General features: G+C 40.5%; 6 protein-coding genes across 6 annotated transcripts in view; all 6 read left to right on the top strand.

Moving 5' to 3' along the window:
* LOC122773599 (extracellular calcium-sensing receptor-like) overlaps positions 1-3381 on the top strand; it is a 5113-nt gene extending 1732 nt beyond the window's left edge. Inside the window, exons 5-8 of the mRNA XM_044032377.1 lie at positions 216-422; positions 497-520; positions 2012-2135; positions 2214-3381. Coding sequence (XP_043888312.1) covers positions 216-422; positions 497-520; positions 2012-2135; positions 2214-3124 — 1266 coding nt within the window. The 3' untranslated portion in view covers positions 3125-3381. The remainder of the gene's footprint in view (positions 1-215; positions 423-496; positions 521-2011; positions 2136-2213) is intronic.
* A 697-nt stretch (positions 3382-4078) lies between these two features.
* Positions 4079-12554, top strand: LOC122773753 (extracellular calcium-sensing receptor-like). Its single transcript, XM_044032656.1, has 9 exons — positions 4079-4533; positions 4730-5024; positions 5149-5235; positions 5397-5666; positions 6351-6557; positions 6634-6909; positions 10891-11118; positions 11204-11327; positions 11406-12554. Exons 1-9 carry the CDS (start codon positions 4301-4303, stop codon positions 12314-12316), a joined length of 2631 nt encoding a protein of 876 aa, XP_043888591.1. The 5' UTR covers positions 4079-4300; the 3' UTR covers positions 12317-12554.
* Positions 12555-16738: 4184 nt separating this feature from the next.
* Positions 16739-23526, top strand: LOC122773750 (extracellular calcium-sensing receptor-like). The gene is made up of 9 exons (XM_044032654.1): positions 16739-17021; positions 17199-17493; positions 17587-17673; positions 17994-18263; positions 18844-19050; positions 19121-19396; positions 21133-21360; positions 21440-21563; positions 21642-23526. The coding sequence occupies exons 1-9, from the start codon at positions 16789-16791 to the stop codon at positions 22550-22552; spliced, it is 2631 nt and encodes an 876-aa protein (XP_043888589.1). The 5' UTR covers positions 16739-16788; the 3' UTR covers positions 22553-23526.
* Positions 23527-30919: 7393 nt separating this feature from the next.
* LOC122773751 (extracellular calcium-sensing receptor-like) lies at positions 30920-37470 on the top strand. The gene is made up of 9 exons (XM_044032655.1): positions 30920-31175; positions 31418-31712; positions 31814-31900; positions 32131-32400; positions 32513-32719; positions 32802-33077; positions 35424-35651; positions 35728-35851; positions 35930-37470. Exons 1-9 carry the CDS (start codon positions 30943-30945, stop codon positions 36838-36840), a joined length of 2631 nt encoding a protein of 876 aa, XP_043888590.1. The 5' UTR covers positions 30920-30942; the 3' UTR covers positions 36841-37470.
* A 7039-nt stretch (positions 37471-44509) lies between these two features.
* On the top strand, positions 44510-45569 carry LOC122773755 (extracellular calcium-sensing receptor-like; the record flags this gene model as incomplete). Its single annotated transcript, XM_044032658.1, has 1 exon — positions 44510-45569. A coding segment is annotated over one exon (801 nt), but the record flags the coding sequence as incomplete, so codon positions are not given.
* A 9095-nt stretch (positions 45570-54664) lies between these two features.
* Positions 54665-55829, top strand: LOC122773754 (extracellular calcium-sensing receptor-like). Its single transcript, XM_044032657.1, has one exon. It carries the CDS (start codon positions 54665-54667, stop codon positions 55568-55570), a length of 906 nt encoding a protein of 301 aa, XP_043888592.1. The 3' UTR covers positions 55571-55829.
* Positions 55830-71683: the final 15854 nt, after the last annotated feature.

Here is a 71683-nt window from a genome sequence, read left to right as displayed (position 1 = left end):
ATGACTAAAGCATTAAGCAATAGTAATTCACTATATTCAGGCATGTAGAGTAGGGTTTGAAGCCTGATAACACTGACCAACTTTGGTACAGAGGTCGGCCACTTTTTCTTTTATTATGTGCATGCTTGTGTATGACTTCAACTGTATGAACTAGATGATACTTGTACTGGTACATAATTGTTGTTTATAATAACTTGGTATAATCCAATGTACAGGTAGTGAGGCAAAATGTGACAGGCTTGCTGTGGATGGCCAGTGAAGCCTGGACATCAGGCACTTCACTCCAAACTCCTCACTTCATGCAGTACCTGGGTGGAACACTGGGCATTGCCATCCGTCGAGGAGAAATACCAGGACTCAGTGACTTCCTGTTAAAAGTGCGTCCTGAACTAAACTACACCACCACCAATGGAAATAGCATGGTGAGAATCTTCAGTCTGATATGGTATTTGCAAAATAAAATAGTGTCATTATCTTTAAAAAAAATCTTTTTCAGGTGAATCAGTTTTGGGAACACACATTTCAGTGTAGATTTGCACCACCTCCAGCAGGTTGGGTGGAAGCTGGAGGAGAATTATGCACTGGACAGGAAGTTATAGAGAATGTGGAGAATGAGTTCTTGGATGTTTCAGACCTCAGGCAAGAGTATAATGTGTATAAAGCTGTGTACGCTCTGGCGTATGCTCTTGATGACATGCTGCAGTGTGAGCCAGGGAGAGGACCTTTCAGCAACAACACCTGTGCTCATTTACAAAGACTGGAGCCATGGCAGGTGAGATATCAGTTTACACTCAAATCTTCTTTTCACCTAATCAATGACATCAGTACCTTGAGTGGAGGGTTTCTTCTCCCCAGAGACAAGTTAAACCACATGAAACAAAATTAAGCACATGGTTTTTCAGCTGCAGTCACAGGCCTGACCACTACTACAGAGAATAAGAGAGGTGGGGTAGTCAGCTGGGGTGACCACCACACAACCCACAAAATTACCATTATTTTAGTGAAAAAACAAACAAACATAAAAATCATTGGCATTTAATGTTACAAAAACATGTTGCCAGCATTACTCACAAACACTCACAATTTCATTTCATATTGTCTCATGACTAAACCATTGTGCTTACCATGTTACGCATCTGCAGAGTGTTCCACTTCCACATGAGCATATATACATATATAGGGTCCTAAGGGTCAGTGTGTTTGAGCTTGACAGTGATTGGACAAATGTGATGAAAATGTCACTACCATGGAAGCTCAGCTTCTCTGGGAGTCAATGGAGCAGTCGGCAATGGTCAATCTAAATTAAAACCCATACCTTTCTATTGCTGCCCACAGCTTGTGGGCATTAATAGAAAGAATAAATGAGTTCCTGTATGGCGGCTGGGCTTGGCCTTAAGAGAAAGAGGCGCCAACATGTTTTAGTTTTTAATTAAATCTCCTAGATGGGCAAAGAGTGCTGACATAATCTCCCATCAACTACCATCTTTAAAAGAGCAACAGATCTCACACCATAAAACACAAGTTATAGCAATAATAATAATAATAATACATTTTATTTAAAGGCGGCTTTCATGACACTCAAGGTTACCTTACAGCTGTAAATTGATATATCAATAACAGCATACAGTTGACAAATTACTTGTTGATGTTTTTTCTGCTACATGCTGTATTCTTATGAATATTAATTTAATATCCAAAGCTTATGTATTACTTGGAAAAAGTCAACTTCATGACAACATTTGGTGATCAAGTGACATTTGATGAAAATGGTGATGCCCTACCTGTATATGACATCATGAACTGGGTGTGGCTCCCTGATGGAAGAACTAAAGTTCAGAGAGTGGGTGAGGTTAAGAGGTCAGCCTTCAAAGGTGAAGAACTCACACTGGACAAAGACAAAATCTTCTGGAACTTTGAATCCAAACAGGTTATTTCTTACTTTTCAGACTTCCATCTCTTTTCCTTAATCATTACAGCTAAATCTAACAGATACTGATGTTTCGCCACACAGCCTCCTCGGTCAGTGTGCAGTGAGAGTTGTCCTCCAGGTACCCGCATGGCCATAAAGAAGGGGGAACCTGAGTGTTGTTTTGACTGTGTCCCTTGTTCTGAAGGAAAGATCAGCAATACAACTGGTGAGTGTAAAGTTTTAAACACCACAGTTCAGAGATGTTGTATAAACATGTTCCTCATCACTTGACCTCTTTTCTCAGACTCCATGGAGTGCACCAGTTGTCCAGAAGATTTCTGGTCCAGCCCCCAGCGTGACCACTGTGTTCCTAAGAAAACAGACTTCCTCTCCTACCATGAGCCTCTGGGTATCTGCTTGACAACCACCTCACTGTTGGGCACATTTATCTGTGTTGTTGTTCTGGGCATCTTCATCCATCATCGCAGCACACCTATAGTTCGTGCCAACAATTCAGAACTCAGTTTCCAGCTCTTGGTATCACTTAAGTTCTGTTTCCTCTGCTCGTTGCTCTTCATTGGACGACCCAAACTTTGGACTTGTCAACTAAGACATGCAGCATTTGGCATAAGCTTTGTGCTTTGTGTCTCATGTATCCTGGTGAAAACCATGGTGGTTCTTGCTGTGTTCAGGGCCTCCAAACCAGGAGGTGAGTCCAGCCTGAAGTGGTTTGGTGCTGTGCAGCAGAGAGGGACAGTTCTGGTTCTGACTTCTGTTCAAGCAGCAATCTGCACTGTCTGGCTTGTCTCTGCTTCACCAGTGCCTCATAAAAACACCCAGTATCACAGTGACAAGATAGTTTATGAGTGTGCAGTTGGGTCCACAGTTGGTTTTGCAGTTTTACTTGGTTATATTGGTTTACTGGCTGTCCTCAGTTGTTTGTTAGCTTTTCTAGCAAGGAATCTTCCAGACAGTTTCAATGAGGCCAAACTCATCACTTTCAGCATGTTGATCTTCTGTGCAGTGTGGGTGGCTTTTGTTCCTGCTTACATCAGCTCACCAGGTAAATATGCAGATGCGGTGGAGGTATTTGCCATCCTGTCCTCCAGTTTTGGACTCTTAGTGGCACTGTTTGGACCCAAATGTTATATAATCCTGTTGAGACCAGAGAGAAACACAAAGAAAGCCATCATGGGTCGAGGCACTGAGTCATAAAAACTTCCTCTGATAAATGTTATCCATATTATTTTTAGCTTGAAGTAATACAAGTACAGAAAAATATGTGGACAAAGACTAAATGCACAACATGAATCAATTTAATTTAATAATTCATGCATTAAGACACGTCATATTTGTCCTCACAACCACTGAGAGATACACTATTATAGGGGAATACTGTTATTGGTTTGAGTTCTGAGGCCTAATAAAAGTTTTTGTATCACTCTCTAAATAAAAGTAATTTTTCTCATTCATCTTTTTTTTTTTATCCAGTCTTTTACAGTGAGGGATATTCATCACGTTAAAGCTGAAACAGACATTGTATTAGCTTAAACGTGTGCATAATGCTGTCTGTGAAGGTTCTCAGTCATGCAGGTCATTGTATCTTCAGAGTTTACTTGTCGGCAAGTCAAGTTGAAAAGGTTTCAATTCTCATCCAAGAAGCTTCTTCTCTTCTGATGGAGGGGTGATAGAATCCACATATTTAGCCTCTGTCAGCTGGTTTCATGTCTAGAGAACATCTATGTTAAACAATCAACATTGTTCACCCCTTGACCCAGGTTCAGGTTTTTAGGTTCACATGAGTAAGGTGTTACATATGGTATTTTCAGTTCAACATGATTCAAATCCAAACTAGCATTTCAGCTCAGTCCAAACAGTAATCTATGTCCATTGTAACACACACAAAAATGTATCACATCATCATTCAAGAGCACTGGGCATGTGTGTGTGCCAATGTAAACAGGAAATTGATTATCGTCCTCTGCAGTTGTTTGCTTACTTTTAGGAAGTTCTACTAATGAGAAACTGCAAGAGAAAAAGGTAACAAATGCATTTACTCAATGACCATTATCAACGTTACAGTCTTAAACTGTTTCAAATGACACAGTGTCACTTTGTTTGTATGATTGTGTTTTGTCTGTTTTGCCTGATGTTTGCTTCATGTTTTTATTAATGCTCAGCATCAGATTTTATTTATTTTATTTGTGTCATTTAAATAAGGTTTAATCTGATAAATGAATAACTCAGTCAGGAATATGAGTCAGGCCCTGCCCCTACAGCTTCTTCCTCTGATGGGTGGTGTGCTAAAAAATAAACAACACTGAAAATACATAAAATGTGACAACAATGTGATGAGCCTGCACTTAAACAGGGACGAACCAGAGCAAAGTCATGAGTTTATTTTTAGACACCAGTCTCCTCTTCTTAATGTTGTTCTACTGCTTCTCCTCTACTGTGTCCTCCTCTCATTCTTCCTCCTCTTGTCAGTTACAAAGACAGTTTCATTTAAATGGGATGCACAAACCTGGAGATGTGATTCTAGGTGGAATTTTCAGACTTCACTTCTATCCAGCTTATCCTGACCTACCTTTTACCTCAGAGCCACAACAGCCTACCTGCTATGGGTGAGTCTATGAGGGAAACAGAACATGAGAATTGTCATTAATTAAACCGATTAGTATGAACTTAAAGTTGTTTTTTGGTGTTGATACTGACTTTATTATTTGCAATGTCTAACGTTGTTAATAAAAAGTGTTAATACAGTTACTGTATGATGTATTTAAATGATAAAAACTTGTATTACTTGTATCTTTGTGTCAGTTTTGATGTTATGGGATTCAGACATGCTCAGACCATGGCCTTTGCTATTGATGAGATCAACAGAAACTCCAACCTGCTGCCTAATGTGACTCTGGGATACAGTCTGTATGATAACTGCGTCCAACTGGGAATTGGATTTCGTGCAGCACTGACCTTAGTCAGTGGTCAAGAAGAGCAAGTTACATTAGAGGAGAACTGTGTAGGAACTCCTCCAGTCCTAGGGATTGTGGGTGAATCCTCCTCGACTCGTACTATTGCCATATCCACAGTCCTGGGTTTGTACAGAGTGCCTCTGGTAAGTCTTTCAAATGAATTTTTATTGTGAATAAAATTCAAATCTGATAAAATAAAACTGCAAACGCATATTTTTCCTTTTTTTAATTTTTGAATTCATTGTCTTTTTTGGGTTTTCTTTGCAGGTGAGTTATTTTGCCACATGTTCCTGCCTGAGTGATCGACAAAAGTTCCCATCTTTCTTTAGGACGATTCCGAGTGATGCTTTTCAGGTAAAAAAAAGTCATGTTATGTGTTATTTCCAGAACTGTGTGGTGTCAGAACACTTAAAGACAGTGATTAAACATGAGTCTTTGATGAACCTGTTAAGCAGGATTTCTAGTAAAGAGGATTCCAGCCTGTGCACTTATCCCTCTGCTCTGTGTCCACATAGGTGAATGCTATGATTCAGATTCTAAAACACTTTGGCTGGACTTGGGCAGGTCTGATCATCGGTGAAGGTGATTATGGTTTCAATGCTGCCCGATCGTTTCACGCTGATCTGGGTCCAGCTGGTGGAGGTTGTCTGGCTTACACTGAGATTTTGCCCTGGGGTTATGACCCTGCTGAAGTGACGAGGGTAGTGGAGGTTGTGAAGAAATCTACAGCTCGAGTGGTGATTGTGTTTGCACATGAGAGTATCATGTTTAACCTCATGAAAGAGGTAGGTGTTGATATTTGCAAAACCACATTAGTTTGTGTGAAATTGATGTAAGTTATGATGTTTAACCTCTCACTTGTTCTACCATGTGTATTTTACAACAAAAAAATACACCTGTACACCACGTTGCTTGTGTTTTACACACTTGGAGAAAGTGTTGTGCTTTCTTTGTCCAACAAATGCAGATTTGCAGCTTTTGCTTCCTTTCTCTGGATTGTTTATAGGAAGGTGGGAAGGTTTGGTGAACAGGTCCTGGCCCAGGGTTTGACATCTGCTGGTGTTAAGCACTCAGAGTCGTCATCATGTAGAACAGAGCATCACTTTGGAAACCAATTTTGGTTAAAATATTTTCCACATCTTACTTGGTGAAATGTCACAATTTCAATATTACCCACCTTCAATATTGGTTTGCCTGGAGAGAGTGGTTTGGCTGCAGACAAAATATGGCGTCTGCAACTCTGTAGATGTCAAGCATGACTAAAGCAATAAGCAATAGTAATTCACTATATTCAGGCATTTAGAGTAGGGTTTGAAGCCTGATAACACTGACCAACTTTGGTCCAGAGGTCGGCCACTTTTCTCTTATTATGTGCATGCTTGTGTATGACTTCAACTGTATGGACTAGATGATACTTGTACTGGTACATAATTGTTGCTTATAATAACTTGGTATAATCCAATGTACAGGTAGTGAGGCAAAATGTGACAGGCTTGCTGTGGATGGCCAGTGAAGCCTGGACATCAGGCACTTCACTCCAAACTCCTCACTTCATGCAGTACCTGGGTGGAACACTGGGCATTGCCATCCGTCGTGGAGAAATACCAGGACTCAGTGACTTCCTGTTAAAAGTGCGTCCTGAACTAAACTACACCACCACCAATGGAAATAGCATGGTGAGAATCTTCAGTCTGATATGGTACTTGCAAAATAAAATAGTGTCATTATCTTTAAAAAAAAAATCTTTTTCAGGTGAATCAGTTTTGGGAACACACATTTCAGTGTAGATTTGCACCACCTCCAGCGGGTTGGGTGGAAGCTGGAGGAGAATTATGCACTGGACAGGAAGTTATAGAGAATGTGGAGACTGAGTTCTTGGATGTTTCAGACCTCAGGCAGGAGTATAATGTGTATAAGGCTGTGTACGCTCTGGCATATGCTCTTGATGACTTGCTGCAGTGTGAGCCAGGGAGAGGACCTTTCAGCAACAACACCTGTGCTCATTTACAAAGACTGGAGCCATGGCAGGTGAGATATCAGTTTACACTCAAATGTTCTTTTCACCTAATCAATGACATTAGTACCTAGGGTGGAGGTTTTTTTCTCCCCAGAGACAACAGACAGTTAAACCACATGAAACAAACTTAAATGTAAAATTCAGCACTTTTTCAGCTGCAGTCACAGGCCTGACCACTACTGCAGAGAATAAGAGAGGTGGGGTAGTCACACAACCCTCATTACTTACTGTAAGTTACCATTATTTTAGTCAAAAATTTCATTTCATATTGTCTCATGACTAAACCATTGTGCTTACCACGTTGCGCATCTGCAGAGTGTTCCACTTCCACATAAGCATATATACATATATAGGGTCCTAAGGGTCAAGGGTCAGTGTGTTTGAGCTCGACAGTGATTGGACAAATGTGATGAAAATGTCACTTCCATGGAAGCTCAGCTTCTCTGGGAGTCAATGGAACAGTGGGCAATGGTCAATCTAAATTAAAGGGGACATATTATACCCTATTTCTTCAAGTTAAACTAGTTCCCTGGTGTCCTAGTGAACATGTCTGTGACATGCTTTGGTCAAAATACCATAAGGATGAAGCACCATAGCAGTTCAATAACCCTGCCAAAACCGCCCCTTTCAGAAGCTCAGTTTTGTGCCTGGTCCCTTTATATGCAAATGAGACAAAGATGTAGATCGATTTGGTCTAAAACCATATTGACTATCAGTTAGGATCTCATACTTATCACAAAAACTGTCCAATCTGGTGGCAAATATCTTCTCCAAAATTTTAGAAAATTGAGGAAGCAATGAAATTGGCCTGTAGTTGGTGTAAAGATTTCGCTCACTGGCTTTAAATATAGGAACTTCTTCTTCTTCTTTTCCTTTCGGCTGCTCCCTTCAGGGGTCGCCACAGCGAATCAACCTCCTCCATTTAATCCTGTTCTCTGTATCCCCCTCTCTCACACCAACTAACTTCATGTCCTCTTTCACTACATCCATACACCTTCTCTTTGGTCTTCCTCTAGACCTCCTGCCTGGCAGTTCCAGTTGGCTTTAAATATAGGAACGACTTTGGCTATTTTCATTTTATTGGGAAAGGAGCCCAGTTTCAATGACAGGTTACAGATATGTGCTATGGGATCTGCAATAGCTACGATTACTTGTTTAATTAGGATATATCAATGTCATCACAATCCCTTGATGTTTTATTCTTAAAATTACTCACAATGTCAATTATTTCTCTTCTGTATCTCTCAAAAAAATGGTAGCTGGGTTTTTTTTCTTCAAAAAAATGTGAGACACCCTCCCCCTGTGGAGGGATTATCTCATCAGCTAGCTTGGGCCCGACATTTACAAAAAATCTGTTGAAGTCTGCCACTACTTCATTACGGTCTTTAATTATTTCACCATTTTGCTCTTTATGTTGTTTTTATTGGTTTCCAACAATTTGCTGTAATAATCTTTCTTACATTTTCTTATCCGTTAGTTTATTTTTATATGCTTTATATTTAATTTCTTTCTCCTCAGTTCTGTGCTTAATAAATTCTTTATATAAATTATTATTTTTTTTGCAGGCATTCAACAGACCTCTTGTAAACCAGGGGTTATTTGAACGTTTAGATATTTTCTTTGGTTGCTGAATTGGACAGTTTTTATGGTATAAAGTCAAAAACATATTTAGGAATACAACTGAATCAACATCCACTTTTTCGTAAACAGTCCTCCAGTCTTGAGCTGGGTGTCATCTGTTCTTAATCTCCTGTGCATATTTATTTTGCTGCTGTCTACATTCTTGTGTTTACATTCATAGTTTACAAACACCGGCAGATGGTCAGTGATATCGTTTATTAATAATCCACTTTTTTGATTATTGGTCATATTATTAGTGAGAATATTGTCAATCACTGTTACCGAGTGTGTGTGGTACTTGGTTTGGTTATATAAATTCCTATATATTCCTATAAATTCCTCTATTGCAGGTGATTCATTGGGATTTAAGAAATCAATGTTACACATAAAATAACAACCGTCTGCTCGGTGTTTGAAACCATGGCCTCAAACGCATCTTTAAAGCTTTCAAGGCTGGAGTTGGGTGCTCTATAAAGACAGCTAACAATGATATTCTTCATTTTACCCATATCAATTTCAACAGTAATACATTCACAGATGTCATCAATAATAATCATCATACTCTCTAAGATCTTATACTTTAACCTATTGTCCACAAACAATGCAACTCCCCCACCCTTTTTATTTGCTCTATTCACAAAATTAATATGATATCCTTCTAATTCAAAATGGGTCCCTTTGTCTTGGCTAAGCCAGCTTTCAGAAATAGCATTAAATTGCATGGTGTACTGCTGTAGGTAGTCTCTGATCCTATTATTATAATGTGTGTATAGACTCCTACTTTTGAAGTGTATGATTGATATACCTTGCTCAAAGTTGAATTTCTCCTTAAATAGATTTTCATTGTAATAGCAACAATTACTGTTTAAATAATCTAAATTACTTTCTGGGTCTATATCATCTTGTTCCTGCATAATCATTGTTCAGTGTTGTCCCACACAGTCACACTCATCTGAATTTGAGCACATACACATCCAGAGAAATAAATGATGCAACAATTTATCCGGAGAGAATCCAGCAAAAAATTTAAGTTACGGTGGTGTAAAAAACCAGCAAGTGTAGTGGTAAAAAATAAGTCCAATATCTGTCCATAAAAGATATAGTAAATGAATATGAGGATAGCAATGAGTCAAGCATCAGCCTTAACCAAATACAGAAAAACATAGCAAAACTATTCCACTATACTATTCAACTATACCTAATACACCTGCTCACCATCACCAAGCTGGGCTATTCAAGGGCAAAACATTTTTATGCAAAATGTCTGGGCCACCAAAAAATATTCTTGTCGACTATGCAGTTCCATATTTCTCCAAGTCTTTGAGGTCCCGGATTAGCAGGACCTTCGCCTCCTCACCAAGTGAGCCATTTGTGCAAATCCAGATTTTACAGTCCCTTGTCCATGTTGAATGAATTTTCTTTTGTTTCTTTAGTGCCCTCGCATGATTCGCTATCTCAGCAATCCTTTTCGTAAAATGTTTCACACACATACACCTGTGTGCCCTTTAGTTTCCTTCCTTGTTTAAAAAGTTCAGTTTTCTGTTTTCTGTTTACAAATCTCAAAATGATGGTTTGTTCCATTTGCCCATTCCTTTTGGAAAGAGTATGGCAGGCAGCGATACTCTCCTTATGGATGGAGATATAATTTTTGTTTAAGAACTGAATCACCTGTTCCTCCAGCGTCTGTTGTTCTCCCTCAGTCAGGTCCACTCCACTGCTCTCCCCTCGGATGACGTTCGAGTAGGTGCGATGTGTTGTTTTCAGGCCACTAATGATCACATCATCTTTTCGTGTATATTGCTCCAACTTGTCAACTCTTTTCTCAAGCTGTACAATTTTCTTGTCCTTCAGTGCGAGTAGGTTGTTTAGGTTCCTCACATCTTCAACCAGACCATTATTGTCTGTCATTCCATCAATTTTCTTCCCAGACCTTTCAGTGCTTTCTTGATCTCCTCCATTTTAAGTTTGGCTGGTTTTTACACCTTTGACATGTGTTATCAAAAGTGCCCAAAACATCCAAAATAATCACACAAGTTTAGTCTCAATGACTTTGTAAAGCCATAAACTTCACTTAGCTGCTTAGATGTCAAGTCATTTTCTTGATTTTTGATGGATTGTTTGAGCCAAACACTCAGCTCCAGCACAGCCTAACCCAGCCTCAGAGCAACAGATCTCACACCATAAAACACAAGATATAGCAACAACAATAATAATAATACTACATTTTATTTAAAGGCACCTGTCATGACACTCAAGGTTACATTACAGCTGTAAAATGATATATCAATAACAGCATACAGTTGACAAATGACTTGTTGATGTTTTTTCTTCTACATGCTGTATTCTTATGAATATTAATTTAATATCCAAAGCTTATGTATTACTTGGAAAAAGTCAACTTCATGACAACATTTGGTGATCAAGTGACATTTGATGAAAATGGTGATGCCTTACCTGTATATGACATCATGAACTGGGTGTGGCTCCCTGATGGAACAACTAAAGTTCAGAGAGTGGGTGAGGTTAAGAGGTCAGCCTTCAAAGGTGAAGAACTCACACTGGATGAAGACAAAATCTTCTGGAACTTTGAATCCAAACAGGTTATTTCTTACTTTTTCAGACTACCATCTCTTTTCCTTAATCATTATAGCTAAATCTAACAGATACTGATATTTCTCCACACAGCCTCCTCGGTCAGTGTGCAGTGAGAGTTGTCCTCCAGGTACCCGCATGGCCAGAAAGAAGGGGGAACCTGAGTGTTGTTTTGACTGTGTCCCTTGTTCTGAGGGAAAGATCAGCAATACAACAGGTGAGTGTAAGGTTTTAAACACCACCGTTTAGAGATATTGTATAAACATGTATCTCATCACTTTCCCTCTTTTCTCAGACTCCATGGAGTGCACCAGTTGTCCAGAGGATTTCTGGTCCAGCCCCCAGCGTGACCACTGTGTTCCTAAGAAAACAGAGTTCCTCTCCTACCATGAGCCTCTGGGTATCTGCTTGACAACCACCTCACTGTTGGGCACATGTATCTGTGTTGTTGTTCTGGGCATCTTCATCCATCATCGCAGCACACCTATAGTTCGTGCCAACAATTCAGAACTCAGTTTCCAGCTCTTGGTGTCACTTAAGTTCTGTTTCCTCTGCTCGTTGCTCTTCATTGGACGACCCAAACTTTGGACTTGTCAACTAAGACATGCCGCATTTGGCATCAGCTTTGTGCTTTGTGTCTCATGTATCCTGGTGAAAACCATGGTGGTTCTGGCTGTGTTCAGGGCCTCCAAACCAGGAGGTGAGTCCAGTCTGAAGTGGTTTGGTGCTGTGCAGCAGAGAGGGACAGTTCTGGTTCTGACTTCTGTTCAAGCAGCAATCTGCACTGCCTGGCTTATATCTGCTTCACCAGTGCCTCATAAAAACACCCAGTATCACAGTGACAAGATAGTTTATGAGTGTGCAGTTGGGTCCACAGTTGGTTTTGCAGTTTTACTTGGTTATATTGGTTTACTGGCTGTCCTCAGTTGTTTGTTAGCTTTTCTAGCAAGGAATCTTCCAGACAGTTTCAATGAGGCCAAACTCATCACTTTCAGCATGTTGATCTTCTGTGCAGTGTGGGTGGCCTTTGTCCCTGCTTACATCAGCTCACCAGGCAAATATGCAGATGCAGTGGAGGTATTTGCCATCCTGGCCTCCAGTTTCGGCCTCTTGGTGGCACTGTTTGGACCCAAATGTTATATAATCCTGTTGAGACCAGAGAGAAACACAAAGAAAGCCATCATGGGTCGAGGCACAGAGTCATAAAAACTGCCTCTGATGAAAGTAATCCATATTATTTTGTATCATACAATAATATAGGTACAGAAAATGTATGGAGAAAGACTAAACGCACAACATGAATCAGTTTAATTTAATATAATAATATAATAATTTATGCATTATATGTCATATTTGTCTTCACAACCACTGAGAGATATACTGTTCTTGGTTTGAGTTCTGAAGCCTAATAAAAGTTTTTGGATCAATCTCCAAATAAAAGTAATTTTTCTCATTCATCTGTCTGTTGCAGTGAGGGATCTTTTTAAGCCTTAGCCTTAGCCTATTTTGTACGTCTCTGTGTGAAAATTGCACATCCATAATGAAATAGCTCTGCAACCACAAGGTATTTTTGAATACTTTGGGTGTCATAGTAAATGGAACACTTGTGGGATTTGATAAGATGTGTAAATATCAGTACATGTGTTACTGTTGAAGAGTAAATGAAGATGGCACACAAAAAATGTTCCGTTTGCAGTTCTACTGTTTGTTAATGAGGAAACTATTCTTTACATAGCAACATAGACCCTACACCTGTTGCTGTAGTGAGCTACCAAGCTCTTCCTGATTGATTTACAGTCTCCACGTTACCTCAGGGTGTTGTGATCCATATTGACAGTGAACTTAGAATACAGCAGTTAAGAAACTCCCATCAGTTATTACAATGAATGGTAGACTGAGGTCAGGAAATGTATGGGAGTATGGGAGGTGCCGTCAGACACTTTCTCTTTTTTTTTCCTTGCCTGACTTCTTTTACAGCATGTGGGGCAGGACAATCTTCTAGAGCTGTCACCTTCTCTGTATCTACACCTACCCCTTGAGCTGACGCAACATGCACTTGGCCACCACTGCTGAACCACCATTGGGAGGGTGTTGTGGATAAGGGTCGAAACACACAATGAACAATGGGTACCACCTCCTACCAGTCCTCCTGGCCAAGGCTACATTGACTTAAGGTGAATGAAGGAGAGAAGCATCTTAAGATGTACTTGTAGGCTTTCTATTTTGTCATTGTTTAATATGAGGAATTCAGAGGTGAACCAGGATTTTATTTCAGATAAGCAATCGGTAAGGGAGAAGAGTGGGAGTGTGGAATTTGGATTGCTGGATAAATGAAGCAGTGGAAATGGATATTAAATTTGTGGAAAATATTGCCAAGGGGAAGGGGGTAGATGATAAAAAGAAAGGACCCCAGCACTGACCCCTGTGCTGGGGTCAGTGCTTTGCAGCTCTACTAGTGACGGGGGAGGGCTGGGATCTGAATGATTTGAGCTGAATGAAATGAGTGTGGCCCGTGAGATATGAGTGAAACCAGTGCAGGGGGGTGTAAGTGATGCCAATGTAAGAAACTCTATTGTGGAGAATGGAGTGAGAAATTGTGTCAAAGGCTGCACTCACATCAAGGAGGATGAGAATGGTGAGTAATCAACTACCATGAGGAGGTTGTTGGTGATTTTTGTGAGAGCAGTCAACCAGACTGGAATTGTTCAATTTTGAGTTAGGTGCGAGTGGAGTAAAATGGAAACTGTTTTTTTCTGAAATTTTGGAGATAGTTAGAATTGTTTTTATTTTATTTTTTTTGGTTATAGCTGCAGTTTTCAAGAGTGAGGGAACAATTTCAGAGAGGGAAGAGTGGATGATGGCAAAAATGAAGGGGAGGAGAGACAGGAGGCAGGATTTGACTAGAGCTTGGAGGAGGGGGTTGAGCTGACATGTGGAGGGCTTGGATTTACGGATGTGTTCTAAGATTTCAGCAGCAGCAGGGAGGTGGAGAATGGAAAATGGCTGACTGTATGGGAGAAATTCAGAGGAGCGGGTTGAATGATTTGAACTTAAATGCTGGTGGATTTTATGAATTTTCTCATTAAAAAACTGTATTAGGGAGTTACAGGTGAGTGCAGGTGGGGGGTAGGGAGTCTGGGGATTGGAGAAGTTTATTGAGTAGTTCAACATCAACATTCAACAAAGTCCACAGCTCAGTTCACTAAACACATGTTGTACTGTTTTTGACATGAACAGTTAAACTTACTGCATATTACAAGTGGGGCACAGCAGTAGAGGAAGAGGACAAATCGTGGTTCAGGAATACATTCTTTAAGACCAGTGCTATCATGGAGGTCGTAGTGTCAGGGAATTCTCACAGAGGGAGATGGGAGGGAGCGTAAGAGGGAACAAAACATTCAGCTTGCCAACCAGCACCGTCTTCTCGGGTCCCAGTAATCCTCTCAAAACCAATTCCATTTGCAGCTCTACCACTTTCCCAGATTCACCCCCTTACACACACTCCACATCCTTTATGTCCTCCCAATGGTCCAAAAGCCAGTCAGTCCTGTGAGCCCATCACACACAGGTGGTGAAACAGAATGTGACAGGTCTGCTGTGGATGGCCAGTGAAGCCTGGACAACAGCATCCGGACTCCTAACTTCATGCCGTACCTGGGTAGAACACTGGGCATTTCCATTTGTCGAGGAGAAATACCAGGACTTAGGTACTTCCTGTTACAAATACGTCCTGACCTACATCACAACGTTATGGGAATAGTATGGTGAGAGTTGTGTGCAACATCCCTCTGATTTATTGTTTGTGTGAATACTATTTAAAAATTTGTGAATCAGTTTTTGGAACACACATTTCAGTGTAGATTTTCACCACCTCCAGCAGGTTGGGTCCACAGTTGGTTTTGCAGTTTTACTTGGTTATATTGGTTTACTGGCTGTCCTCAGTTTTTTGTTAGTATTTCTAGCAAGGAATCTTCCAGACAGTTTCAATGAGGCAAAACTTATCACTTTCAGCATGTTGATCTTCTGTGCAGTGTCGGTGGCCTTTGCCCCTGCTTACATCAGCTCATCAGGCAAATATGCAGATGAAGTGGAGGTATTTGTTTTCCTGGCCTCCAGTTTTGGCCTCTTGGTAGCGCTGTTTGGATGCAAATGATAATCCTGTTCAGACCAGAGAGAAAAACAAAGAAAGCCATCGTGGGTCCAGAAAATGAATAACCAACAATTTGAGGGAGCAATAATACTATAAATGTAATACTATTTCTCATATAATACAAAATGCAGGTGGAGAATATTCAGATAATTTTGATACCAATATTATTTGATTATAGCAGTGAGTAGTAAAGAAATGTACTTTTTTAAACACTTATTCCTCATCATGCAAATCCTGTCTTATTTCTTGATATACCTCATATCAAAGTGCCTCAAATATAAATGCTATTTTACAATAAATCTTTTGTCCCAAAAATCTATTGCAAAGCACAGTTTGTCATTGAAGTGAAAAAAAATAATAAAAACAACAATAACAATTGATATGATTCAGAAGGTTTGTTATCGATTGGGGTTGCATATGCTTTGTAACATTTTTTGCCACAATCAGATCAGGCTACAGAAAATTGTAGAATGTAGAGATTAACAAAAATATGTTTCTGAATTTCCTTTTACTGGGCCATATAATACTACCCTCCAGCAGAGGGCAGATTTCCTTTGTCTTTGTGTGTGTGTAAAACAGACAGATGGGGTGACAGTAACAACTGTCCTTGGTTTGAGTCCTGAGGCTTGATACGTATTTTGTATCAGTTATTTTTGATGGCTTAAACAAGTGCATATGGTAACATCGACAGCACATTATGCAAATTTACAGCTTTTCATTTTTTTTTGTTTTTTTTTTAACCCGTCCTGCCCAGTACCTAGGACATGTAATATGGTTGACTGCATGCCTTGTGGAGTTGGATAGATTTGCTGTGCGCAGGGTGAGTCTGTGATACTCTGCGGTATTTTTATTTTTATTTATTTGTTTTATGATTATGTGCAGCCGGACCGGACAGGGGGACAGGGAGTGGACAGACAAGGGGAGATCCCCCTCGTCCAGCGATGCCCCCCGGCCACCACAGCCACCCCCACCCAGACCACCAGCCCCAACACGGCCGAGGGATGAGCAGGAGTCGGGCGCCTTGGAGAGTACTCACCACCACCCCCCGCCCCAGTACACCAGGGAATGATTCGGTGGTGTGTGCATGTGTGTGTGATGTGTGATATGGGGTATGTTGGTATATAGTGTGCAGTTAAAATGGAGGGGGAAGATGTGGCACAGCTTTTCAGTTTAAATTCATAGTGAATTGGTCAAAGCAGCGAGTTCTCCATGTCTCACTTCATCTTACTAGCACAATAGTTTGTGCAAAACCTTTTGTACAAAGAAAAGTAAGGGTTTTTACTGTAAGTTCTGTCTACAGCTGGACACACAGAATGCAGAAGTCCACTTTTATCAAAGCTGTAGAAAAATACTAATGTCTCAGATGACTTACAAATAAGTCTCAGATGAGATCAGTTATAGGCCCTGCCCCTACAGCTTCTTTCTCTGCCCTGGTGGGAGGTGTGCAAAAATAAACACTGCAAATATATAAAATGTGGCAACATTGTGATGAGCCTGAACTTAGACAGGGACAAATCAGAGCAAAGTCATGAGGGCATTTTTAGACACTAGCCTCGTCTTCCTAATGTTGTATTTCAGCTTCTCCTCTGCTGTGTCTTCCTCTCTTTATTCCTCCTCTTGTCAGTTACAGGGACAGTTTCATTTAAATGGGATGCACAAAACAGGAAATGTGATACTCGGTGGGATTTTTAAAGTTCATTTCTTTTCTGCTGATCCTGACCTGTCTTTTATCTCAGAGCCACATCAACCTGACTGCTATAGGTGAGTGTGTGAGAGGGAAAAGAACAAAGCTGATGAAAAACAAGTCTATTTTTGATTATGAATTGTGTGAATTTGTCCTTTTTATTTAATTCTGCTTCAGTTGCTATTTATCAGATTTTAATGTTTTTGCAGAATCTGCATGTATGATGTATTTTAACACTTATGTTATATTGTTAGTTTTGATGTTATAGGATTCAGACATGCTCAGACCATGGCCTTTGCTATTGATGAAATCAACAGAAACTCCAACCTGCTGCCTAATGTGACTCTGGGATACAGTCTGTATGATAACTGCATCCAACTAGGAATTTCATTTCGTGCAGCACTGACCTTAGTCAGTGGTCAAGAAGAGCAAGTTACATTAGAGGAGAACTGTATAGGAACTCCGCCAGTCCTAGGGATTGTGGGTGATTCTTCTTCTACACGTACAATTGCAATATCCACAGTCTTGGGTTTGTACAGAGTGCCTCTGGTAAGTTTAAAATTAAAATTTAAAATTTGGCAGGACTGAGTAATCAATCCTGTGATGAAAATGTTCATTTGTTCTTTTTGGTTTTCTTTGCAGGTAAGTTATTTTGCCACATGTTCCTGCCTAAGTGACCGACAAAAGTTTCCATCTTTCTTTAGGACGATCCCAAGTGATGATTTTCAGGTGAAAATGTGTCTGTAAATTGAAAATGCATAAAATGAATCATGTACAAGAATATTAGTGTATAATGGAATGAAATATATCCAATATTTTGTGTGTCATGGCAGAAGTCTCTATTTCATTCTTCACCAGCAGCAGAGTAAAAACTTCCACAACAGTCACCAGTCATGTTATGTGTCTCATTTACAGAGTTGTGTGGTGTCAGATATACAACACTTAAAGACAGTGATTAAACATGAGTCTTTGATGAACTTGTTTAACAGGATTTCTAGTAAAGATGATTCCAGCCTGTTCACTAATCCCTCTGTTCTGTGTCCACATAGGTGAATGCTATGATTCAGATTCTAAAAGGCTTTGGTTGGACTTGGGCAGGTCTGCTCATTAGTGATGATGATTATGGATTCCATGCTGCCCGATCCTTTCACTCTGATCTGGGTCCAGCTGGTGGAGGTTGTCTGGCTTACACAGAGATTTTGCCCTGGGGTGATGACCCTGCTGAACTAAGGAGAATAGTGGATGTGATGAGGAAATCTACAGCTCGGGTGGTGATTGTGTTTGCACATGAGAGTCACATGATTAACCTCATGGAAGAGGTAGGTGTTGTTACATGATTTAATATAACTTGCATACAGCTGCATTCACTGTAAAATTGTTATTTTTGCAAAACCATATTGGTTTGTATCCAATATAATATTTTACAGTTACACTCTTCATCAGGACAAATTACACTTAACTCATGATGATTACTGTATGACACATATGCAGTAAATATTGTGCTTTTTTTTCCAAAATGCAGAGTTACAGCTTTTGGTTTATTTTTCTGGATTTTTTCAAGTTTCTGTGTAACACAGCTGCTAGTCTAGTGGTTGAATTGGCCCCAAAGATAAATAACAACGTACTGCATAAATGTATGTGTGAATGGGTGAACATGACAGTGTCATGCAACGTAAAGACCATTGAAATCATTTACTGTACTACACAGATCATAATGATAATGTAGAACTGGCAACATCTTTGAGATAATACCAGTATGTGTCTAGTCTAACTAGATTCAGTAGTTTAGCTGTATTTGTTAAGGTTCAGGTTTGTCTATGACATGAATTGTGGAAACAGGATGATATTTTAATGGTATAAAAGTATGAATGTAAATACTTGATATAATGCAATGTACAGGTGGTGAGGCAGAATGTGACAGGTCTGCAGTGGATGGCCAGTGAAGCCTGGTCATCAGCAGCTGTGCTCCAGACTCCTCAACTCATGCCGTACCTGGGTGGAACACTGGGCATTGCCATCCGTCGAGGAGAATTGTGGGGGCTCAGGGACTTCTTGTTACAAATACGTCCTGAACTACATCACAACAAAATAGATGGAAATAATATGGTGAGAATTTAAATGTTTAATCTGATTTAAATGAAATAGTGTCATTGTAAAAAACAACAATTGTTTTCAGGTGAATCAGTTTTGGGAACACACATTTCAGTGTAGATTTGCACCACCTCCAGCAGGTTGGGTGGAGGCTGGAGGAGAATTATGCACTGGACAGGAAGTTATAGAGAATGTGGAGAATGAGTTCCTGGATGTTTCAGACCTCAGACCAGAGTATAATGTGTATAAGGCTGTGTATGCTCTGGCGTATGCGCTTGATGACATGCTGCAGTGTGAGCCAGGGAGAGGACCTTTCAGCAACAACACCTGTGCTCATTTACAAAGACTGGAGCCATGGCAGGTGAGATATCAGTTTACACTCAGCTATTCATTTCATTTAATCCACTGCATTTCTTTTAGAGTTGAACAAAGTGTGTATTCATAATTGAGATTATGATAATTTTAATAATTATTGTCTACATTAATGGACAATGTATAATTTAGTGTATTGTATTAGAATTAAAAATATTTAATAGAATAGAATTATAGATGAGAGGATAGTTAATTTACAGATGGGTAATAGAGAAATGTCATATTAGGTCAGAGGAAACAGTATAATTTGGGTAATGTGACAACACTTACAGCAGCTCAGTAAAGGTTTTACCTCAAGATAAATTCATAGTCAATTTTAATGTACATATAATTGGGAGAATACCAAACCAGCTAGGGATGGAATTGTATCATATAAATCACAAGAATAATTTGACTGTGGCAAACTTCCATTACAAGGATAATCAGAGAAAATATTTAATTTGAGTGACTTCAAAATGCTGTCTAGCTTTCTATTTAAATGGCACAATGAGCAGTCATCATCTTTCCAGTCATTATTGTCACTCATTTATCTGCTCAAAACTCCTCCCACAAAACACTGTGAGTTCTGTTTTTGTAAGTTTCTAACATGTTTATTTCACATATTCTGATTCTTTATGTGACATGTTTTTCAAAATGTAAAAAAAAATTTGTAACCAAGTGCACACACATTTTCTCAAAGCTCATTGATACAAAGAAAACTAATGTTCCAGAAATATCACACTACCATTACTAGCCATTGCTTAAAAGAATAAAAAAGAATCTATATAATCTTACAAAAATATGTTATGAACAAAATAAAAATATTTGGTTTACAATTCTAAAAGGAAAAAAAGGGGGTGGGGTAAGTGATTTAATTGTTGTGAGTCATTGAAATAGTTTAAAGCAGATTTTTACATTTATCGTATGAATACTGTGAATCACAACTCTTTTGGTCAGGATAATCTCAAAATGTCCTTTCGTGGGGCGGCGTTAGCTCACTTGGTAGCCGTCCCATGTTGAGTTTATAGTCCTCACTGCAGGCGACCCCGGTTCGAATCCCGCATCGGACGGTCCTTTCCTGCATGTCGTTCCCCCTCTCTGCCTTCCCATTTCCTGTCTCTCTGCACTAAACTATCAATTAAAGGTATTTAAAGCCTAAAAAATATACTTAAAAAAAAAGAAAAGTAATTTCATGTCATCCCAGATTTAAACCTAGCATTGTAGGTTTGTTGTATACCTACGGCACAGCACATGTGCTCCTGTCACAGATCAGCTGCTCAAGCTGAGATGTCAGATGTGTGTCTACACTGTAGTCAATGTGATTTTCATGCATGGTGTTATATTAAATCATGTAACAACACCTACCTCTTCCATGAGAAACATGCAGTTGCTTTAAAAGTTTTTAAATATATAATCAATTCAAAAACAAAAGAATATTTATTAATATAAGGGTTTTTTTGTAATGTAACTGTTTTTTTTGTCTGATCTTTTTTCTAATTAAAATTGAAAATCATTTATGGTCTTATCTTTATTTGTATATGAAGTTCACGCGCCTAATCCTCCAAGAATATCTCTGTCACTCAGTTGTAAAAACCGCCCTCCGCGTAGAAGAAGAGCACGCAGCGACATGCACCTGTTACCCATTGTGCCTATGGGGCTCAGCACTGCCCCCTATCAGTGCGGCAAAGTACTTTCTACTAATGACTTTTTTAAAATAGTTTTTCTTCTTAATTTTGATTTCCAAAGCTTATGTATTACATGGAAAAGGTCAACTTCACCACAACATTTGGTGATCAGGTGTCATTTGATGAAAATGGTGATGCCTTACCTGTATATGACATTATGAACTGGGTGTGGCTCCCTGATGGAAGAACTAAAGTTCAGATAGTGGGTGAGGTTAAGAGGTCAGCCTTCAAGGGTGAAGAACTCACACTGGATGAACACAAAATCTTCTGGAACTTTGAATCCAAACAGGTAATTGATTTTTTGACACCTTGTATGTGGACAAATCCTTACAGATCAGTCTACCAGACACTGATATTTCTCCACACAGCCTCCTCGGTCAGTGTGCAGTGAGAGTTGTCCTCCAGGTACCCGCATGGCCAGAAAGAAGGGGGAACCTGAGTGTTGTTTTGACTGTGTCCCTTGTTCTGAGGGAAAGATCAGCAATACAACTGGTGAGTGTAAAGTTTTAAACACCACAGTTTAGAGATGTTGTATAAACATGTATCTCATCACTTTCCCTCTTTTCTCAGACTCTATGGAGTGCACCAGCTGTCCAGAAGATTTCTGGTCCAGCCCCCAGCGTGACCACTGTGTTCCTAAGAAAACAGAGTTCCTCTCCTACCATGAGCCTCTGGGTATCTGCTTGACAACCACCTCACTGTTGGGCACATTTATCTGTGTTGTTGTTCTAGGCATCTTCATCCATCATCACAGCACACCTATAGTTCGTGCCAACAATTCAGAACTCAGTTTCCAGCTCTTGCTGTCACTTAAATTGTGTTTCCTCTGCTCGTTGCTCTTCATTGGACGACCCAGATTATGGACTTGCCAACTAAGACATGCAGCATTTGGCATCAGCTTTGTGCTTTGTGTCTCATGTATCCTGGTGAAAACCATGGTTGTTCTGGCTGTGTTCAGGGCCTCCAAACCAGGAGGTGAGTCCAGTCTGAAGTGGTTTGGTGCTGTGCAGCAGAGAGGGACAGTTCTGGTTCTGACTTCTGTTCAAGCAGCGATCTGCACTGTCTGGCTTGTCTCTGCTTCACCAGTGCCTCATAAAAACACCCAGTATCACAGTGACAAGATAGTTTATGAGTGTGCAGTTGGGTCCACAGTTGGTTTTGCAGTTTTACTTGGTTATATTGGTTTACTGGCTGTCCTCAGTTGTTTGTTAGCTTTTCTAGCAAGGAATCTTCCAGACAGTTTCAATGAGGCCAAACTCATCACTTTCAGCATGCTGATCTTCTGCGCAGTGTGGGTGGCCTTTGTCCCTGCGTACATCAGCTCACCAGGCAACTATGCAGATGCAGTGGAGGTATTTGCCATTCTGGCCTCCAGCTTTGGCCTCTTGGTGGCACTGTTTGGACCCAAATGTTATATAATCTTGTTGAGACCAGAGAGAAACACAAAGAAAGCCATCATGGGTCGTGGCATTGGATCATAGAAACTGAAAGAGCCCTAATAAATACATTTCCTCTATATAGAATGAGTTAATATATACATATATCAAACTTGATTTAGTGTTTCATATTTTCCAACATGCAATTAGAGTGCAGAACATTTACTCATTTACTCCCGTATTTTACAAATGTGTTAATGTCTTTGTTACTTTTTAATAATGCAAGACAATGCCACTCCTAATGAAACTGTAAGTTACTTTCCCTCTATATAATTATATTTCACTCCAGTTTATCAGAGCCAGGCTCATGCTATTGCTCAAGTGTAAGTGTAGGTCACACTTTAACATGTAGAAGTTGTTTTATTTTTAAAACTGCTCATATGTGTCCTGCATTTTCTGGATGTGATTCTATGTAATGATTGATTGAGAAACAATTAAAGTATATAGTTAATATAGGAATGGATGACTGAGGCTACTCAAAATAATCTTATTTGGAGAAAAGTAGTCCTCTTCAGGTGGTTGAACAAAGCCAGTCCAGGATTTAACCAGTTCAATGTCCACATCTTCACGATACAAATGTTCTATAGGTGTGGTTTACAATCAGAAAATAAACAACCGTGAAAACTTAAATAATTATACAGGCTGAGCGACAATACAATGAGCTCTGAGCATATCATCTGTTATTTGATTTAATAAATTGTTACTTTTATGTGGATAAAAAGGAACGTGCTGTGTCTTTTTCACATGACTACTGTGACAGTGAGAGAGTCAGTGCACAAATGAATACCTTCAATATTGTACTATTATAGTCAATTACAGTGATTGTTTAGACTGACTTTAAAGGCATAGATTGATTGTCTTTTCCCTGTTTGCAGGGTAGTGCCCCGATCAGACCATCATACCAACTTTGTCACAAGTGTACAAAACGTCAGATAGCTTGTGGTAAAATTTAACTTGAACTATTGGAGTTTTGCCTCCTGAATTGTTTGAATTGAACTGATTGGCTAACCTTGCCTAACCAGATTAAACCTTTCTGATGGTGTATTGCTACTGCTAAGCGTGTATTAGCTGTTTCGTGTTCTAAAAGTGAAAACCTAACTTTTTCAGATTTTTGATTGGTTTTTAGATCATCGTAGATACCTGCTGAAATGTTCCCCATGCATAGTCCCAGCCCACAAAGAAAGCTGCGACTATTTATAGGCCATGGGTCAATTCTTCCTACAGGACATACTAGCTAGCCTAATCCTGAAGAAAACTCACCTGAGAAGCACTGTGATGCCATCCTCAAAGCTGAAAACACACTATCCTGGACCTACTTGGACAACTGCTTCTGGAGCCACAGCACAAGGCTCAGCTGTTAGGTGAAGAGCACCAGAACCCTAATCCAGGGTCACCAACCATTATGTAAACCCTGACACGACGGTGTCGCATGCTGAGCTCACCTGGCAAGCCGGCCCAGAACCAGAAGAATAAGGTAAGTATGCCAAGCAGCAACCAAATCTCCACCTCCCAGGTCAGGTGGGGAAGAAAAGTGACTGTGTCTTTTGTCACAGTCACATATAGTGACAAACTTTAAGTCAGTGCATGAATTCATACCTTCAATACTGTTTAATTGGGATATCCTTTGATATTATAGTCAATTACAGTGATTGTTTAGATTGACTTTAAAGCAATAGATTGATTGTCTTTCCCTTAAGTAAATAATTATTAAAATAATCCTATAATTGTTTTTTTGTTTTTACAATTAAATTATTACTGCTAACTGTTGTACCCCAACAGATGATAACATTAGGGTAACCTTACAGCACCTACTATTAAGAAATGTAGGGAGTTAACCAGTTTCCTTTACATCTGCCCAGAATACCCATATTGAGCTTATGGCCTCTTATACATACCTTGGTATCATTAATGAATGAATGAAAGCCTTTCCTTTAAACCTCACATTTACTATATCTTAGAGAAATAGCAATTGAACATGGGTTTCTTCTTTAGAAACAAATCCTGTTTCTCTTTTAATGCTAGGAAACGGCCTTGTTGCCACAGTCTTCTTCATCTTGATTATGGAGATATCATTTACATGAATGCCACTGCTCAATTTCTTCTCTTGTTGGATACCGTCTATCATGGTGCGCTAAGATTCATTACAGTGCTGTAGGCCCCTCACACACTATTGCACTCTACTCTCTTGTCAGCTAGTCATCATTGTCCATGCGCTGCCTCTGTCCCCTCTGTCTGCACAGAGCTTGGCAAAAGGGTTTTTTCCTGTCTTGCTTGATTCCCTGAGCGGATTTTAATTATCTCTTGAAAATTAGACCACATGTCTCAATGAGATAACCTGCATAAATAAAGGTTACATTTTAAAAAAAACAATGTATGTACACCAAACAAGGAGGAAGAAAAGGAAACTACTGCAGCGCAAATTAAGTTAACTTGGATGCTCTGCACTAATTAACAACAGGGGTGTTACAAAAGTGGACCATTAAGATAAGATAAGATAAGATAGTCCAGACAGTAAAGATAAAGATAATAAGTAATAAACATGCATTACCAAAAACGAAAATTACAATATACTAAGACAGGGGTTTTGAACCGGTGCCCAGCTTGAAAGAGTTCCTGTGTGTCGCCGAATGTGTGCATTGCTGACTGAAATACATCTTCTGCCTCCATTTATCTGTTCACTACAGTGTGTTGGATTCATGTTAAAGTGTATTTAAAGACATTTCAATTTGTGGAAAAAATTGCGGGGGAATATAAAAAAAATATCTAATCAAACAAAACTTTTGTGACCCCCCTGCAGTACCTGCAGACCCCCTGTTGAAGACCTCCGTACTAAGATATTAACACTTAGGCTATAAAACAGTTAAAGATAGAATGTTGAATGTAAATTATAGAAAGCAGAATGGACTTGAAATTTACAGTATAAATATGTATAGGTATATTGCACATGTAATTTACAGTATGTTGTACATGTAATTTACAGTATATTGCACATGTAATTTACAGTATATTGCACATGGAAGGGAGGAATGAGGAGCCTGGTAATGTGTGGTCTACTGGGAGCAGTGCTTGTTGTACAGTCTAACAGCTGCAGGAAGGAACGACCTATGATACCGCTCCTTCGGACATTTAGGATGTTTCAGTCTGTTACTGAAGGAGCTGCCCAGTGCTGTGACGGTGTCCTGCAGGGGGTGGGAGAGATTGTCCATCAGAGATAATGAAGAGCTTGTTAGCCATTCTCCTCTCTCCCACCACCTCCACTGGGTCAAGGGGACATCCAAGGACAGAGCTGGCTTTTTTAATCAGTCTGTCCAGCCTCTTCCTGTCCGCAGCTTTGATACTACTGCCCCAGCAGACCACTCCATAAAAAATGGCTGATGCCACTACCAAGTCATAGAAGGTCTTAAGGAGTTCTCCCTGCACCCCAAAAAACCTTAGTCTCCTCAACAGGTAGAGTCTACTCTGACCCTTCCTGTAGAGCACAGCAGCATCATCAGACCAGTCCAGTTTATTGTTTATGTGAAAACCCAGGTATTTGTAAGATGTTACCATCTCAATGTCCATGTCCTGGATGTTCACCGGTGTTGGAGGAGAGTGTCGTCTCCTGCAGAAATCCACCACCAGTTCCTTAGTTTTCCCCACGTTGATCTGGAGGCGGTTTTGCAGGGACCAGTCCACAAAGTTCTGGACAAGTTCCCTGTACTCCTTGTCATCATCATCTGTGATGCCGACAAATGCAGAGTCATCAGAGAACTTTTGGAGGTGACAGGAGGGGGAGCAGTAGGAGAAGTCTGCAGTGTACAGGGTGAAGAGGAATGGAGCCAGAACCGTTCCCTGTGGAGCCCCTGTACTGCAGACAGCCAATAGAACAGATAATAGAACCGTTCCCTGTGGAGCCCCTGTACTGCAGACAGCCATGTCGGATACACAATCCCGAGTCAACAAAAGATGGCGGCGTGTGTGGACGCAGCGGCCCCTCCACTCTCCCGAATGCAGTGTTTTGTTTGTTTAATATGTGTTTGTCCGACAGTTTGTCGTGTTCGTCTTGTCTGTATACGTCGGAATATCAGTACAGTCGACAGGCTCTGCTAGACATCTGCAAGAGCAATACTCATAAAGTTTTGGACATTGACAGAGACACACTACTGGAGCTCGGATTACTTCGCCTGCCTGCGACCGCACCAGACTCGACTCTGAAACATCGGAACGGTGTGCGAGGAAGCAGAAGAGGGGCAAACACGGAGGTATCCGGGCTCGTATCCGGGCTCGCAGCTGGTGGAGCAGTCCACCAGCTGCTGAGGGCCAGAGACAAAGCCTTCAGAGCTGGGGATGAAAATGGCCTGAGAACAATGAGAGCCAACCTGTCCCGTGGCATCAGGAAAACGAAACAGGACTATACAAAGATAAACTATATAAAGATAACCTGCCACTTCAAAGACAGCAGAGACATGTGGAGCCCGTGGCAGGGCATTCAGACCATTACGGACTACAAGCCTGCGCCACAGATCTGTGATGACAACATCTCTCTGCTCAACAACCTCAACAGCTTCTTCGCACGGTTTGAAGCTACAACCAATACAAGCTGAAACTACACCCCTCCCCCCCACGATCAGGCTCTGTGCCTGTCTGCTGTTAGTGTGAAGAGATCACTCTCCACCATCAAACCCCGCAAAGCAACAGGCCCATACAACATCCCAGGACATGTGCTGAAGGACTTTGCAGAGGAGCTTAAGGAAGTCTTCACAGAGATCTTTAACACTTCTCTGAGTCAAGCTGCTGTCCCATCACACCATCGGCCACCATCATCATCCCTGTGCCAAAGAAACCTGCTCCATCCTGCTTCAATGACTATCACCCTGTGGCACTGGGTGATCCATTACATGTCCATTACACAGCAAAAGTGGGTGTCAACAGTGAACCATCTTTTTCAATCAAAACAAGCACATATCACTTCCGGTTAGCAGCCTGATGGGATAGACGTGCACGCCAGAGCTCCCGACTTTTTTGTCTTCCTACATGGTCACTTGACCATATTTATTCTACCTTGTCCATACCATACTTATCGTATAAGGTTCGGGGGGAACCATGTCAAAGAAATCTAGGAGGGAGGAGCAAGGGCGAGAGGATTCTAGTGTCACTAGTTCGATCTCGGCATTGCTAACGGAGCAGCTAGATGCGGTACAAGCCACGGTAAATGACCACCAGCAACACATCGATAAATTGGAGCATTTTGCGAACCATGTCGGGGATGTGGAGCCTAGACTGACTGCTTTGGCCTCAGAGAATACTGAGCTAAAAGCTAAGCGAATGGATCTCGACGGGAGAGGCCATTGCAACAATATACGTATCATCGGTCTCCCTGAAAACATAGAGGGCTCTCAACCGACTGCTTTTCGATGTGTTTCGTCCTGATGTTCTGATGTCCAGGCCCACCGTACCCTAGCAGCTAAGTCAGGACCATCAGGGAGACCACGGGCCGTGCTCGTCTGCTTTCACCGATTCCAAACCAGGGAGCAAGTGGTTCGTACGGCTCGGAAAATACGGGGAAAGCTGAAATACGGTGATCAGCCCATCCACATCTTCGAGGACTACCTGCCCTCCGCTATCCTGCTAAGCTCTCCATTGTGACCAAAGATGGATCGAAAAAGTTTCTCTCCTCGGTGAAAGAAGAAACGGACTTTGTTGCAACACACCACCAGGGCACACAGTCTGCCGGTAACTGATGTTTTATTCAGCTGTTAAATCCATATGTTTCAGTCTCTACTTTTTTGCCAGTGAGGCAGTCTTTATAGTTTTATCTGTCTTCTAAGCTAATGCTAGCTCTGCTTAGTGGGTGCTTACTACCGATCGAAATTGTGTTCTGAATGGAGTTTCTTTTTGTTCTCAGGTTCTTCTGGTTACCAATTTTGTCCTGATAATCTGATATGCTGTGTTTTAAACTTGGAAAGCCTTAATAAAGTGCCTTGTCAAAATGGATTTATATAACCACTTACTTATTTTTCATTGAGCTCATGCCTATGTTCCTCTGTGCGCGCAGCTTCCTCTGCCTTTGTCGAACATGTCCTGTTGTCCAATTGTTGCTATTTCATTAAAGATATGGTGTCAGTTTAAAAAGGTTTTTGGCCTCTCGGCTCCATCTGCTCTGACCTCCATATACAGAAATTGTGCCTTTGAGCCATTTATGTCAGACTCGGCATTCTGGATCTGGCATGACAATGGCGTGAAGTCAGTTAATGATTTGTATTCAGACAAGGTATTTTCTTCTTATACACAACTTTTAACGAAGTATGACCTCCCACAACGTTATCTTTTTTGTTTTTTTCAGGTCCGTGACTATGTCAAAAAACTATTTCCCTACTTCCCCAGTCGCCCCCCAGAAACCTTAATTGACTCTCTTTTAAAGACAGATCTGACTGCTAAGGGATGCGTTTCCCTCTTATGTAGGTCTTTTTGGTCCCCAACCTCCACTTTCCTTACTGCTGTTAAAAGCGTGTGGGAGGAGAGTCTCAATATTAAAAAATAAGTAGTACCGTGCGTGGTTCTGAACGGGTTCGAGCCGACCCGCGCGAGTCGCCGTGTGCCATGCCTCCTCGCGTGCCACGCGCTCTCACCCGTTCATTCACCGCGCACGGTACTAGTTATTTTCAGTACTAGTAATTTTCAGCGGCGTCCCCACGCATGTCGTTACAAATTTCGGGCGGATCGGGCAACGTATGGCAAAGTTATAGGGCACTTCCTGTTTAAAATGGCAGACTTCCTGTTCGGTCAAATGCGTGTCCGTAAACATGTTCAGGAAAGTTCCCTTCAAGTTTTGTGCAGATCGGACAATCTTAGAGTTCACTTCCTGTTTCAGACATTCCACTTCCTGTTGGGAGGTCATCTTTCGCAGACATGCTCAGGACAGGTCCCTGGTGTCACATATAAGGTTTTGTGCAATTCGGACAACGTATGGCAAAGTTAGAGGGCACTTCCTGTTTAAAATGGCCAACTTCCTGTTCAGTCAATGGCGTCTCCGTAAACATATTCAGGGAAGGTCCCGTAACTCACATATAAGGTTTCGTGCAAATCGGACAACGTACGACAAAGTTAGAGGGCACTTCCTGTTTAAAATGGCCGACTTCCTGTTCGTCTCCGTAAACATGTTCAGGGAAGGTCCCGTAACTCACATATCTAGTTTTGTGTCAATCGGACAATGTAAGACTTTACTTTCTGTTTCGGGCGTTCCACTTCCTGTAGGGAGGTGACCTTTTACGGACATGTTCAGGAAGGGTCTGGGGTCCCACACTAAGTTTCAAGTGGATACAACAATCCCTGTTGGAGCAGCATCAAAAACTATAAATGTAATTCTGTCAGCTGTCACCAGGGGGCACTGTTTTCGAAATTGAATATTTTCATATGAACGTCTTCAGTTCATATGAAAATGACTATCATCAATCCTAGCAAGTTTGGTTCAGATCGAACCAGGATTGGCGAAGTTGTAGCAGTTTGATTTTTTGTCCCAAAAATCCGACTTTGCGTCGTTGCCATGGCAACACCGTTAAATGATTTGTCGTCATATTGATCACGCATCATCTACCATGTGTTTTGACTGTTGTCACTAATTTTGAGTGCGGTACGATTATCTGTGTAAAAGTTATTCCCAAAATCATAAAAAAACTTTTTTTTGGTGTATTTTCTTTCACCACAAGAAGGCGCTGTTTTCAAACTTCACCATTTTTTCATAGACCTCTTCAGCCATGGCCCATCATCAATCATAGCAAGTTTGGTTTGGATCGGACCTTCCATCGCAAAGTTATAAGAGTTTTGTTTTTCTGATGCGAAACATCAGAATCATCACAAACTTTGCCGCCCCCTATCTCGTGCGCCGTGTTGCTAGAATTATAATAGGTCCTCGCACACTGTGTGATTCTTGCAACCTTGTTGCTCGAACCCTAATGGTGGGTGGTGGGTGGTTAGGGATGCGACATTCAGATGTGATGATTTATGCTCATAATGTTTTTGTTTTTTTATTAGTAGCACTGTACATTACACTGTCTGTCAAATGATTCAAAATGCTCTACAAATAAAGTTGGAAAAAAAAAACAAGCACAGTTGGGACATGCGGTCCTTGCAGGGTCTGGGGTGGATGATGGCACTTGTCAGGTGAACCATAGTGAATTCACACTTTGCAGTTAAGTTTCAGTTAAACAGTCACAACTGGTTACAGTTACAGAAAGTTTGCAGTAATAGGGAAGAAATTAGTCGAATTTGCGTTATTGTTGGGTATGACATATTGTGAATTCCTGGGAGGACTGTCAGGTGAGATTAATTGTTGATCCTGCACCTAGAGCTTCACTTCCTCCTGCACTGATGGGTGGTGATACAAGATTAATCCACATGGGGCCTACTACAAATCAAGATGACCACACTCAGAAAAGGAGAAGAACCCAAGGAAAGTCATGAGGGCGTTGTTAGACACCAGTCTTACCTTCCTAATGCTGTATTTCTGCTTCTCCTCTGCTGTGTCCTCCTCTCTTTATTCCTCCTCTTGTCATGCACAGGGACCGTTTTATTTAAATGGGATGCACAAAACAGGAGATGTGATTCTAGGTGGGATTTTTAAAGTTCACTTCTTTTCTGCTGATCCTGACCTGTCTTTTATCTCAGAGCCACAACAGCCTGACTGCTATAGGTAAGTGTGTAAGGGGGAAAAGAACAAAGCTGATGAAAAACAAGTTTTGATCATGAAATATGTGGAATGGTCCTTTTTATTCAGGTTAATTTATATTGTACTTTTCATCTTTTTTTTCATCTTTTTCATCAATTTTTATTTAACTCTGCTTCAGTTTCTGCTATTTATCAGACTTCAATGTTTTTGCAGAATCTGCATGTGTTACTATGGGATGTAGTTTAACACTTATGTCATATTGTTAGCTTTGATATTAGAGGATTCAAGCTGGCTCAGACCATGGCCTTTGCTATTGATGAGATCAACAGAAACTCCAACCTGCTGCCTAATGTGACACTGGGATACAGTCTGTATGATAACTGCCTTCAACTAGGAATTGGATTTCGTGCAGCACTGACCTTAGTCAGTGGTCAAGAAGAGCAAGTTATATTGGAGGAGAACTGTGTAGGAACTCCTCCAGTCCTAGGGATTGTGGGAGATTCTTCTTCTACACGTACTATTGCAATATCCACAGTCTTAGGTTTATACAGAGTGCCTCTGGTAAGTTTTTAAGTTGTTCAACTTCATTGTTATTGTGATTTAATTTAAAATTTGGCAAAGTTGTCAAGACTGAGTAATCAATCTTTTTGGTTTCTTTGCAGGTAAGTTATTTTGCCACATGTTCCTGCCTGAGTGACCGACAAAACTTTCCATCTTTCTTTAGGACGATCCCGAGTGATGATTTTCAGGTGAAAATGTATCTGTGAATTAAAAATGCATAAAATTAATCATGTACATGAGTGTATAATGGAATGAACTATGACCAATATTTTATGTATCACCAGTCATGTTATGTGTCAGATATACAACACTTAAAGACAATGATTAAACATGAGTCTTTGATGAATCTGTTCAACAGAATTTCTAGTAAAGATGATTCCAACCTGTGCACTAATCCCTCTGCTCTGTGTCCACATAGGTGAATGCTATGATTCAGATTCTAAAACACTTTGGTTGGACTTGGGCAGGTCTAATTATCAGTGATGATGATTATGGAGTCCACGCTGCCCGATCCTTTCACTCTGATCTGGGTCCAGCTGGTGGAGGTTGTCTGGCATACACAGAGATTTTGCCCTGGGGTGATGACCCTGCTGAACTAAGCAGAATAGTGGATGTAATGAGGAAATCTACAGCTCGAGTGGTGATTGTGTTTGCACATAAGAGTCACATGATTAACCTCATGGAAGAGGTAGGTGTTGTTACATGATTTAATATTAATTGCATAGAGCTGCTTTGACTGTAAAACAAATATGAAAAATAAGCAGTATGAATTTATATACTTGTTATAATGTAATGTACAGGTGGTGAGGCAAAATGTGACAGGTCTGCAGTGGATGGCCAGTGAAGCCTGGACATCAGCTGCTGTGCTTCAAACTCCTCACCTCATGCCGTACCTGGGAGGAACACTGGGCATCGCCATCCGTCGAGGAGAAATGCCAGGGTTCAGGGACTTCCTGCTACAAATACGTCCTGACCGACATCACAACAATAGAACTGGAAATAATGTGGTAAGAATTTAAATGTTCAATCTGATTAAAAAAAAGAAATTAAATAGTGTCAGTGTAAAAAAACAACAATAATTGTTTTCAGGTGAATCAGTTTTGGGAACACACATTTCAGTGTAGATTTGCACCACCTCCAGCAGGTTGGGTGGAAGCTGGAGGAGAATTATGCACTGGACAGGAAGTTATAGAGAATGTGGAGAATGAGTTCCTGGATGTTTCAGACCTCAGACCAGAGTATAATGTGTATAAGGCTGTGTATGCTCTGGCGTATGCTCTTGATGACATGCTGCAGTGTCAGCCAGGGAGAGGACCTTTCAGCAACAACACCTGTGCTCATTTACAAAGACTGGAGCCATGGCAGGTGAGATATCAGTTTACACTCAAGTCTTTTACTTTGACTTAATCCACTGTGTTTCTTTTAGAGTTGAGCAAAGTGTGTATTATTAATTGATTATGAGATTATGATAATTTCAATACAATTTAATAATTTTCTACACTTATGGAGAATAGATAATTGAGTGTATTGTATTCGAATGAAATATAAATAATATTTAACAGAATAGAATTATAGATGTTCCTCTTTGAACCGCCACCTTATCATGGAGGAGGAGTTTGAGTGCCCTAATGATCCAAGGAGCTATGTTGTCTGGGTCATTTTGCCCCTGGTAGGGTGTCCCTTGGCAACTTGGTCCTGGGTGAAGGGCCAGACAAAGAGCAGATAAGAAGACCCAACATGAACAGGACATCTGAGAGCCAGTGTACCTGGCTCAGAGGGCTACCGGGGTCCCACCCTGAAGCCAGGCCTGTGGTTGGAGCCCGAAACACCCTTGTTGTTACATGGGCTCATCCCCCTGCGGATCCACCAACTACAGGAGGAACATGAAGGGTCCTGTGTATTGTGGATCGGGTAGCAGACCAAGGCGGGAGCCTTGGCGGTCCAATGCTCAATTACAACTGGCAATCAGAACGTGGAACGTCACCTCTCTGGCAGGAAAGGAGCTAGAGCTTGTGAAAGACGTTGTGAAAGACCGACTAGATATAGTCAGCCTCAATTTGACTCATAGCATTGGCTCTGGAACCCAAGTCCTTGAGAGGGGTTTGACTCTCTTCTTTGCAGGAGTTGTGGTGGTACTGGAGAGGAGGGTCTGGTTAGTGGATGAACTCCGGATTGCGGAGGAGCAGTGTGGTGTTTCTTCTGGCCAGGGAAGCGTGGACCAGTTCTTTACCCTTGCTAGGGTGCTGGAGGGGGCATGGGAGTTTGTCCAACCTGTCCACATGTATTTTTTGGATCTGGGGAAGGCTTCTGAACGTGTCCATAGGGGCATCCTGCGGGGTGTGCTCTGGGAGTATACGGTGGATCGCCATTAAGGGCCATTCAGTCCCTGTGCCGAAGGAGTGCGAGTCTGCTTTGCGTAGCCGGCAGTAAGTCAGACCTGTTCCTGGTTAGGATGCCTCCTGGAAGCCTCCCCGGGGAGGTGTTTCAGGCATGTCCTTCCGGAAGGAGACCCCGGGGTAGACCCAGTACACAATGGGGATTATATCTCTCAGCTGGACTGGGAACGCCTTGGAATTCCCCCAGAGGAGCTTGTAAAAGTGGCCAGGGAGAGGGCTGTCTGGGTTTCCTTGCAAGGGCTGCTGCCCCCGCAATCCAGATAAGCATAAGACAACGAAACGGAATGGAACAAATTATAGATGAGAGGATAATTAATTTACAGATGGGTAATAGGGCAATGTATTAGGTAATATTAGAAACAGTATAATTTGGGTAATGTGACTTAAAATATATATATATATATATATATATACATATATACACACATGCTGTCTAGCTGATTTCTATTTAAGTGGCACAATGAGCAGTCATCTTTCCAGTAATTACAGTCACTCATTTATCTGCTCAAACCACTTCCCACAAAACACTGCAAGTTCTGTGTCAGGCATGTAAGTGCAGCTCATACTGTAACAGGTGGTGTTTTTATCCAATTGCATCACACACAGGCAAGCTTAGTTCTTAGATTTTATTGCAACGAAAGGCAAAACCACAGTTCAGGCTCTTGCCAGGCAACGGTGCCGTTTAGGGGCAGGCTTGGGGGAAAGTCGAGATGTGCAAAGTCCAAAACCAAGGTAAACAATCCAACCAGGCCTCCAAAACAAAGAGGTCACACAGGATAAAAAGTCAGGCATAAGAAGAGCAAAGAACAATCTGGCAGAGAGTTAATGAACTGTAGAAGTGTATATACTGGCGCTTGATGAGTGGGAGAGTAGTGGTACACAGGTGAGCTGAGTTGGCTGATGAGGTGAGCGTGGCTATCAGACAGGGAGGTGTGAGTGGAAAAGAACTGGAAGGTGAGGCATGAAGCAGAACTGTGACACATACTGTATGTCACAGTAGTGTGAATGGTTTGACCAATTTGTGTGATAAGAAAGAATAAATCAGTACTGCAACCGCCCAAATGACAATGGCTAATATTGTCCATCTTGTATCTCAGAGCAGGAGAAGCAGATATATTTCAAAAATGATCAGTAATTAGCTCTATTTGTTGCTTTACCTTTTGCAAAACTGTTGATGCTGATTTATACCACCCACCTGTGGGAGAACCCTGAAAATTATTATTCAATAATATTGCTTTAGAAGGAAATGCTTTCTTTGAAATGTTAATGACTTTTTTAAAATATGTTTTCTTCTTTTTAATTTTAATTTCCAAAGCTTATGTATTACATGGAAAAAGTCAACTTCACCACAACATTTGGTGATCAAGTGTCGTTTGATGAAAATGGTGATGCCTCACCTGTATATGACATTATGAACTGGGTGTGGCTCCCTGATGGAAGAACTAAAGTTCAGATTGTTGGTGAGGTTAAGAGGTCAGCCTTCAAGGGTGAAGAACTCACACTGGATGAAGACAAAATCGCCTGGAACTTTGAATCCAAACAGGTAATTGATTTCCTGACACCTACATGGACAAGTCCTTACAGATGAGTCTACCAAACACTGATATTTCTGCACACAGCCTCCTCGGTCAGTGTGCAGTGAGAGTTGTCCTCCAGGTACCCGCATGGCCAGAAAGAAGGGGGAATCTGAGTGTTGTTTTGACTGTGTCCCTTGTTCTGAAGGAAAGATCAGCAATACAACTGGTGAGTGTAACGTTTTAAACACCACAGTTCAGAGATGTTGTATAAACATGTTTCTTATCACTTTCTCTCTTTTCTCAGACTCGATGGAGTGCACCAGCTGTCCAGAAGATTTCTGGTCCAGCCCCCAGCGTGACCACTGTGTTCCTAAGAAAACAGAGTTCCTTTCCTACCATGAGCCTCTGGGTATCTGCTTGACAACCACCTCACTGTTGGGTACATTTATCTGTGTTGTTGTTCTGGGCATCTTCATCCATCATCACAGCACACCTATAGTTCGTGCCAACAATTCAGAACTCAGTTTCCAGCTCTTGGTGTCACTTAAGTTCTGTTTCCTCTGCTCGTTGCTCTTCATTGGACGGCCCAGATTATGGACTTGCCAACTAAGACATGCAGCATTTGGCATCAGCTTTGTGCTTTGTGTCTCATGTATTCTGGTGAAAACCATGGTGGTTCTGGCTGTGTTCAGGGCCTCCAAACCAGGAGGTGAGTCCAGTCTGAAGTGGTTTGGTGCTGTGCAGCAGAGAGGGACAGTTCTGGTTCTGACTTCTGTTCAAGCAGCAATCTGCACTGCCTGGCTTGTCTCTGCTTCACCAGTGCCTAATAAAAACACCCAGTATCACAGTGACAAGATAGTTTATGAGTGTGCAGTTGGGTCCACAGTTGGTTTTGCAGTTTTACTTGGTTATATTGGTTTACTGGCTGTCCTCAGTTGTTTGTTAGCTTTCCTTGCAAGGAATCTTCCAGACAGTTTCAATGAGGCCAAACTCATCACTTTCAGCATGTTGATCTTCTGTGCAGTGTGGGTGGCCTTTGTCCCTGCTTATATCAGCTCACCTGGCAAATATGCAGATGCAGTGGAGGTATTTGCCATCCTGGCCTCCAGTTTTGGCATCTTGGTGGCACTGTTTGGACCCAAATGTTATATAATCCTGTTGAGACCAGAGAGAAACACAAAGAAAGCCATCATGGGTCGAGGCATTGGGTCATAAAAACTGCAAGGAACAGAATGTGTCAATTCTAGCTACCTTCTACATACAAAATACTGGTAGAACAATACTTCTATCAAGAAAGAGGGTTTATGTTAAATGAATGTTTTTTATCTAATATATTCATGATCACTAAAAAATTACCCTTTTTCAGTAACTATAAAAATTACAGGACACTTTTCTTCAAATTCCTTAAAGTCTATGAGTAAACGTCAGCTCCCTAATTTGTTAACACTGCAGATATTGACAACAGAATGTCAGCTGTTGCACTATTGGCTACTCTACTTTACAATCGTTATGGCAACAAATTAGAAGATTAGAATTAGCATTGGAGTGTCTTTTTTATCACAGTTAACAGTGCACACAGTGAGAGCTACACAACAGGAAGTCAAAACACATGTCACCAAGCAATCAAATACACCAAACAGACAACAATAGGTAACATCACAGTGAGTAAAAAACATAATAACAAAGAAAGCAGTTTAAAAAAACATTCAAACTCACCGTTGTTTTTAAGTACAATCTGTCAGCCTTTGTCAATGTTGAACTGTGACTCAGGAGCGAGTCTGCATGCAAAATGTGCATGTGTAACGTGCAGGAATTTCCCGTGCACCTCCTCTCCTAAAAAAAATAAATAAATACAGCACAATCAACAATCAAAATCTGTTCTCTTTTATTGATATCTTTGCTCTCATAAACCATTAGGGTGAAATGTTCTGCTTCTCTGATTCCTGCACTCATTTAATTTCTGACCATGCCAGCCATCATTTCAAAAAACTTGTTTTGAATGCGTTTGTGTGTGTATTTATCATTTCTGGGATTGTCCTTGAGTTTCTTTTATAGGTCTGGTCAAATTAGACAATACATTTAGCAGCGCCAACAAAGTTCACTTATTTTCTGACCTTATATTCCCGGTGTCCTCACTGAGCAATACCTCGGGACAAAATCACAGCCCCCATTTACTCTGTTCTCCTGCACGATTTTTGAAAGACCTGCGTCTATCCTAATGGGCAGCCCATGGCCAAGAGAAAAGGAATTGGGCTGGTAACTGGAAAGTCACTGGTTCAATCCGGGGATGGGCCAAGGGCTGAGGTGCCACTGAGCAAGGCTCCCAATCCCCCATTGATCAAAGGTAAGTGCTGCCCACTGCTCAAGCGTTCACTACTGGTGTGAAATAAGGATTGGTTAAATGCATAGGTCAAATTTGCATTTTTTCAGTTCTTACAGTATATCCATTAGAAAAGGCTGGCTATGAATTGAACCTGTGCCCACCACCCAAAATTGTCTGCATGCAAAGCAGAAAGTTGCGCCCAACTCCGAATATTCAATATTCAAGCCAAATATAAGTGACGAACCACGTAGCATTTAACATCTAAGTGCTAGTAACAGAAAAAGAATAGAGAAGGTAAAAGAAAAATGACACACAGAGCAATAAGCTGTGTATATCCCACCAGATGCTAATGCTAGCATAGCCTTAGGCTACCTACATAGTGCCATCAGCAAACAAGAAAACACCAACCCCAAAGCAGATTTCAAACATGCAGAATTAAAATCAGTTTCCCCAAGCTTGAACAACACATCAAATGCACAAGTAGGGGAGGAAATACATCAGACAAGGCCTACTCAAATACAAAGAAGGGGTTTAGAGCTACACCACTACCACACTTAGGCCAGTCCGATCACCTATCCATTCACTTAGCACTAGCATACACAGGAGAAAAGCTCAGCCAACCACCAGGACAATTAAAACTTGGCCTGAAGGAGCTTCCTCGCAGCTGTGGGACTGCTTTGAAAGGACAAACAGACATTTTTGGAAACCAGGACTTGGGGGAGTACACATCCACTGTAATCGGTTACATCCAGAACTGTGTGACAACTTCACATCAACAAACTCATCCGGGTGTACCCAAACCAGAAGCCGTGGATGACAAAAGAGTTCCAAACTCTCCTCAAGGACTGCAGCATCGCCTTCAGGTCTAGCGACAGAGCTCTGTACAGCGCCGCTAGAGCCAACCTGAAGAAAGACATCAACATACCAAAGCGGCCATCAAGAGGAAGATATAGGACCACTTTAACAACAAAGATCCACGGTGGGTGTGACAGGGCATCAAGCACATTACCAACTACAAGCCTAGCAACGGCACGGCGGCCAACGGCAACGCCTGACTGGCAGAGGAGCTAAATTGTTTCTTTCCTCACTTCAAGGTTAAACCAGAAGAGCTCGTCACCACTCTCCCACCAGCCCTTAACAACAACAACTACACTCTCAGTGTGCAGGAGAATGAGGTGAGGCGGGTGCTGAGGGCAGTGAATCCGAGGAAGGCTGCCGGCCCGGATTGCGTGACAGGAAAGTGTTCTGAAAGAATGTGCAGAACAGCTTTCCGAGGTCTTCACAAAGATCTTCAACCTGTCCCTATCCAAGTCCATAATCCCACCTTGCCTGAAGTCTACCACAATTGTCCCAAAGCCTGTCATCAGAGGCCTTAACGACAACTGCCCGGTCGCCCTCACACCAGTCATTATGAAGTGTTTCAAGATGTTTGGTCCAGCAGTACATTAAAACCAGCCTCCCGCCCTCCTTCCACTCACACCAGTTTGCCTACAGAGCAAATAGGTTCACTGAGGATGCCATCGCCACTGCTCTTCACACTGCACTGACCCACCTTGAACACCGGGGGAGCTTTGTGAGGATGCTCTTCAGTGATTTTAGCTCTGCCTTTAATACTATCATCCCCAGCAGATGTCACCAAACTCATGGATTTCGGACTATCCCAACCCATTTGCCTCTGGATTAAAGACTTTCTGTCTAATCGCCCTCAGAATGTCAGACTGGGCCCTCACCTCTCCATCCCCCATCACCCCCCCCGCGAGTGTGTTGACATACTGTATAACCACATGGTATGCTAACTGCTATGCAGCAGACAGGAGAGCCCTTCAGAGGGTTATCAACACTGCCCAAAAAAATCACTGGCTGCCCACTGACCTCCCTGAAGGACATCTTCAGCTCTCGCTGCTTGGGCAGGGCAGCCAACATCCTGAAGGACCCTTCCCACCCTGGGCACAACCTGTTCCACCTGCTGCCCTCTGGCAGACAGTACAGGTCCTTCAAAACTCGCATGAACAGACTCAGAGGCAGCTTCTACCCCACAGCTATTTGTGAACTGAATAATACAATAAAGTAAAAGGAAAAACTTACAACACTACTGTGCACTACCTTTTACCTCAGCTGCTTTTTTTTATCTACCTGTATATATTATCCTTATTTTTATTTGTATATTTTAACTTTATTCGTACATATATATTTTTACCCTACTTTTATATTTAAAATGTGTTGCTGTATTTGCACTATATGGATGAGGCCAGTTTCGTTGCACTATGTGCAATGATAATAAAGGGATTCTGATTCTGAGGACCACATGAGAGAGTATAAACCTAAAAAAAACCCAGCTTTTGTAGGTTTTCACATTTTATAATGAATGGTTATACGAGTATTCTGTGCTGTGGCTTTTAATTTTCTAATTTCTGCAATCAAACATCAAAATACCAAAGGAAAGCAATGATAATCCTTTCTACATAATTTTGTAGAAATCAGTGACAGTTGAGATTTATTTTGGGCCTTGCCCCTACAGCTTTACTTCCTCCTCTGCACTGATGGGTGGTGTTACAAGATTAATCAACATGGGCAGCTGCAAATCAATAAAATGTGTTGATATTGTGATTAGACTGCACTCAGAAAAGGAGATGAGCCAAAGCAAAGTCATGAGGGCATCTTTAGACACCAGCCTCCTCTTCCTAATGTTGTATTTCTGCTTCTCCTCTTCTGTGTCCTCCTCTCTTTATTCCTCCTCTTGTCAGTTAAAGGGACAGTTTCATTTAAATGGGATGCACAAAACTGGAGATGTGATTCTAGGTGGACTGTTTACAGTCAACTTCATTTCAACTGATCCTGACCTGTCTTTTACCTCAGAGCCACAAAAGTCTGACTGCTATGGGTGAGTCTGTGAGGGAAACAACAAAAAGCTGATGAAACCCAAGTCTATAAGTAGAATATATGTATGATTAATGTAAAATATAGTGTGTATATATGCCATGTTTGCCATTATATTTGAACTATTAATCTGACTGAATTAATAATATGTATTTGTGAAACAGCTTTGCACAGATAATATTGAATGTTGGCATATGAGCAGACTGTTCATAATCAAGTTCTGAGGACCGACACATCACATATCCTCTAATATTTCTACTGAATATTTTTGTCCTCTGGCAGACGCTGCAAAGTCCCAGCAGGCAATTGTTTAAAAACTCTTTTGAGCCTACATTTGTTAGACATTTAAATGAGGCTGCTTGAGACTAGGAATGTGTCATGGATTTTATGTTGTTTTTAACAATTGTTGCTCCTTTAGTGATTAAACTGTTATTGCCTTTGTTGTGTTGCTTTTATTGTATTTTAATGTTGTGTTTTCATTATTTATTGTACCACGGGGGCATTGATATATGCAGCTTCAGTCCAAGACAAATTTCCCTATGGGACAAAAAAGTATATTGAATTTTATTTATTTTAATGAATTTTAAGTGGTAAACACGTGTGTTATTTTGCTAGTTTTAATATTATAGGATTCAGACTGGCTCAGACCATGGCATTCACCATTGATGAAATCAACAGAAACTCCAACCTGCTGCCTAATGTGACGCTGGGATACAGTATGTATGATAACTGTGCCCATCTAGGAATTGGATTTCGAGGAGCACTGACCTTAGTCACTGGTCAAGAAGAGCAAGTTACATTACAGAACTGTGTAGGTACTCCTCCAGTCCTAGGGATTGTGGGTGATACTTCCTCTAGACGTTCTATTGCCATATCCACAGTCTTAGGTTTGTACAGTGTGCCTCTGGTAAGTTTAAATAAATATAATTATATAATTATATAATTACAATTTCGTTATAAACATATTTAACATGGAAAATAAATGTTTTTAGAATATTCAATCTGTGTGTTTTGCAGGTGAGTTATTTTGCCACATGTTCCTGCCTGAGTGACCGAAAAAAGTTCCCATCTTTCTTTAGGACGATCCCAAGTGATGCTTTTCAGGTGAAAATGTATCTACAAAAAGAAAAGAGTGTGTCACCAGTCATGTTATATGTTTCAATGACAGAGTTGTGTGGTGTCAGATATACATGAGTCTTTGATGAACCTGTTTAGCAGGATTTCTAGTAAAGATGATTCCAGTCTGTGCACTAATCCCTCTGCTCTGTGTCCACATAGGTGAATGCTATGATTCAGATTCTAAAACACTTTGGTTGGACTTGGGCAGGTCTGCTCATTAGTGATAGTGATTATGGATTCCACGCTGCCCGATCCTTTCACTCTGATGTGGGTCCTGCTGGTGGAGGTTGTCTGGCTTACACAGAGATTTTGCCCCGGGGTGATGACCCTGCTGAACTAAGGAGAATAGTGGATGTGATGAGGAAATCTACAGCTCGAATTGTGATTGCATTTGCAAATAGTTTCCTCATGATTAACCTCATGAAAGAGGTCAGTCCTGATGAAATATGTAGCAAAAAATTATTTAGCTTTTAAAAAAACATACGACATGCAACTAACGATTATTTTCACAATCGATTAATCTGTCGATTATTTTCTCGATGGATCGATGAATCATTTAGTACATAATATATCAGAAAACCTTAAAAAATGTTGATCGGTGTTCCTCAAGCCTGTAAATGATGATGTTCTCAAATGTCTTCTTTTGTCCACAAACCAAAATGATTAACTTTTCATGATTTCTTTGTGATCCAGAGCAAAGAAATTAAGAAAATAGTCAAATTTAAGAAGCTTAAACAATCAGAAATCTTGTTTTAATCATGAAAAAAACTTCAAATCGATTATCGATAATCAAAATAGTTGTCTGTTAAATTAGTAATCGATTAATAATCGATTACTCGATTAATCGTTTCAGCTTTAAATTTGATAAAGCTGCTATGATATTTAAGAGTAAGATTGTTTACCAAGACAAATTTAAATTTGACTGTTATTGTGGTAGTTCTCTAGGTTTGTGTGTAACATCAACTGTGGAAACTAGATTATACTTTACTGGTATCAAAGTATGAATTCATATACATGTGATAATACAATGTACAGGTGGTGAGGCAGAATGTGACAGGCCTGCAGTGGATTGCCAGTGAATCCTGGACATCAGCTGATGTGCTCCAGACTCCTCACCTCATGCCGTACCTGGGTGGAACACTGGGCATCGCCATCCATCGAGGAGAAATACCAGGTTTCAGGGACTTCCTGTTACAAATACGTCCTGATCTACATCACAACAACACTGATGGAAACAGCATGGTGAGAGTTTCACTCTGATTTGGTATTTTTTGGTGAAAAATGTATTGAAATCAATTTAAGATGAACTACATTACAGGTGAATCAGTTTTGGGAACACACATTTCAGTGTAGATTTGCACCACCTCCAGCAGGTTGGGTGGAAGCTGCAGGAGAATTATGCACTGGACAGGAAGTTATAAAGAATGTGGAGACTGATTTCCTGGATGATTCAGACCTCAGACCAGAGTATAATGTGTATAAGGCTGTGTATGCTCTGGCGTATGCTCTTGATGACATGCTGCAGTGTGAGCCAGGGAGAGGACCTTTCAGCAACAACACCTGTGCTCATTTACAAAGAATGGAGCCATGGCAGGTGAGATATCAGTTTACACTCAGCTCTAAATTTCCTTGGTATTTCATTTGGAGTTTGAAGTGTTAAGAAATTATAGACCAAATCCTACTTCTGGGATTAGGCAACGTTGACACTCCAAATTGACCATAGGTGTGAGTGTGAGAGTGGATGGTTGTTTGTCTCTATGTGGCCCTGTGATTGACTGGTGATCTGTCCAAGGTGTGACCCCGCCTTTAGCCAGAGCCCCCAACGACCCTCATGTGGAGGATAAAGCGGTAGAATATGGATGGTGGATGGTTTTATTATAGAGAGAAATTTAGTGGATAGAAAACACTATACCTTTAATGCTTTTTCCCTTTATAACTAATGTCAATTTTCATAGATTGTGCATTACTTGGAGAAAGTAAATTTCACAACAACATTTGGTGATCGAGTGTCATTTGATGAAAATGGTGATGCCTTACCTGTATATGACATCATGAACTGGGTGTGGCTCCCTGATGGAAGAACTAAAGTTCAGAGAGTGGGTGAGGTTAAGAGGTCAGCCTTCAAAGGTGAAGAACTCACACTGGATGAAGACAAAATCTTCTGGAACTTTGAATCCAAACAGGTTATTTCTTACTTTTTCAGACTACCATCTCTGTGCCTTAATCATTATAGATTAATTTAAAAGATACTGATATTTCTCCACACAGCCTCCTCGGTCAGTGTGCAGTGAGAGTTGTCCTCCAGGTACCCGCATGGCCAGAAAGAAGGGGGAACCTGAGTGTTGTTTTGACTGTGTCCCTTGTTCTGAGGGAAAGATCAGCAATACAACTGGTGAGTGTAAAGTTTTAAACATCACAGTTTAGAGATGTTGTAAACATGTTTCTCATCCCTTTCCCTCTTTTCTCAGACTCCATGGAGTGCACCATTTGTGGTCCAGCCCCGAGCGTGACCACTGTGTTCCTAAGAAAACAGAGTTCCTCTCTTACCATGAGCCTCTGGGTATCTGCTTGACAACAACCTCACTGTTGGGCACATGTATCTGTGTTGTTGTTCTGGGCATCTTCATCCATCATCACAGCACACCTATAGTCCGTGCCAACAATTCAGAACTCAGTTTTCTTCTCTTGGTGTCACTTAAGTTCTGTTTCCTATGCTCTTTGCTCTTCATTGGACGACCCAAACTTTGGACTTGTCAACTAAGACATGCAGCATTTGGCATCAGCTTTGTGCTTTGTGTCTCATGTATCCTGGTAAAAACCATGGTGGTTCTGGCTGTGTTCAGGGCCTCCAAACCAGGAGGTGAGTCCAGTCTCAAGTGGTTTGGTGCTATGCAGCAGAGAGGGACAGTTCTGGTTCTGACAACTATTCAAGCAGCAATCTGCACTGCCTGGCTTGTCTCTGCTTCACCAGTGCCTCATAAAAACACCCAGTATTATAATGACAAGATAGTTTATGAGTGTGCAGTTGGGTCCACAGTTGGTTTTGCAGTTTTACTTGGTTATATTGGTTTACTGGCTGTCCTCAGTTGTTTGTTAGCTTTTCTAGCAAGGAATCTTCCAGACAGTTTCAATGAGGCCAAACTCATCACTTTTAGCATGTTGATCTTCTGTGCAGTGTGGGTGGCCTTTGTCCCTGCTTACATCAGCTCACCAGGCAAATATGCAGATGCAGTGGAGGTATTTGCCATCCTGGCCTCAAGTTTTGGCCTCTTGGTGGCGCTGTTAGGACCTAAATGTTACATTATCTTGTTTAGACCAGAGAGAAACACAAAGAATGCCATCATGGGTAGAGGCACTAATTCATGAAAACTGTATCCAGAAGTTAATTTGAAGAATTATTTCAATTTCTGCCAATTACCCATCCTGAATTTTATATACTGGACTTTTAATGTGGACTTTTAACTTAAAATGTACCCAGCCATAGAAAAACCATGAGTTTCCCGAGGGGCATTTTGAATTATTTGCAGATTCTGGAAGTGAGATTTCTAAGTTTTCTAACAATGTCTAACAGGTGAAAATCTGAAAATATTTGAAGATGTGGCCATCTGAATGTAGGCACTCCTCAAACTGCTTTAGGGAGAATTTTAGCCTCAAGGATTTACACCTTCTGGGAGCAAAGTGACAGTATCATCATATTTACATAGTCCAATCCCCTCCTGGTCTAGCTGTCAGTGACATCTGATATTTGTTAGCCCACAGGAAAGAAACTATTGTAGTGTTTTGAACAATGGTTATCAATAGCAGGTCTAGGGACCCTGAGGGTTCTATGAAGAGGTTCCATGGGGATCCCAGAGAAAAATAAATTAAAATATGAATATAAATTTCATTAAAATGAAAAATAAGAAAGGTAATATACTCAAGTTAGAAGGATCAAAGATAGATACATATTTCTAATATCAAATAAAATAAAATATATTTAAGTGGCTCTGTGATGTAGTGTGGATGGATCAGTATGTTGCTGATTGCTGCAAACGAACCAGCCTACATCCAGGACAGCCTACATCCAGGACATGATTAAACCCTCCACCCCAGCCTGCCCAAAAAAAAGACAAAAAAAACTTACTTGTACATCACATTTATGAGTAGCACTTTATAGTTTGGCATACTTATTGAACATGTTTCGATATGCATAACAATTGCATTTTAAAACCACAATACTGAGCTAGCTAATAACAATGTAAGCCAAAATTCTGAAACACACAGTGTATTATTAAAAAAGACAGCGTCTTGCAAAAAATAAAACTTTAACCCCTGTATGTGACTTCAAATGAACTCTACCATAATGTAGATTAAAAACATTGATAATATTGTGTTTATTTTCAGTGTCTTGTTCATATGGGCTGGGTAATATGGCCAATGTCTTCACAATAAACATTGCCAAATCAGTTGAGTGGTAATTGTTATCAATGTAAGATAATTGCAGACAGAATTGTGATCTTCAATTGAAATTGAAGAAATAGTTAGTGGTGTGGTTTACCTTTTTATGTACAGGAAACAATCAACATCTGTTTAACTCATATTTATAATATATTACACATCTGTGTCAAAACGTTCAATGCACGAAATGTGTTGTACCTCAAATTGTGCAATGGATCAAAATGAAATTGATGTATATTGAACCACTGTTGTATTACCAATTAAAGTTATCCAGACATTTTCTACTGCTTTATCCTGTAAAAATCTTACTTAAAATGTTATTGTTATTAATTTGGCAAATAGCAAAGGGAATTCACCTTTGTATATTCTCTGAGAAGTGAATCTAGAATAACATTCAACCACTAAAACTAATTATTCTGTCAGGAATGCAAGTAAATAACTATAATTTGACATCGAGAAATACCAATGTATGTATATATATGTATATATATATGTACATACATACCTGGTAAAGAACAAATAACTGTAAAACATAAATATTCACATTAACTGTATGTAAAACTTATCGTCCAGGGTCACTGTTACCAAACAAAAAGACGGTCTTAGCTCTGCACTGCACTCTCCTTGCTGATATACAGTATATATAGTCCTGTTAGGTCTGTAAACTTCCTGTCTCACTAATATAACAGCCTAATTTATTTAATTAGGAATAACAAATGCAAAAGTCAGCATTTAACACCATAAAATGCTCGTTCCATTTAATGTGAGACAGAAAAACACATTCATAAATTGTACACATTACATTACATTACACTACATGTCATTTAGCAGACGCTTTTATCCAAAGCGACTTACAATAAGTGCATTTAAACATTTGGGGACAAATAAGAGCGAGAAGTAAGTAAGAGCTTCAAGTAAGCCAAACTATGTTTGGGAGCGGAGGAGCGGTGTAGTGTGGGAGAATTTCGGTAAGTTGAAGACGTCGAGCTGCTGCATTCTCGATGAGCTGCAGAGGTCGTATGGAATACGCAGGGAGACCAGCCAGGAGGGAGTTGCAGTTGTCCAAGCGTGAGATGACAAGAGCCTGGACCAAAACATGTGCCGCCTTCTGGGTTAGAAGAGGCCGTATCCTTCTGATGTTGTGCAACATGTATCTGCAAGATCGAGCTGTTGCAGCAATGTTGGCAGTGAGGGAGAGATGGTCATCAAGTGTCAAACCCAGGTTCCTTGCGGTATGAGAACACTTTTATCCAAAGCGACTTACAGGGGAATTGAGTACAACCTGCCAGGGGTGGAGTTGAACTTCCATGATGTCTTTTGCAAACAGGGTACCAGTTTTAACCACTGAGCTACCCCACCTGTATCTGAATTAGCATCGGAGGCTAGCAACAGTTAGCTTGGATTTTTTGTCACAGTTAACGACCTAAAACACAAACAGCCTCATACCAACAGTGTGAATAATCTTAATATAACTTTATATGATGAGTGTAAAACTTTTCCTCACCTGTAATGAAACAAAAACCCAGTATTAGCTGTGCAACAGGTTCTCTGACGTCCATGTCAGAGTTCTTCCTTTTCACAGGAGTCTTGCGCCAAATAGCAGAGTAGCCAACCAATTACTGACATCTACTGGTAGAAATAATTACTGTCCCCCAGGTAAGTGAAGGGTAAAATAGGGCAATTCTTTACAAAGTCATTTAGTACAAATGAGTATCAGTTGGGATTTATTTTGGGCCCTGCCCCTACACTTCCTCCTCTGCACTGATGGGCAGCTACAAATCAATAAAATGTGTTGATATTATGATAAGACTGCACTCAGAAAAGGAGATGAGCCAAAGCAAAGTCATGAGGGCATTTTTAGACATCAGCCTCCTCTTCCTAAAATTGTATTTCTATTACTCCTCTGCTGTGTCCTCCTCTCTTTATTCCTCTTCTTGTCAATTAAAGGGACAGTTTCATGTGAATGGGATGCACAAAACTGGAGATGTGATTCTAGGTGGACTGTTTGCTGTTAACACAATTTCAACTGATCCTGACCTGTCTTTTACCTCAGAGCCACAAACGTCTGACTGCTATGGGTGAGTCTGTGAGGGAAAAAGCACAAAGCTGATGAAACCCAAGACTATAAGTAGACTGTATATATGATTCATGTAAAATACTTACAGTATATGTATATTTATATATGTATATATGGATGATTGTGTGTATATATATATATATATATATATATATATATATATATATATATATATATATATATACATATGCCATTTTAGATTACATTTGCATCCACATTTTGTTATCATGTTTGAACTATTTATCTGACTGAATTCATAATATGTAGTTGTGAAACATGTAGCTTTGTATTATTCCTTTAAAGTTTATTTTATCGTAAACACTTGTGTTATGTTGTTAGTTTTGATATTGTAGGATTCAGACTGGCTCAGTCCATGGCCTTTGCTATTGATGAGATCAACAGAAACTCCAACCTGCTGCCTAATGTGACTCTGGGATACAGTCTGTATGATAACTGTGACCAACTAGGAATTGGATTTCGTGCAGCACTGACCTTAGTCAGTGGTCAAGAAGAGCAAGTTACATTAGAGGAAAACTGTGTAGGAACTCCTCCAGTCCTAGGGATTGTGGGGGGTGCTTCCTCGAGACTTTCTATTGCCATATCCACAGTCTTAGGTTTGTACAGCATGCCTCTGGTAAGTTTAAATAAATGAAATACATGAACATAACAATCAATGTTAAACAATCAATGTTAAATTTAAAATAAATATTTTTTAGAACTTTGAATTAAAGAAAGTCTGTATTGTTTTGCAGGTGAGTTATTATGCCACATGTTCCTGCCTGAGTGACCGACAAAAGTTTCCATCTTTCTTTAGAACGATCCCAAGTGATGCTTTTCAGGTGAAAATGTATCTACAAAAAGAAAAGAGTGTGTCACCAGTCATGTTATATGTTTCATTGACAGAGTTGTGTGGTGTCAGATATACAACACTTAAAGACAGTGATTAAACATGAGTCTTTGATTAACCTGTTTAGCAGGATTTCTAGTAAAGATGATTCCAGCCTGTGCACTAATCCCTTTGCTCTGTGTCCACATAGGTGAATGCTATGATTCAGATTCTAAAACATTTTGGTTGGACTTGGTCAGGTCTAATCATCAGTGATGATGATTATGGAGTCCATGCTGCCCGATCCTTTCACTCTGATCTGGGTCCAGCTGGTGGAGGTTGTCTGGCATACACAGAGATTTTGCCCTGGGGTGATGACCCTGCTGAACTAAGGAGAATAGTGGATGTAATGAGGAAATCTACAGCTCGGGTGGTGATTGTGTTTGCACATAAGATTGACATGGTTAACCTCATGGAAGAAGTAGGTGTTCAAGATTCAAGATTCTTTATTGTTATTATGCAAGCATAACACAATTTCCTCCCGAGACTCTCAGCACACTTTGAAATGAAAAGAAAATAACAAATAGAAAAATAGAAATTAACAAAACAGAAAACAAGATAGGGAATTGAAAATAGGTTGTTGTTACATGATTTAATATTAATTGCATAGAGCTGCTTTGACTGTAAAACAAATATGAAAAGTATGAAGTATGAATTTATATACTTGTTATATTGTAATGTACAGGTGGTGAGGCAAAATGTGACAGGTCTGCAGTGGATGGCCAGTGAAGCCTGGACATTAGCTCCTGAGCTTCAAACTCCTCACCTCATGCCGTACCTGGGAGGAACACTGGGCATCGCCATCCTTCGAGGAGAAATGCCAGGGTTCAGGGATTTCCTGTTACAAATACGTCCTGACCAACATCACAACACTAGAACTGGAAATAATGTGGTAAGAATTTAAATGTTCAATCTGATTTAAAAAAAAAGAAAAAAATAGTGTCAGTGTAAAAAAACAACAATAATTGTTTTCAGGTGAATCAGTTTTGGGAACACACATTTCAGTGTAGATTTGCACCACCTCCAGCAGGTTGGGTAGAAGCTAGAGGAGAATTGTGCACTGGACAGGAAGTTATAGAGAATGTGGAGACTGATTTCCTGGATGATTCAGACCTCAGACCAGAGTATAATGTGTATAAGGCTGTGTACGCTCTGGCGTATGCTCTTGATGACATACTGCAGTGTGAGCCAGGGAGAGGACCTTTCAGCAACAACACCTGTGCTCATTTACAAAGAATGGAGCCATGGCAGGTGAGATATCAGTTTACACTCAAGTCTTTTAATTTGACTTAATCCACTGTGTTTCTTTAAGAGTTGAGCATTAAGTGTGTATTATTAATTGATTATGAGATTATGATAATTTCAATACAATTTAATAATTTTCTACACTTATGGAGAATAGATAATTGAGTGTATTGTATTCGAATGAAATATAAATAATATTTAACAGAATATAATTATAGATGTTCCTCTTTGAACCGCCACCTTATCATGGAGGAGGAGTTTGAATTTGAGTGGTAGGGTGTCCCTTGGCAACTTGGTCCTGGGTGAAGGGCCAGACAAAGAGCAGATAAGAAAACCCAACATGAACAGGACATCTGAGAGCCAGTGTACCTGGCTCAGAGGGCTACCGGAGTCCCACCCTGAAGCCAGGCCTGTGGTTGGAGCCCGAAACACCCTTGTTGTTACATGGGATCATCCCCCTGCGGATCCACCAACTACAAGAGGAACATGAAGGGTCCTGTGTATTGTGGATCAGGTAGCAGACCAAGGCGGGAGCCTTGGCAGTCCAATCCTCGATTAGAACTGGCAATCGGAACGTTGAACGTCACTGCTCTGGTGGGAAAGGAGCCGACTAGATATAGTCAGCCTCACTTTGACACATAGCATTGGCTCTGGAACCCAAGTCCTTGAGCGGGGTTTGATTCTCTTCTTTGCAGGAGTTGTGGTGGTACTGGAGAGGAGGGTCTGGTTAGTGGATGAACTCCGGATTGCGGAGGAGCAGTGTGGTTTTCGTTCTGGCCAGGGAAGCGTGGACCAGTTGCTTGGGTGCTGGAGGGGGCATGGGAGTTTGTCCAACCTGTTGGGATTAGGGGCGTGATTGGTTATGAATTTAGAATATTAATAATTAATTAATTATGGAATAATTAATTTCTTATAAAAGTTGAGTAAAACTCAAATCGGGGCACCACTCCTCTCAAACAGAGGAGAACAATCGGTTCTGAATGAACCATTAATTCATAACCTCCAAAAACAGTCTCATAAATTAAGCCGACTACCAATTTGGATTATGATTAATAATTAACTTAATAATTGATAAATCACAATACTACATCAATAGTTAGGTGAATTGAAGGATTGGAGTTCTACAGGGAAGAGGTTGGCAATATACACACTTGTGCAATATTAATCAGACCAGACTGTATATATTATAAAACATTTATTAAAAAGACATCAAAGATTTGAACAAGAATATCTACTAAATGTAACTATATACAGTGTGTGTGTGTGAAAGAGAGAGAGTCTGTGTGTGTGCAGGTCAACTGGTCAAGTCAGATAGAGTTAGACTACAACTCAAGATGGCGGTTGACAAAGAAACTACAAGATGGCGGAATCAAAGATGGCTTCTTGACCGCATGGCTGCTGTGTTTCTTGGTTAACTACTTTTGTAAAGTGAGATGTCAGGTTAGATGAGAGGTTAGAAGCATGCACATCTAGAGCTGAAAGCTAAGGAGCATGGACATCACTAACATCATATTAACCTAAATCTAGACATTACAACAACACTTTGTGTGAGCAAGTAAGCTCGGTACAACATTTCATCTATGCTTAGCCAAGTAGTGTAATGCTATGCTAGGCCCAGTTACGTTACCAAGTCCTTAAAAGATGCAAAAGTGTCTTTTTGAGGTGCTGTCTGTTGGTCCAGGAACAGTAGATGGTTGACTGTGTTTCTGGTGTCTGTGGCTCAGGTTCCTCCTCACAAGTTAGCTAGTTGGAGCTAACTTGGTTCTGGATCCTTGGTTGATCCTTAGGCAGGCTCTGGTGTCGCTGCCTCTGATGGGAGGATAGCAGGCTGCTGTGAGCGGGCCTGCTCGAAGATCAGCAGAGAGGGTCTCTTACTGCTGGAAGCTTGTTAAGCTCTGTGCTGAAGGGTCTTCAGTCGGAGAGCTGACGTCTGTGTCCTTCCTGCACCCCAAAAGGGCAGGGGAGAGCAGAGGAGCCTGTGTCCTCCGGTGAGGTGGAGAAGAGAAGAGCGAAGAGAAGAGAAAGAAGGCGGGGAAACCTGGCTTTTGTATTGCCTGTTACATGGGGTCACATGTCACAAAGTGACCACTGAGGTGGGTTTCCCAATGATGTGTGGAAGATAAGGGATCTTTATTGACTGAGTTTTATGACACTCTTTGTCTTTGAGCAAGGGGCCATGTGTTGTCCATCCAAGATACATGTGACTCCATCTTGAATGAGCTGATCCCCAACAAACCTGTCCACATGTATTTTGTGTATCTGGAGAAGGCTTATGACCGTGTCCATAGGGGCATCCTGCGGGGGGTGCTCTGGGAGTATGCGGTGGATCGCCATTTAAGGCCATTCAGTCCCTGTACCGAAAGAGTGCGAGTCTGTTTTGCGTAGCCGGCAGTAAGTCGGACCTGTTCCTGGTTAGGATGCCTCCTGGAAGCCTCCCTGGGGAGGTGTTTCAGGCATGTCCTTCCGGAAGGAGACCCCGGTGTAGACCCAGTACACAATGGGGATTATATCTCTCAGCTGGCCAGGGAACACCTTGGAATTCCCCCAGAGGAGCTTGTAGAAGTGGCCAGGGAGAGGGCTGTCTGGGTTTCCTTGCTGCCCGCGCAATCCAGATAAGCATAAGACAACGAAACGGAATGGAACAAATTATAGATGAGAGGATAGTTCATTTACAGATGGGTAATAGGGCAATGTAATATTAGGTAATATTAGAAACAGTATAATTTGGGTAATGTGACTTACAGTAAACGTTTCTGCACGTCTCGACTTTCCCCCCTGCCGGCCCCTAAACGACCCCTGAAGGGAGCAGCCGAAAGGAAAGAAAATATATATATAAATATACATATACATATATATGTATATATATACATATACATATATATATATGTACACACATATATATATATATATATATATATATGTATATTTATATATATATATCTTCTTTCCTTTCGGCTGCTCCCTTCAGGGGTCGTTTAGGGGCAGGCAGGGGGGAATGACTAGAGACGTGCAAAGTCCAAAATCAAGGTAAACAATCCAACCAGGCAGAAAAATCCACACAGGATAAGAAGTCAGGCATATGAAGTGCAAAGAACAATCTGGCAGAGAGTGAATGAACTGCAGAAGCTTATATACTGGTGCTTGATGAGTGGGAGAGTAGTGGTACACAGGTGAGCTGAGTTGGGCGTGGCTATAAGACAGTGAGGTGTGAGTGGAAAAGAACTGGAAGGTGAGGAATGAAGCAGAACTGTGACACATCCTGTAAGTCAAAGCAGTGTGAATGGTTTGACCAATTTGTGTGATAAGAAAAAATAATGACAATGGCTAATATTGTACAAAAACCATCTTGTATATCAAAGCAGAAGAAGCACAGATATTTCAAAAATGATCAATTATTAGCTCTATTTGTTGCTTTACCTTTTGCAAAACTGTTGATGCTGATTCATACCACCCACATGTTGGGGAACGCTGAAAATGATTCTTCAATAATATTGCTTTAGAAGGAAATGCTTTCTTTGAAATGTTTTTTTAAATATGTTTTCTTCTTCTTAATTTTGATTTCCAAAGCTTATGTATTTTATGGAAAAAGTCAACTTCACCACAACATTTGGAGATCAAGTGTCATTTGATGAAAATGGTGATGCCTTACCTGTATATGACATCATGAACTGGCTCCCTGATGGAAGAGCTAAAGTTCAGAGAGTGGGTGAGGTGAAGAGGTCAGCCTTCAAAGGTGAAGAACTCACACTGGATGAAGGCAAAATCTTTTGGAACTTTGAATCTAAACAGGTAATTGATTTTCTGACACCTTGTACATGGACAAGTCCTTACAGATGAGTCTACCAGACACTGATATTTCTGCACACAGCCTCCTCGGTCAGTGTGCAGTGAGAGTTGTCCTCCAGGTACCCGCATGGCCAGAAAGAAGGGGGAACCTGAGTGTTGTTTTGACTGTGTCCCTTGTTCTGAAGGAAAGATCAGCAATACAACTGGTGAGTGTAAAGTTTTAAACACCACAGTTCAGAGATGTTGTATAAACATGTTTCTCATCACTTTCCCTCTTTACTCAGACTCCATGGAGTGCACCAGTTGTTCAGAGGATTTCTGGTCCAGCCCCCAGCGTGATCACTGTGTCCCGAAGAAAACAGACTTCCTCTCCTACCATGAGCCTCTGGGTATCTGCTTGACAACCACCTCACTGTTGGGCACATGTATCTGTGTTGTTGTTCTGGGCATCTTCATCCATCATCGCAGCACACCTATAGTTCGTGCCAACAATTCAGAACTCAGTTTTCTTCTCTTGGTGTCACTTAAGTTCTGTTTCCTCTGCTCTTTGCTCTTCATTGGACGACCCAGATTATGGACTTGTCAACTAAGACATGCAGCATTTGGCATCAGCTTTGTGCTTTGTGTCTCATGTATCCTGGTAAAAACCATGGTGGTTCTGGCTGTGTTCAGGGCCTCCAAACCAGGAGGTGAGTCCAGTCTCAAGTGGTTTGGTGCTGTGCAGCAGAGAGTGACAGTTCTGGTTCTGACTTCTGTTCAAGCAGCAATCTGCATTGTCTGGCTTGTCTCTGCTTCACCAGTGCCTCATAAAAACACACAGTATCACAGTGACAAGATAGTTTATGAGTGTGCAGTTGGGTCCACAGTTGGTTTTGCAGTTTTACTTGGTTATATTGGTTTACTGGCTGTCCTCAGTTGTTTGTTAGCTTTTCTTGCAAGGAATCTTCCAGACAGTTTCAATGAGGCCAAACTCATCACTTTCAGCATGTTGATCTTCTGTGCAGTGTGGGTGGCCTTTGTCCCTGCTTACATCAGCTCACCAGGCAAATATGCAGATGCAGTGGAGGTATTTGCCATCCTGGCCTCCAGTTTTGGCATCTTGGTGGCACTGTTTGGACCCAAATGTTATATAATCTTGTTGAGACCAGAGAGAAACACAAAGAATGCCATCATGGGTAGAGGCACTAATTCATGAAATCTGTATCCAGAAGTTAATTTGAAGAATTATTTCAATTTCTGCCAATTACCCATCCTGAATTTTATATACTGGACTTTTAATGTGGACTTTTAACTTAAAATGTACCCAGCCATAGAAAAACCATGAGTTTCCCGAGGGGCATTTTGAATTATTTGCAGATTCTGGAAGTGAGATTTCTAAGTTTTCTAACAATGTCTAACAGGTGAAAATCTGAAAATATTTGAAGATGTGGCCATCTGAATGTAGGCACTCCTCAAACTGCTTTAGGGAGAATTTTAGCCTCAAGGATTTACACCTTCTGGGAGCAAAGTGACAGTATCATCATATTTACATAGTCCAATCCCCTCCTGGTCTAGCTGTCAGTGACATCTGATATTTGTTAGCCCACAGGAAAGAAACTATTGTAGTGTTTTGAACAATGGTTATCAATAGCAGGTCTAGGGACCCTGAGGGTTCTATGAAGAGGTTCCATGGGGATCCCAGAGAAAAATAAATTAAAATATGAATATAAATGAATATAAATAGCATAAATATTAAAATGAAAAATAAGAAAGGTAATATACTCAAGTTAGAAGGATCAAAGATAGATACATATTTCTAATATCAAATAAAATAAAATATATTTAAGTGGCTCTGTGATGTAGTGTGGATGGATCAGTATGTTGCTGATTGCTACAAACGAGCCAGCCTACATCCAGGACATGATTAAACCCTCCACCCCAGCCTGCCCTCTCCGCATCGGCAAACCGGCTTGCTGCCCCCTCACTGAGAGGATTGCAGAGTCATTCATCAAACTAATGACTGTTGGCTACCCTGGCTCCCAAATGATGCAGAAAGAAAACAGCAGAAAGCCTCCACATCTTTCGCCACCGACTGAAAACACATCTCTTTCAAGACCACCTCGACTAAGACGACGACAACGAGACAAAAAAAAGACAAAAAAAACTTACTTGTACATCACATTTCTGAGTAGCACTTTATAGTTTGGCATACTTATTGAACATGTTTCGATATGCATAACAATTGCATTTTAAAACCACAATACTGAGCTAGCTAATAACAATGTAAGCCAAAATTCTGAAACACACAGTGTATTATTAAAAAAGACAGCGTCTTGCAAAAAATAAAACTTTAACCCCTGTATGTGACTTCAAATGAACTCTAACATAATGTAGATTAATGAAAACTGACCCCATGAGATTGAAAGGTTTGAGGTGCTTTATTTTCACCCCGATTTTTCTGTTTACTCAACTTGTGCTGGTTTTCTCATGGCTGGTCACATTGATAATATTGTGTTTATTTTCAGTGTCTTGTTCATATGGGCTGGGTAATATGGCCAATGTCTTCACAATAAACATTGCCAAATCAGTTGAGTGATAATTGTTATCAATGTAAGATAATTGCAGACAGAATTGTGATCTTCAATTGAAATTGAAGAAATAGTTAGTGGTGTGGTTTACCTTTTTATGTACAGGAAACAATCAACATCTGTTTAACTCATATTTATAATATATTACACATCTGTGTCAAAACGTTCAATGCACGAAATGTGTTGTACCTCAAATTGTGCAATGGATCAAAATGAAATTGATGTATATTGAACCACTGTTGTATTACCAATTAAAGTTATCCAGACATTTTCTACTGCTTTATCCTGTAAAAATCTTACTTAAAATGTTATTGTTATTAATTTGGCAAATAGCAAAGGGAATTCACCTTTGTATATTCTCTGAGAAGTGAATCTAGAATAACATTCAACCACTAAAACTAATTATTCTGTCAGGAATGCAAGTAAATAATTATAATTTGACATCGAGAAATACCAATGTATGTATATATATGTATATATATATATATATATATATATTAGAGCTGGGCATAGATTAATTTTTTTAATCTAGATTAATCTCACTGCAATCTTGGAGTTAATCTAGATTAATCTAGATTAAAATGGCTCATTTGAATTCTTCTTCTGCTAAGTGGCGCTCCTCTGTTTTCATCACACCTAACATTAGGAGTAGGACAGAAAAAGTATATCAGAGTAAGATTGCTAGTAGTAGTAGGCAACTATCAGCAACTAATCAGCAAAACGTTGATAACGTTAGCTAAAGCTATACCGCGTGAAGTTAGTTTCAGGTTGGATATTCATTCAGACAGTTGTCGGACGCGACGGTTGGATATCCAACCTGAAACCATTTTCACCGTGGTAAATTACATAGACCGTTATAAAACAAAAAATGACAATAAATTACATAACGTAACGTTACCTACATCCGCGCTCAGCCAGGTCAGAGCCTTCTGGGCCAGGTATACATCCGCGCTAACATATCAAAGTGAAATTCATAGCTTGCTCACTATGTGGACCCAGGTCCCAGACCCAACTTTGAGAATAGATTAACGGCGATAATTTTCTTATCGCGCGATAAGAGTCTCGCGTTAACGCAGCACGTTAACGCCGTTAACGGCCCAGCACTAATATATATATATATATATATATGTATACATACATACCTGGTAAAGAACAAATGACTGTAAAACATAAATATTCACATTAACTGTATGTAAAACTTATCGTCCAGGGTCACTGTTACCAAACAAAAAGACGGTCTTAGCTCTGCACTGCACTCTCCTTGCTGATATACAGTATATATAGTCCTGTTAGGTCTGTAAACTTCCTGTCTCACTAATATAACAGCCTAATTTATTTAATTAGGAATAACAAATGCAAAAGTCAGCATTTAACACCATAAAATGCTCGTTCCATTTAATGTGTGACAGAAAAACACATTCATAAATTGTACACATTACATTACATTACACTACATGGCATTTAGCAGACGCTTTTATCCAAAGCGACTTACAATAAGTGCATTTAAACATTTGGGGACAAATAAGAGCGAGAAGTAAGTAAGAGCTTCAAGTAAGCCAAACTATGTTTGGGAGCGGAGGAGCGGTGTAGTGTGGGAGAATTTCGGTAAGTTGAAGACGTCGAGCTGCTGCATTCTCGATGAGCTGCAGAGGTCGTATGGAATACGCAGGGAGACCAGCCAGGAGGGAGTTGCAGTTGTCCAAGCGTGAGATGACAAGAGCCTGGACCAAAACATGTGCCACCTTCTGGGTTAGAAGAGGCCGTATCCTTCTGATGTTGTGCAACATGTATCTGCAAGATCGAGCTGTTGCAGCAATGTTGGCAGTGAGGGAGAGATGGTCATCAAGTGTCAAACCCAGGTTCCTTGCGGTATGAGAACACTTTTATCCAAAGCGACTTACAAGGGAATTGAGTACAACCTGCCAGGGGTGGAGTTGAACTTCCATGATGTCTTTTGCAAACAGGGTACCAGTTTTAACCACTGAGCTACCCCACCTGTATCTGAATTAGCATCGGAGGCTAGCAACAGTTAGCTTGGATTTTTTGTCACAGTTAACGACCTAAAACACAAACAGCCTCATACCAACAGTGTGAATAATCTTAATATAACTTTATATGATGAGTGTAAAACTTTTCCTCACCTGTAATGAAACAAAAACCCAGTATTAGCTGTGCAACAGGTTCTCTGACGTCCATGTCAGAGTTCTTCCTTTTCACAGGAGTCTTGCGCCAAATAGCAGAGTAGCCAACCAATTACTGACATCTACTGGTAGAAATAATTACTGTCCCCCAGGTAAGTGAAGGGTAAAATAGGGCAATTCTTTACAAAGTCATTTAGTACAAATGAGTATCAGTTGGGATTTATTTTGGGCCCTGCCCCTACACTTCCTCCTCTGCACTGATGGGCAGCTACAAATCAATAAAATGTGTTGATATTATGATAAGACTGCACTCAGAAAAGGAGATGAGCCAAAGCAAAGTCATGAGGGCATTTTTAGACACCAGCCTCCTCTTCCTAAAATTGTATTTCTATTACTCCTCTGCTGTGTCCTCCTCTCTTTATTCCTCTTCTTGTCAATTAAAGGGACAGTTTCATGTGAATGGGATGCACAAAACTGGAGATGTGATTCTAGGTGGACTGTTTGCTGTTAACACAATTTCAACTGATCCTGACCTGTCTTTTACCTCAGAGCCACAAACGTCTGACTGCTATGGGTGAGTCTGTGAGGGAAAAAGCACAAAGCTGATGAAACCCAAGTCCATAAGTAGACTGTATATATGATTCATGTAAAATACTTACAGTATATGTATATTTATATATGTATATATGGATGATTGTGTGTGTATATATATATATATATACTGTATATATACATATATATATATATAGATATATATATACATATGCCATTTTAGATTACATTTGCATCCACATTTTGTTATCATGTTTGAACTATTTATCTGACTGAATTCATAATATGTAGTTGTGAAACATGTAGCTTTGTATTATTCCTTTAAAGTTTATTTTATCGTAAACACTTGTGTTATGTTGTTAGTTTTGATATTGTAGGATTCAGACTGGCTCAGTCCATGGCCTTTGCTATTGATGAGATCAACAGAAACTCCAACCTGCTGCCTAATGTGACTCTGGGATACAGTCTGTATGATAACTGTGACCAACTAGGAATTGGATTTCGTGCAGCACTGACCTTAGTCAGTGGTCAAGAAGAGCAAGTTACATTAGAGGAAAACTGTGTAGGAACTCCTCCAGTCCTAGGGATTGTGGGGGGTGCTTCCTCGAGACTTTCTATTGCCATATCCACAGTCTTAGGTTTGTACAGCATGCCTCTGGTAAGTTTAAATAAATGAAATACATGAACATAACAATCAATGTTAAACAATCAATGTTAAATTTAAAATAAATATTTTTTAGAACTTTGAATTAAAGAAAGTCTGTATTGTTTTGCAGGTGAGTTATTATGCCACATGTTCCTGCCTGAGTGACCGACAAAAGTTTCCATCTTTCTTTAGAACGATCCCAAGTGATGCTTTTCAGGTGAAAATGTATCTACAAAAAGAAAAGAGTGTGTCACCAGTCATGTTATATGTTTCATTGACAGAGTTGTGTGGTGTCAGATATACAACACTTAAAGACAGTGATTAAACATGAGTCTTTGATTAACCTGTTTAGCAGGATTTCTAGTAAAGATGATTCCAGCCTGTGCACTAATCCCTTTGCTCTGTGTCCACATAGGTGAATGCTATGATTCAGATTCTAAAACATTTTGGTTGGACTTGGTCAGGTCTAATCATCAGTGATGATGATTATGGAGTCCATGCTGCCCGATCCTTTCACACTGATCTGGGTCCAGCTGGTGGAGGTTGTCTGGCATACACAGAGATTTTGCCCTGGGGTGATGACCCTGCTGAACTAAGGAGAATAGTGGATGTAATGAGGAAATCTACAGCTCGGGTGGTGATTGTGTTTGCACATAAGATTGACATGGTTAACCTCATGGAAGTTAACCTCTTCTCTTCTCCACCTCACCTCCGGTGAGGTGGAGAAGAGAAGAGCGAAGAGAAGAGAAAGAAGGCGGGGAAACCTGGCTTTTGTATTGCCTGTTACATGGGGTCACATGTCACAAAGTGACCACTGAGGTGGGTTTCCCACTGATGTGTGGAAGATAAGGGATCTTTATTGACTGAGTTTTATGACACTCTTTGTCTTTGAGCAAGGGGCCATGTGTTCTCCATCCAAGATACATGTGACTCCATCTTGAATGAGCTGATCCCCAACAAACCTGTCCACATGTATTTTGTGTATCTGGAGAAGGCTTATGACCGTGTCCATAGGGGCATCCTGCGGGGGGTGCTCTGGGAGTATGCGGTGGATCGCCATTTAAGGCCATTCAGTCCCTGTACCGAAAGAGTGCGAGTCTGTTTTGCGTAGCCGGCAGTAAGTCGGACCTGTTCCTGGTTAGGATGCCTCCTGGAAGCCTCCCTGGGGAGGTGTTTCAGGCATGTCCTTCGGAAGGACACCCCGGTGTAGACCCAGTACACAATGGGGATTATATCTCTCAGCTGGCCAGGGAACACCTTGGAATTCCCCCAGAGGAGCTTGTAGAAGTGGCCAGGGAGAGGGCTGTCTGGGTTTCCTTGCTGCCCGCGCAATCCAGATAAGCATAAGACAACGAAACGGAATGGAACAAATTATAGATGAGAGGATAGTTCATTTACAGATGGGTAATAGGGCAATGTAATATTAGGTAATATTAGAAACAGTATAATTTGGGTAATGTGACTTACAGTAAACGTTTCTGCACGTCTCGACTTTCCCCCCTGCCGGCCCCTAAACGACCCCTGAAGGGAGCAGCCGAAAGGAAAGAAAATATATATATAAATATACATATACATATATATGTATATATATACATATACATATATATATATGTACACACATATATATATATATATATATATATATGTATATTTATATATATATATCTTCTTTCCTTTCGGCTGCTCCCTTCAGGGGTCGTTTAGGGGCAGGCAGGGGGGAATGACTAGAGACGTGCAAAGTCCAAAATCAAGGTAAACAATCCAACCAGGCAGAAAAATCCACACAGGATAAGAAGTCAGGCATATGAAGTGCAAAGAACAATCTGGCAGAGAGTGAATGAACTGCAGAAGCTTATATACTGGTGCTTGATGAGTGGGAGAGTAGTGGTACACAGGTGAGCTGAGTTGGGCGTGGCTATAAGACAGTGAGGTGTGAGTGGAAAAGAACTGGAAGGTGAGGAATGAAGCAGAACTGTGACACATCCTGTAAGTCAAAGCAGTGTGAATGGTTTGACCAATTTGTGTGATAAGAAAAAATAATGACAATGGCTAATATTGTACAAAAACCATCTTGTATATCAGAGCAGAAGAAGCACAGATATTTCAAAAATGATCAATTATTAGCTCTATTTGTTGCTTTACCTTTTGCAAAACTGTTGATGCTGATTCATACCACCCACATGTTGGGGAACCCTGAAAATGATTCTTCAATAATATTGCTTTAGAAGGAAATGCTTTCTTTGAAATGTTTTTTTAAATATGTTTTCTTCTTCTTAATTTTGATTTCCAAAGCTTATGTATTTTATGGAAAAAGTCAACTTCACCACAACATTTGGAGATCAAGTGTCATTTGATGAAAATGGTGATGCCTTACCTGTATATGACATCATGAACTGGGTGTGGCTCCCTGATGGAAGAGCTAAAGTTCAGAGAGTGGGTGAGGTGAAGAGGTCAGCCTTCAAAGGTGAAGAACTCACACTGGATGAAGGCAAAATCTTTTGGAACTTTGAATCTAAACAGGTAATTGATTTTCTGACACCTTGTACATGGACAAGTCCTTACAGATGAGTCTACCAGACACTGATATTTCTGCACACAGCCTCCTCGGTCAGTGTGCAGTGAGAGTTGTCCTCCAGGTACCCGCATGGCCAGAAAGAAGGGGGAACCTGAGTGTTGTTTTGACTGTGTCCCTTGTTCTGAAGGAAAGATCAGCAATACAACTGGTGAGTGTAAAGTTTTAAACACCACAGTTCAGAGATGTTGTATAAACATGTTTCTCATCACTTTCCCTCTTTACTCAGACTCCATGGAGTGCACCAGTTGTCCAGAGGATTTCTGGTCCAGCCCCCAGCGTGATCACTGTGTCCCGAAGAAAACAGACTTCCTCTCCTACCATGAGCCTCTGGGTATCTGCTTGACAACCACCTCACTGTTGGGCACATGTATCTGTGTTGTTGTTCTGGGCATCTTCATCCATCATCGCAGCACACCTATAGTTCGTGCCAACAATTCAGAACTCAGTTTTCTTCTCTTGGTGTCACTTAAGTTCTGTTTCCTCTGCTCTTTGCTCTTCATTGGACGACCCAGATTATGGACTTGTCAACTAAGACATGCAGCATTTGGCATCAGCTTTGTGCTTTGTGTCTCATGTATCCTGGTAAAAACCATGGTGGTTCTGGCTGTGTTCAGGGCCTCCAAACCAGGAGGTGAGTCCAGTCTCAAGTGGTTTGGTGCTGTGCAGCAGAGAGTGACAGTTCTGGTTCTGACTTCTGTTCAAGCAGCAATCTGCATTGTCTGGCTTGTCTCTGCTTCACCAGTGCCTCATAAAAACACACAGTATCACAGTGACAAGATAGTTTATGAGTGTGCAGTTGGGTCCACAGTTGGTTTTGCAGTTTTACTTGGTTATATTGGTTTACTGGCTGTCCTCAGTTGTTTGTTAGCTTTTCTTGCAAGGAATCTTCCAGACAGTTTCAATGAGGCCAAACTCATCACTTTCAGCATGTTGATCTTCTGTGCAGTGTGGGTGGCCTTTGTCCCTGCTTACATCAGCTCACCAGGCAAATATGCAGATGCAGTGGAGGTATTTGCCATCCTGGCCTCCAGTTTTGGCATCTTGGTGGCACTGTTTGGACCCAAATGTTATATAATCTTGTTGAGACCAGAGAGAAACACAAAGAATGCCATCATGGGTAGAGGCACTAATTCATGAAATCTGTATCCAGAAGTTAATTTGAAGAATTATTTCAATTTCTGCCAATTACCCATCCTGAATTTTATATACTGGACTTTTAATGTGGACTTTTAACTTAAAATGTACCCAGCCATAGAAAAACCATGAGTTTCCCGAGGGGCATTTTGAATTATTTGCAGATTCTGGAAGTGAGATTTCTAAGTTTTCTAACAATGTCTAACAGGTGAAAATCTGAAAATATTTGAAGATGTGGCCATCTGAATGTAGGCACTCCTCAAACTGCTTTAGGGAGAATTTTAGCCTCAAGGATTTACACCTTCTGGGAGCAAAGTGACAGTATCATCATATTTACATAGTCCAATCCCCTCCTGGTCTAGCTGTCAGTGACATCTGATATTTGTTAGCCCACAGGAAAGAAACTATTGTAGTGTTTTGAACAATGGTTATCAATAGCAGGTCTAGGGACCCTGAGGGTTCTATGAAGAGGTTCCATGGGGATCCCAGAGAAAAATAAATTAAAATATGAATATAAATTTCATTAAAATTAAAAATAAGAAAGGTAATATACTCAAGTTAGAAGGATCAAAGATAGATACATATTTCTAATATCAAATAAAATAAAATATATTTAAGTGGCTCTGTGATGTAGTGTGGATGGATCAGTATGTTGCTGATTGCTACAAACGAACCAGCCTACATCCAGGACATGATTAAACCCTCCACCCCAGCCTGCCCTCTCCGCATCGGCAAACCGGCTTGCTGCCCCCTCACTGAGAGGATTGCAGAGTCATTCATCAAACTAATGACTGTTGGCTACCCTGGCTCCCAAATGGTGCAGAAAGAAAACAGCAGAAAGCCTCCACATCTTTCGCCACCGACTGAAAACACATCTCTTTCAAGTCCACCTCGACTAAGACGACGACAACGAGACAAAAAAAAGACAAAAAAAACTTACTTGTACATCACATTTATGAGTAGCACTTTATAGTTTGGCATACTTATTGAACATGTTTCGATATGCATAACAATTGCATTTTAAAACCACAATACTGAGCTAGCTAATAACAATGTAAGCCAAAATTCTGAAACACACAGTGTATTATTAAAAAAGACAGCGTCTTGCAAAAAATAAAACTTTAACCCCTGTATGTGACTTCAAATGAACTCTAACATAATGTAGATTAATGAAAACTGACCCCATGAGATTGAAAGGTTTGAGGTGCTTTATTTTCACCCCGATTTTTCTGTTTACTCAACTTGTGCTGGTTTTCTCATGGCTGGTCACATTGATAATATTGTGTTTATTTTCAGTGTCTTGTTCATATGGGCTGGGTAATATGGCCAATGTCTTCACAATAAACATTGCCAAATCAGTTGAGTGATAATTGTTATCAATGTAAGATAATTGCAGACAGAATTGTGATCTTCAATTGAAATTGAAGAAATAGTTAGTGGTGTGGTTTACCTTTTTATGTACAGGAAACAATCAACATCTGTTTAACTCATATTTATAATATATTACACATCTGTGTCAAAACGTTCAATGCACGAAATGTGTTGTACCTCAAATTGTGCAATGGATCAAAATGAAATTGATGTATATTGAACCACTGTTGTATTACCAATTAAAGTTATCCAGACATTTTCTACTGCTTTATCCTGTAAAAATCTTACTTAAAATGTTATTGTTATTAATTTGGCAAATAGCAAAGGGAATTCACCTTTGTATATTCTCTGAGAAGTGAATCTAGAATAACATTCAACCACTAAAACTAATTATTCTGTCAGGAATGCAAGTAAATAACTATAATTTGACATCGAGAAATACCAATGTATGTATATATATATATATATATATGTACATACATACCTGGTAAAGAACAAATGACTGTAAAACATAAATATTCACATTAACTGTATGTAAAACTTATCGTCCAGGGTCACTGTTACCAAACAAAAAGACGGTCTTAGCTCTGCACTGCACTCTCCTTGCTGATATACAGTATATATAGTCCTGTTAGGTCTGTAAACTTCCTGTCTCACTAATATAACAGCCTAATTTATTTAATTAGGAATAACAAATGCAAAAGTCAGCAAGGGAGACCAGCCAGGAGGGAGTTGCAGTTGTCCAAGCGTGAGATGACAAGAGCCTGGACCAAAACATGTGCCGCCTTCTGGGTTAGAAGAGGCCGTATCCTTCTGATGTTGTGCAACATGTATCTGCAAGATCGAGCTGTTGCAGCAATGTTGGCAGTGAGGGAGAGATGGTCATCAAGTGTCAAACCCAGGTTCCTTGCGGTATGAGAACACTTTTATCCAAAGCGACTTACAGGGGAATTGAGTACAACCTGCCAGGGGTGGAGTTGAACTTCCATGATGTCTTTTGCAAACAGGGTACCAGTTTTAACCACTGAGCTACCCCACCTGTATCTGAATTAGCATCGGAGGCTAGCAACAGTTAGCTTGGATTTTTTGTCACAGTTAACGACCTAAAACACAAACAGCCTCATACCAACAGTGTGAATAATCTTAATATAACTTTATATGATGAGTGTAAAACTTTTCCTCACCTGTAATGAAACAAAAACCCAGTATTAGCTGTGCAACAGGTTCTCTGACGTCCATGTCAGAGTTCTTCCTTTTCACAGGAGTCTTGCGCCAAATAGCAGAGTAGCCAACCAATTACTGACATCTACTGGTAGAAATAATTACTGTCCCCCAGGTAAGTGAAGGGTAAAATAGGGCAATTCTTTACAAAGTCATTTAGTACAAATGAGTATCAGTTGGGATTTATTTTGGGCCCTGCCCCTACACTTCCTCCTCTGCACTGATGGGCAGCTACAAATCAATAAAATGTGTTGATATTATGATAAGACTGCACTCAGAAAAGGAGATGAGCCAAAGCAAAGTCATGAGGGCATTTTTAGACACCAGCCTCCTCTTCCTAAAATTGTATTTCTATTACTCCTCTGCTGTGTCCTCCTCTCTTTATTCCTCTTCTTGTCAATTAAAGGGACAGTTTCATGTGAATGGGATGCACAAAACTGGAGATGTGATTCTAGGTGGACTGTTTGCTGTTAACACAATTTCAACTGATCCTGACCTGTCTTTTACCTCAGAGCCACAAACGTCTGACTGCTATGGGTGAGTCTGTGAGGGAAAAAGCACAAAGCTGATGAAACCCAAGTCCATAAGTAGACTGTATATATGATTCATGTAAAATACTTACAGTATATGTATATTTATATATGTATATATGGATGATTGTGTGTGTATATATATATATATATACTGTATATATACATATATATATATATAGATATATATATACATATGCCATTTTAGATTACATTTGCATCCACATTTTGTTATCATGTTTGAACTATTTATCTGACTGAATTCATAATATGTAGTTGTGAAACATGTAGCTTTGTATTATTCCTTTAAAGTTTATTTTATCGTAAACACTTGTGTTATGTTGTTAGTTTTGATATTGTAGGATTCAGACTGGCTCAGTCCATGGCCTTTGCTATTGATGAGATCAACAGAAACTCCAACCTGCTGCCTAATGTGACTCTGGGATACAGTCTGTATGATAACTGTGCCCAACTAGGAATTGGATTTCGTGCAGCACTGACCTTAGTCAGTGGTCAAGAAGAGCAAGTTACATTAGAGGAGAACTGTGTAGGAACTCCTCCAGTCCTAGGGATTGTGGGGGGTGCTTCCTCGAGACGTTCTATTGCCATATCCACAGTCTTAGGTTTGTACAGCATGCCTCTGGTAAGTTTAAATAAATGAAAAAAATGCACATAACAATCAATGTTAAACAATCAATGTTAAATTTAAAATAAATATTTTTTAGAACTTTGAATTAAAGAAAGTCTGTATTGTTTTGCAGGTGAGTTATTATGCCACATGTTCCTGCCTGAGTGACCGACAAAAGTTTCCATCTTTCTTTAGAACGATCCCAAGTGATGCTTTTCAGGTGAAAATGTATCTACAAAAAGAAAAGAGTGTGTCACCAGTCATGTTATATGTTTCATTGACAGAGTTGTGTGGTGTCAGATATACAACACTTAAAGACAGTGATTAAACATGAGTCTTTGATTAACCTGTTTAGCAGGATTTCTAGTAAAGATGATTCCAGCCTGTGCACTAATCCCTTTGCTCTGTGTCCACATAGGTGAATGCTATGATTCAGATTCTAAAACATTTTGGTTGGACTTGGTCAGGTCTAATCATCAGTGATGATGATTATGGAGTCCATGCTGCCCGATCCTTTCACTCTGATCTGGGTCCAGCTGGTGGAGGTTGTCTGGCATACACAGAGATTTTGCCCTGGGGTGATGACCCTGCTGAACTAAGGAGAATAGTGGATGTAATGAGGAAATCTACAGCTCGGGTGGTGATTGTGTTTGCACATAAGATTGACATGGTTAACCTCATGGAAGAAGTAGGTGTTCAAGATTCAAGATTCTTTATTGTTATTATGCAAGCATAACACAATTTCCTCCCGAGACTCTCAGCACACTTTGAAATGAAAAGAAAATAACAAATAGAAAAATAGAAATTAACAAAACAGAAAACAAGATAGGGAATTGAAAATAGGTTGTTGTTACATGATTTAATATTAATTGCATAGAGCTGCTTTGACTGTAAAACAAATATGAAAAGTATGAAGTATGAATTTATATACTTGTTATATTGTAATGTACAGGTGGTGAGGCAAAATGTGACAGGTCTGCAGTGGATGGCCAGTGAAGCCTGGACATTAGCTCCTGAGCTTCAAACTCCTCACCTCATGCCGTACCTGGGAGGAACACTGGGCATCGCCATCCTTCGAGGAGAAATGCCAGGGTTCAGGGATTTCCTGTTACAAATACGTCCTGACCAACATCACAACACTAGAACTGGAAATGATGTGGTAAGAATTTAAATGTTCAATCTGATTTAAAAAAAAAGAAAAAAATAGTGTCAGTGTAAAAAAACAACAATAATTGTTTTCAGGTGAATCAGTTTTGGGAACACACATTTCAGTGTAGATTTGCACCACCTCCAGCAGGTTGGGTAGAAGCTAGAGGAGAATTGTGCACTGGACAGGAAGTTATAGAGAATGTGGAGACTGATTTCCTGGATGATTCAGACCTCAGACCAGAGTATAATGTGTATAAGGCTGTGTACGCTCTGGCGTATGCTCTTGATGACATACTGCAGTGTGAGCCAGGGAGAGGACCTTTCAGCAACAACACCTGTGCTCATTTACAAAGAATGGAGCCATGGCAGGTGAGATATCAGTTTACACTCAAGTCTTTTAATTTGACTTAATCCACTGTGTTTCTTTAAGAGTTGAGCATTAAGTGTGTATTATTAATTGATTATGAGATTATGATAATTTCAATACAATTTAATAATTTTCTACACTTATGGAGAATAGATAATTGAGTGTATTGTATTCGAATGAAATATAAATAATATTTAACAGAATATAATTAGGGTTCGAGCAACAAGGTTGCAAGAACCCTATTGAAACTGGAAGGATTATTATTAGGGTTCGAGCAACAAGGTTGCAAGAACCCTATTGAAACTGGAAGGATTATTATTATTATTATTCTTATTATTCCTTAAAGTAAATCGCCTTTTTGAGGCCTTTCCCATACCCCAAAACTCACAGATTTTTGTGACCGCATCAATCGTGGTGTAAATTTACGTCTGAAAAAGGTTCGGGGAATGTGCGTCGAAAATTGAATGTGGGAGGGGCCAATAAGTGCGGCGCCACCTGTCCAAATTCACCATGACCAACACAAATATCGCACATGCACGAAATTCGGTACACATGTGTAGTGGGTCAGGATGAAGAAAAAATTACATTATGACCATGATCCAAACCCAACAGGAAATCCGCCATCTTGGGTTGATTGGCCATTTTTTGGTGAGGTCCCTGTGGACCAGTTGAGGAGCTTACAGTATCAAAAGTTTTTTCAAATGTCGCATGGCGCACGAGATAGGAGGCGGCAAAGTTCTTGATGATTCTGATGTTTCGCATCAGAAAAACAAAACTCCTATAACTTTGCGATGGAAGGTCCGATCCAAACTAAACTTGCTACCGTTGATGATGGGCCATGGCTGAAGACGTCTATGAAAAAACGGTGAAGTTTGAAAACAGCGCCTCCTTGTGGTGAAAGAAAATACACCAAAAAAAAGTTTTTTTACGATTTCGGGAATAACTTTTACACAGATAATCGTACCGCACTCAAAATTGGTGACAACAGTCAAAACACATGGTAGATGATGCGTGATTAATATGACGACAAATCGTTTAACGGTGTTGCCATGGCAACGACGCAAAGTCGGATTTTTGGGACAAAAAAATCAAACTGCTACAACTTCGCGAATCCTGGTCTGATCTGAATAAAACTTGCTAGGATTGATGACAGTCCGGCCCTAAAGACGTCTATATGAAAATATTCAATTTCGAAAACAGCGCCCCCTGGTGACAGCAGACAATATGACAGCTTGTATTTCAATTATCTCCTCCTAGAGCTTTTGTGCGATCACTTTTAAACTTGGTGAGATCAATGTGGACGAGTTGAGCATCAAAAGTTATCAAAAGCTTTTTAAAATATTGTATGGCGTACGAGATAGGGGGCGCCAAAATTGGAGATAATAATAATTTTTCACAACAGACAATGAAACTGTTATAACTTTGCGATGGAAGATCTGATCCCAACCAAACTTGCTATAGTTGATGATGGTTAGTGGCTGAAGACGACTGTGTTTCTGAAACGGTACATTTTGAAAACAGCGCCTCCTGGTGGTGGTAGAAAATTCTAAAAAAACAAACTGTTACAACTTTGCCAATCCTTGTCCGATCTGAACCAAACTTGCAAGGATTGATGACAGTCCGGCCCTGAACACGTCTATATGAAAATATTAATTTTCAAATACAGCGCCCCCTGGTGACAGCAGACAGAATTACATTTATAGTTTTTGATGCTGCTCCAACAGGGATTGTTGTATCCACTTGAAACTTAGTATGTGGGACCCCAGACCCTTCCTCAACATGTCCGTAAAAGGTCACCTCCCTACAGGAAGTGGAACGCCCGAAACAGGAAGTAAAGTCTTACATTGTCCGATTTGCACGAAACCTCATATGTGAGTTACGGGACCTTTCCTGAACATGTTTACGGAGACGCCGTTGACCGAACAGGAAGTCGGCCATTATAAACAGGAAGTGCCCTCTAACTTTGCAGTACATTGTCCGATCTGCACAAAACCTTATATGTGACACCAGGGACCTGTCCTGAGCATGTCTGTAAAAGGTCACCTCCCTACAGGAAGTGGAACGCCCGAAACAGGAAGTAAAGTCTTACATTGTCCGATTGACACAAAACTAGATATGTGAGTTACGGGACCTTCCCTGAACATGTTTCCAGAAACGAACAGGAAGTTGGCCATTTTAAACAGGAAGTGCCCGCTAACTTTGCCGTACGTTGTCCAATTTGCACGAAACCTTATATGTCACACCAGGGATCTGTCCTGAGCATGTCTGCAAAAGATGACCTCCCAACCTCCCAAAGTAAACTCTAAGATTTTCCGATCTGCACAAAACTTGATATGTAAGACAAGGGAACTTCCCTGAACACGTTTACGGACGCGCATTTGACCGAACAGGAAGTCGGCCATTTTAAACAGGAAGTGCCCTATAACT

This window comes from Solea senegalensis, linkage group LG8, assembly GCF_019176455.1.
Source record: "Solea senegalensis isolate Sse05_10M linkage group LG8, IFAPA_SoseM_1, whole genome shotgun sequence".
Taxonomy (NCBI): Eukaryota; Metazoa; Chordata; class Actinopteri; order Pleuronectiformes; family Soleidae; genus Solea; species Solea senegalensis.
This window is presented reverse-complemented; position numbering and strand designations above follow the sequence as displayed.

Excerpts from the sequence above, each read along its gene's own strand:
- LOC122773753 (XM_044032656.1), top strand. The coding sequence starts at position 4,301 with ATGAGTTTATTTTTAGACACCAGTCTCCTCTTCTTAATGTTGTTCTAC. Across the intron at positions 5,025-5,148 it reads GTTTGTACAGAGTGCCTCTG|GTGAGTTATTTTGCCACATG; the intron begins GTAAGTCTTTCA and ends TTTTCTTTGCAG. Across the intron at positions 11,328-11,405 it reads AAAGATCAGCAATACAACAG|ACTCCATGGAGTGCACCAGT; the intron begins GTGAGTGTAAGG and ends CTCTTTTCTCAG.
- LOC122773750 (XM_044032654.1), top strand. The coding sequence starts at position 16,789 with ATGAGGGCATTTTTAGACACTAGCCTCGTCTTCCTAATGTTGTATTTC. Across the intron at positions 17,022-17,198 it reads CATCAACCTGACTGCTATAG|TTTTGATGTTATAGGATTCA; the intron begins GTGAGTGTGTGA and ends TTATATTGTTAG. Across the intron at positions 18,264-18,843 it reads TGATTAACCTCATGGAAGAG|GTGGTGAGGCAGAATGTGAC; the intron begins GTAGGTGTTGTT and ends TGCAATGTACAG.
- LOC122773751 (XM_044032655.1), top strand. The coding sequence starts at position 30,943 with ATGAGGGCGTTGTTAGACACCAGTCTTACCTTCCTAATGCTGTATTTC. Across the intron at positions 31,176-31,417 it reads CAACAGCCTGACTGCTATAG|CTTTGATATTAGAGGATTCA; the intron begins GTAAGTGTGTAA and ends TCATATTGTTAG. Across the intron at positions 35,652-35,727 it reads GGAACTTTGAATCCAAACAG|CCTCCTCGGTCAGTGTGCAG; the intron begins GTAATTGATTTC and ends TTCTGCACACAG.
- LOC122773754 (XM_044032657.1), top strand. The coding sequence starts at position 54,665 with ATGGAGTGCACCAGTTGTTCAGAGGATTTCTGGTCCAGCCCCCAGCGT.